This window comes from Haliotis rufescens, unplaced genomic scaffold, assembly GCF_023055435.1.
Source record: "Haliotis rufescens isolate VD_foot unplaced genomic scaffold, xgHalRufe1.0.p SCAF_1, whole genome shotgun sequence".
NCBI lineage: Eukaryota > Metazoa > Mollusca > Gastropoda > Lepetellida > Haliotidae > Haliotis > Haliotis rufescens.
In genome coordinates this window covers 7623225-7694327 of record NW_025963779.1, presented here as the reverse complement: position 1 = coordinate 7694327, position 71103 = coordinate 7623225, and the positions used below count along the sequence as shown (strand labels likewise).

The following is a 71103-nucleotide window of genomic DNA, read 5'->3' as shown; positions in this document are numbered from 1 at the left end:
GTGATTGACATCATGATCATCGATCTACGCAATTGGGATACAATGACATGCTTCAACCAAATCAGCGAGCATGACCACCCGATCACGTTAGTGGCCTCTTACGACAAGAATGGGTTGCTGAAGATCAAATCTGACCCGGATCTTCACGGGTTCATGCAGCAGCAGGCAATGATGCAACTGTATAATGACGGCTTTTAGGTTATCGAGTGAAAACATGAGCTTCGTTCCACGCCTTTGGAGCACCATGAGCACATTTAGTCAAGTCCCCAAACCTGACCGATTCTCTTTCGGGATTCCTAATCAATTTTAGTGCCGAAACGAAACGTGTAATCATTGTCATCTACAAAGTGTTTCTGCTCGATCACTTCTCTATTCTTATCAATCTGGTGTTCTTCTTAATTCTTTATCTGAGCGTCATGACTGAATCAGATTAAATTTAGTGTTCGATGTTCCTATGAAAATATCAGTCCTCAGTGTCTTTTAGTGTCTGAGAAGCTGCTGCGCAAACATTTGCTACACTATGACATATTAGCTAAATTGGATTTTAACACTATGAACACACTTGAATCGTATTATGGTGCTGGAAATAATCAAAATTTCAATCTTATCCTTTAAAACGGTTTAAGAGAAGCATAAGGTAGACGGACGGACGGACGGACGGACGGACGGACGGACGAACAGACAACGGACAACTTCATGACTTCAGCCCAAGAGGACATTCAGCATTGGTAAGCGAAAACTATGTAATGAAGCTTTAACGTTAAAGATAACTACGAGCGCAACGCACAGGTCGCCACCGTCCCGACGGCTTTCTACAACCTTGTGAATGATTACCCCCAAAACAACACTCCTGAAGTCAAGATTCCCAAACACTTCCCCTATAAATCAATTGTATTTACTCGCCTTTGTTAATGTAAAGATGGGAGCACCTTGATCACGCTTAAATTTTGGCGTCAGATCTACATCAATGCTAACATCAATATGATGATTCGATCCCAGTAGAGGAACAAGGCTTTCTCATCTATACTGTCTGGTCGTCTTTGCCAGTCGGAGTGGCTGACCGCCCTTACAAAGGCTTTGAAGTCGGTATGTTGATGTCGGTTTAGAGAATTGTCTACCGTGCTTCGTACGCTTCGTCCCGGCGTACAAAATACATTTCGATTTGTAGTTGGGTAAATATTTTATATCTACAATGATTATCCCCACAGTATGAATGCTCACATGATCTTTTTGCGTGGCTAACATTTTCCAAATTAAAATACGTCTCGGTTGGGAGTCAAAGTACTCCAAATTATCTCAATTACTATAATTATACCAGGCGTGTATTCCCACCATCTCGTTTTTTGGGTCTTAATGTCATTGGATGAATGCTGTACATATTTGCGCTGCTGCAGACACTCTTAAGCTAGCTATAGGTCCTAAACTCCGGGCTGTAATGGGTAGTATGTCCTTACCTTCACTACCGATTCCACCTCACATTTAGAGAGGTAGCGCTGGGGATAACTCTAGAATAGTTTGGGAACTAGCATTTGCTATTTTTGATGGTTTGGAAGTCTTTATACCCGGCAGAGTATTCTTAGTGCAAAACACCAGCGGCTGGTTTCTAATTGAAGGACTGATCTTGCACAAAGTGATCTTGGCGCTGATATTATTCCAGTCTTTACTGACAAAACATTGACTGAGAATGATTGTATGTCATAGTTCGTTCTGTGAAGCCTTACAAGCATTTCCTGAAAACAGGTGACTTTGGACCTGTACAGACAGCAGTATTCATGTTGACTGCTGCACAAGATACCGAAAGACTCGAAAATACAACCAGCCATATGAATGAATGAATAGGTCCAATCAACTTCATAAAAAATATGTTTAATAAAGTAGTATTTCTTATATTAAGTGTTGCTTCAAACCAACGTTTCAGAATTTGCAGGTTCTTTATTTTCACTCAAAATCACTGTCAGAGCTGTTACAATTTATGACAAGCGTATATAATTACTTCGAGAATCATTCACAGATAAGCATTAGTGTATTGAGGTAATTATAGTAATGTGAATTTGTTACACAATTTTATTTATGTTTTGATATACCGACCATATGTTTCACTTGTAATAATATACTATTTACGTCAATTTTAACAGTTGGGTTTGGTTGAAAGAAAATCCTCAGAAATAGTCAACATGATTATAAAGCTTGGAAAGGAAACCCCCTTGAGCAAGATACAAGTGTAAAGTGTCAGATTCGAAAGAACGAATCTCACAGTGAGAATGATTTTACCCAACTTTTAGCAAATGACTACTCAGCCATATTATGACAGGGACACCGAGAATGGCCTCCATATATTGCACTCGTGTAGACAATCGAACCCAGGTCATCTTATGACGAGCCAATCATAACCCCAAAGCTCCAAGCCCTAATCTTACTGTCTGTTCTTACAGAGACGAGCAACTCTCTACCAAAATATCGCGGAGTGCAAGATGCCGAGTAAACCACAGAAGGTAATGTTCGACCATGACAATCCATAACATATTTTGGAGCCACTGTGGCTATATATGTTCAAAATATTATACAAAACCTCTGATAATATTAATTGGGTATACTATTTCATCGGCATTGCACTTATGTCAATTTTTATACTATTCGTGTACACATTAAAGGCATACGTTTGTCGTAGACAAGGAACCTGGATGACTGTTTATTCAGTTCAACTGACTTTAGGTTCAAAGTACGATATATTTTTTTTCAACTGACTTTGAATTTTGTAAACTCGGATGACCCAGAAGGAGTTGTGGATTCAAAAATGATCGATAATTTGATAAGACACAAATTGTATTGGGCTTCAAGTGATACTCGACAACGTAGGAAACAAACACGCCAGGGGAAGGCTTAACACTTAAGGTTTACGTTTCCTGATTGAGGGCATAGATTGGTTTGAACAAACACTTTGTTTGAAGTGTTACCCTACAACACACCAGAAGAAATAAACAATGAACAGCAGGTAACACACTGCCGTCGATTGTGCTCAGCTATCAAACATTCCCATTTCAAACAACATAGAAATCCTTTTGATATAATCTATCTTCGGTTTTCCCGCGATGCAAACAGTAGACTAACTTGGGAATCGGGTTCTTTAAAGGTGTAAAGCAACACTGAAAATGGAACCTAAAGGGTTTTAAATACAATCAGTGCTAAACGACTTGGATTAAAACCAGGTCTCCATCTGCCTGGTAGGAAATATTTATAGCACTACGATAAGATCTTCATAAAAATGGTTTTAATTAAAAAAACATCACTTCAATTACTCTATTACGAGTTGTTACATAGTAATACGTTATATTTCTACAAGTAATGTTTTGCAAGATCGGATTTGACATAATGGTTTTGTAATGACGTCGCCTATCTATGCTTCACATCATCCAACGATAAAAGCTTATCGACACCGATTATTTGTGGCACCTAAGCTCCAGGCTAGATCAGAAGACGGGGGTATCATGGACATTGGTTTACCATTTTGGCAGAGACTGCGGGTATAAAGCTTATTTATCGTGGTTGAAATTTTCTAATCCCCGAAACAAACCTTTCAAGACATTCTTTTACGATGATGCTGAAACGCGGCACGGCGTTTTGGAAAAGAGGGGCACAATAAAACTGTCAAACCTGACTGGAATAATTGGGGAAATAATTTGCATTTCTTAGCCAATAAATTATACGGTTGTTATTTTTACCCATGCTAGCTTCTTGTAATCAGGAAGTGATATAGCTGTAGTTGATAAGTCAAACCCGCACAAAGCACAGAAGACTACAGACAAAAAAAGAGTGAGTGAGTGAATGAGTTGGGTTTAACGCCGCTTTTAACAGTATTCCAGTTATATCGGGGCGTGTCAGCTTGAAAGCCCGAAATGATGCAGGTCTCAGACGTTTACCACTTCGGTGAAACCCACGAGCACGGGTATGGTGCTGACAAACCTAGAAACATAATTTGGGCGAACCGGGATCCGAACCCACAATCATAGGTTTCTAAAGTGCCCAAGGGACGCAACTCTGTATAGCGAATCGCGGCGGCCTAGACGACTGGGCCACCCATGCCCCCGACAAAAAAGAGCAATTTATATGTTGAAAATATGCCACCCAATGATATGTTAAATGTAGTTGTATACGTCATCCTCAACCTGATTAATGTGCTGCACACACACGCACGCACACACATAACACATACTCTATGTATAAAAAGATATAAAAAGATATATGATAACTCCATCTGCCACGGATAATATGTTGAATGCCTTGAAGCAGGAGAGAAAGAATTATATCCCCGGCCTGTGTCGGACAAAATAACATTAATATTTACATATTTAAATGGTCGGTCAGTAATGAGGGATGGCTCAATAAATTGGCTTATAATACCAGAAATACATTATTATTAAAAATGGCTTCAAGTGAAAAGATAAAGGGAAAATTAAAAAACATTTTGGACAATGATATATACTTTAAATTATCCGCATATGCACAAGTGGGCAAACTGTTTTCTGGAGTACCCGGATTCTACACATTAGTAATTTAGATTGACGGGTGTAGGGTGCAACATACTGCATATACGATTAATGTTTTTTGCGTGTGTTTTTCTTTATATCTACGCCTCAAACAATCAGCAACACCCCAGCTATATCACAGCGGCCGCACAAACCAATGTTATATATCAGCCCTGACCCACGCCGTCAGGGTACAGTGACACGCAACAACCGAGTCAATGAGCCGGTCGCCACTTAGTTTAGTTTAGTCGCCACTAACGATAAGCATTATACTGCTTCAAATGGGTGTTTTATGCTAACGTCCACAGCCAGATCACATCGTACTATCTAATCCTAAAGAGGGTACAATCACTCTCGCCGGATGTCAGTTTGGCAACGTGATTTATTTACCGTTACTCTGATCCACAATGATCCTTCGGGAATTGATGGTAAGGACCCATTTTAAAGTTTTTGTCTTTTCCGGGATGAAATAATCTTGGGCGGGTAGAATCCCGAAAATGTGCTTGCTCCGTATTTCACAATATAAGCACATATATTGTATGACACCAACAGGGATGTTTATTTCAATATGGATCTTAACGATTACATTCTCGCCTAGTCGGTCTGACAGTTGCCTACTAAACAGTTCCAGAGACTTCAGCCAACGTGATGGAAGTCGGATAATCAAGTGGTGATAATAAGTCATCAAACCCTGAAACTCACGATGTTAATCAGACTTGAGAAACAAAACTGACGAGATCGAATTTTATTCCACGGAAATTCGATATGCCACATTGACCAGGGAGTGCAATGGCCGACTGGGAAATCAATATGATCAGTTTATAAAATGATTAAGGAGTCACAACGTTGAGAAGTTTTACTCCTGGAATCGTCTGGGTTCCGTAGACACGTTAGAAACTGAAGACTGTGAATATTCAGAAGCCTTCTAACATTGTGTAAACAGTTCCTGCGGTATAACTGGCTTCGACATTCATGTGATGGGTCTATTTATTGATAATGAATGTTACGTTTTCTCATAACATCCAGGAAGGAAGAAAGATAGAGGCGGCATTTCTTATAAAACACATCGACTGTGTAGCAGACAAAATAGACAACTGATGACCAGCGGTGGGATTCAATAATTATTTACTATGTTCAGGCAACGAAACATGATTTGATTAAATTTAGCAAGTACGCATTTAAAATGATTTTTATGAAAGTCAAACTCTTTCACAGGAACAGTATGGGTTGGTTTCTATTGGATCCTTCTGAACGGAGATAGATATTATGGTCTTTGTTCTGAACAAAACTGACAATTAAGTGAGAAAGTCACTTGGACAGCTTGCTATATCATATAGAACACCATCTTCCACAGGCAAGAGTGTTAACTGACTGTAAAAGCCCAGTTTCAACCCTTGCCGAACTTGACTGGAATTATGGAGTTATATTTTGGCTGGATTAATAAGTCTATTTATAAGTCCTATCAAAGTCGCGTTACGAATTCGACATTCGGTTCATAAACAACATGGCGACTGCCGTGCAGATTTGGGTTGCCTGCAGGATTTGCAAAGCGTGTTTACCGTCAACTGGGAGTTGACAGATGTTTTCCAAATCGTTTCATGTTATCTAATCAAGGCGCTCGAGTGATTTGATGTACTTCGTGAGGTAAGACCCATTTTATTACAATAAAGATCTTGAATATCGATCAGATCATCTTGGCTGGGTGCCGCCATTTTGTTTAAAGTAAAATTCAAGTGATATCAGAGGTGGAATCTGGTTAGTCAAAAGGAGGGACATAGAAGGGACATAACTCGTAATCGCCACTGGTGGCGCTATGATCGATCCATGAAATTCCAGCTTAGTTCGGCAAGGGTTGAAACTGGACTTCTGTAGTCAGTAAACTCCTTTGCTGAGGGAAGATGATAGAAGACATGGTGTCATCACTGATTTTCAGTAATCCTTTCGTATTTTTCATTGTTATTTTGCCTTTTACACCCAATGGAATCTGTTTCGGCAGATAATCGAGACGTTGACGTTATATATTCAGGGCAACTACTGACTGCATTCCCAACAGCATTCATTTAACACACTAACATCACTGCCATGTTTCCATAGCTTTTTACCAGGTTCAATATTCCTGCATGCCGAACAGGTAGTTAGCAGACACAAACCATTTAGTCCATGGAAAAAGAACAAGAGGCGTGGGGAAAGAAAGTTTTTTAATGTGTGAGGCTTGAGTACACAGGTGACATCTGCATCTGCATCGACCGGTTGTGCACCTGCAAGTGTTGGTTGGTCACATGCGGACTTCCGGTATCTGTTTCTAGATTACATGGCGTAAGCACGAAAAGCTTCTTCCGTACAACTGAAGTCTCGTTTTCAGTTACAAGATCTCGAGAGATTGTTTGGTCACGACCTTCATTATATCAATGAGTATATTCTGCTCCAAACGTCGACCAGCCGACCACTAAACAGCCAACTAAATACCACATTTCGACCGTTACTGCTGATGAGCGTTGTACCCGCGTCCCAGGAGATTATCCACAAGCGTATTATTTTCGCTGTGAGCGAGCATGTTGTGAACTTTAAGCATATGGAAACAATGGACCAATTCGCCGATAAAAACTTCTTCAAAACTGTTCAACAAATGTTAGAGCTGTATTGTTGAGTGAAGGTTGTATAGTAATTGAAGAAGGGGGGTACGAGACAATGAGAGACACCTTAAGTAAAACACTCCATCCTTTTGACTTCTGCTTCGAAATAGAAACACTTAAATAGAACGATTCCAGATTTCTCCACGTAGGGCTATACATACAAAAATTCTCAACAACTCCGACTCTTTATGAACAAACATAAAAATAACCGCAGATGAGGCTTTACTCATTGTAAAGAGCGATACCAAGGATCGAATATGGGCTTCATCCGTTTCATAGTTCTAAAACGCCCCTTTACCAATGTAAACATGGTTTAATGAAGCAGCCGAACACGAATGTAAATGTGAAAATCGGTATGAAAAGGTTTCAAAGGATTATATGGTTGTCCTTTAAGTTTTCACTCCGTTGTTTGGATTGTGTCACCAGTTTCTCCTGCTTCAGCAGACTAACATGGGGATCGGGTGGTCAGACAGTGACGAGGATGGCTGTTAGTCACCATGCCACGGTAGCTTGAAGTGTTGCTCATACTTGCAATACTACGAACTACGGCGTTCAACAACATTTACTCACTTAATACTCAAAGGTTTAGACGCGATATTTTCAGTTTGCCCTACATGATGAACGTTCCTTAATCGGCCTTACACAAAATCCGGAAATGCAGCTGTGAGAATATGAACGATACCACGGAGATGTTTGGTGTGTCTACCTGACAGCTGACATGTCTATACAATGGCGATGAAGTCGTTGAATATAAGTGTGAGTGAGTGAGTATGGTTATGCGCCATATCAACATTCAAGCGACTGACGGGATCGGGTGTCAGACTCGCTGACCTGGTTGTCATTGTATCCCAACTGCGTGGATCGATGTTCATGATGTCAACCACTGGATTGTCTGGTCCAGACTCGATTATTTACAGACCGCCGTCATATAGCTGTAATGTTGCTGAGTGCGGCGTTAAACAACAAACAAACGAACAAACAAACAAACAAAAGAAGAATGTATACAGATGCCCATGGCTCAATGTAGCCATGTTGATAATAGTTGTACAAACTATTTATATTTCTGGCACAGGCGGACGACCAGCGCTGTGCAGGATTCATGACCGAAACGGTGGTGCTGGAAAGCATTTTGGAGACATAAGTTTCTGATTGTAGTCCCTTTTTGTATACAGCATTGATGCAGAATACATTACCATGATGGAGGATCATAGACAATAACAGTTTCGACTCATCATCCTAAGCAAATGTAAGGTAGGAAAGACGACAAGCACCTCGGGAGCACTCATGGTTACTTTGCTTATGCATTACGCCTGTCGCGAACAATGTCGATCCTACTGCTCCGTTACACATTCTGCCTGGCATCCGGCACGACTTCCGAGTCAACTGTCTCCGCCGCTTACGTGATATCATACGTCGGCCTCGGTGTCATCTTGCTTCCTGTTACTGACTACATCGCCACACTTTGTACATATGTTCCAGATATCGCTTCCATTAACCTTTAAAAGACGTATTCGTCCATGTGGTTTCTTTTTTTAAACTTCGAATTATTTTTTTCTGGTTCACTTATTTAATATTTTAATTTGTTTTGTTTTTTAAGAACAATACGTATGCATTTGGGATGAAATTTGCGGATTTATTTTCAAATACTTTTGAAAGACTAAAAACTAAAATTTGAACTTCAGACGTATTTTTAAAAACACATCTAGATTAACTTGAATCTTTTCTGAATTGAATTTTGCCGCTTCTTTAACTGAACACGACTCTCACATAGTGGGTGATTCAATACATTGTTCTTTTAACGTATCTCCTTCCATATAACAAAGTCACAAGACTCAAACAGCAAAACATTTTTTCTTTGGAGTCAATCCTCAAAGGACTTAATACATTTGCAGTGCACGGAGTGTTCAGACTCGTAATTCGAGATTTGCAGTTGCAAAAGTATGATTTAACAATGCGAAACAAAACCCCAGACGACTTTCCGTCAATAGGAATTGACGGGAATTCTAGGAATGTCCAGGTCGATCTAAAATGCGTTTTCATAAAAGTAACATGTAAGAAAAATGTGTCTAGACTGTCGTTTCGATATCACATAGACATTATATCTAAGATAGGACGTATATAAAGATAATGACGTGATTGTATGAATGGCTGGAATCAGTTTTAACAAAATATTGCACAAGAACTTCCTTTTATAAGGCAATAATGGAACATCGGAGACAACTGACAACGTATGTCCGTGTATACAGTCATATCGGTTCTTGTTTTTCCATTACGAATCTCCTTATTTCTACTTAACAACCACGGGGTCAAGGATATTGACAATTCGGAGTCTTTAAACCTGTGTCTTTGTTCATTGCAGCAGTTGGGATGCCCCAGAACGTCGCACAGTCAATAGGAAAATAGTAATAGAATCCCCGGGGGGTCATACACGTTCGAGGGTACTCCAACTTGGGATGGAGCTCAGACAGTCTTTTGACGGGGGCGAGATGCATCCCCGTGGATGACGTTTAATGATAACTGCATCTCTTCATTGAAAGGAAAACGAGAACAGACTAATCTACATGTTCCGAAGCGCTAGATCAATGCTGATACAATGATGTCCTGTAGACTCCCGGGAATCAAACCTAGGAATGAAAGACATCAATGGCTGCACTTTTATCTGATGGCGATAGAGGTTGGTGTATGTCTTTTTCATGTCTGTGTTGCGAGGGGAATACAGGAGGAGATTACTCGTGGCAGGTTTCATTTGGTGCGTCATTGTGCACAGACCTTGGTGCTGCCTTTTTAGACGGCTTAGATAATAGTCTTACCTTATCGTACTGATAGCAGCATCGTAGTAATATAATGATAGTAATAAAACTATGGCAGAGGGTAAGAGGATGACATGGAATAGTACCTTGAATAGGATCTTAATATCATGACAGAGTATCGCGTCATAGGGAAGAACCGCGTCACGGAGTAGTATTGTGACATGGTGTAGTACCGTGACATGGTGTAGTACCGTGACATTGTGTAGTACCGTGACATTGTGTAGTACCGTGACATTGTGTAGTACCGTGACATTGTGTAGTACAGTGACATGATGTAGTACAGTGACATGATGTATTACCTTGTGAGACTGTAGTGGCATGACATACGGTATTATTGTGATATAGGCTAGTACCCTGACATGGTGTATCACCGTGAGATAGTGTAGTGGCATGACATACGGTATTATTGTGATATAGGCTAGTACCGTCACATGATGTATTACCGTGAGAGAGTGTAGTGGCATGACATACGGTATTATTGTGATATAGGCTAGTACCGTGACATGATGTGCTACCGTGAGATAGTGTTTTGCCGTGACATAGGGTGTTGTGTGACGTAGGGTAGTACTGTGACATGGGGTGTTGTTGTAGTACCTTGGGTAGGTAGTGTATTGTCGTCACATAAGGTGGTATCTTTCAATTACGTAGTGCAGTGGTATAGGATAGTACCATGTCATACGACAGATAGCATAACGCATTACCATGTAATACAGTTGTTTCGAGTAGTGCGGCATTCAGTGAAACTACATGGACAGTGACGGGGACATGCGTGACGCCCAGCGACTCACGAACGATGACACATAGACCAGGAGTTCAGTCTTCCGAACAATCCATATAATAGGGTCCGGCGTAACTAGACTGTTGACTAGTTTTCCTGCGTTCCTCGACAGTGTGCTTTTGCATCGAATCATCGGAGTAACTTGGTTCCTCGCTGACTTTAGGGAATAAAACAATTGACGGAAGAAGCAAGCAAAAGGAATGGGTCAATTCAGGTGACATCGACGGCGCCTGTATGCTGAAGGTCAACAGGAAAACAGAAACCTGGGAGAAGGCCATGAAGAGGTGAGGTGAGGTGAGGTGAGGTGAGGTGAGGTGAGGTTTAACGTCGCGTCCAAGATTATTGCACTTATATAGCGACGTGCATGTGCGTGGCTGCTTTACTAGTCCGGACTGATACCGATTTATAGTGCTAGCACCCTGAGATACCATGCTGCAGTTTAACATGAATACGCAACTCAGACACAGTATATTCACTCCGAGCCGACCAGTCCTTGTTTTAGCCCCTTACTGCCTAGCGCCAGACAGGGTAACTACAAGTACCATCTTTTAACGGCTTTTGGTGTGACGCGGCCAGGGATCGAACCCCGGCCCTTCCGCTCTCCGGGCGGGCGCTCTACCACTAGACCATGGAGGCAGTCTGAAGAGAAGAGAGCCTATTGTGTGAGCGCCGCTTTTAGCAATACTCCAGCAATATCACGGCGGGGGACACAAGAAATGGCCTTCACACATTGTGGCCATGTGGGGAATCGAACCCGGGCTTTTGGCGTAACGAGCCAACACTCTAACCACTAGGCTACATCCCCCTCTCCTTAGCCGGCCCCCTTTAACACTTGGCGAAGGACGTAATAAACCAAGTCCCGGAGCCTGACCACCTCGTCCTATATTGTCGCCTCTAACGGCAAATGATGGGATCTATCTGAACCCTGGTCCCCATGGAGTACCGCTACAATTAGCCATTGTCACTATCCCTATTACCAAGCCACAATCAGCAAGAAAGCCAAACCGCGTCCATTGTAGAGTTCATCAAAGAGTTCAAGCTATTCAGTTACATTTGAAACCTGACATTGTATCAGTTACGTCTAAGTACTACTCTTGTAATACGTGTGACGTAATACCGTTACCTTTACGTCAACAAATCACCACACAGATACACGGCTACATCCCTGCACAGGAAAACCGCTAAACCATCAGACCACCACGTTGCTCCACTGCCACCACTACACGACTAAACCGCTACACCATCACACTGCTACGTAGCTACATGGCCAAACCACTACACCGCTACGTCTCTGCACTGTTATATCGCTACACATCCACCACCACCACCACTGCACGACTAAACGGCTACACCATTAAACTGCTACGTAGCTACATGGCCAAACCACTACACCGCTACGTCTCTGCACTGTTATATCGCTACACACCCGCCACTACACAACTAAACCGCTACACCATCACACTGCTACGTAGCTACATGGCCAAACCACTACACCGCTACGTCTCTGCACCGTTATATCGCTACACATCCACCACCACCACCACTACACGGCAACTACAACACTACAAATACAGCGCCACTATATGACCGCTACACCACCAACACTACACCACCAACACTAAATCACCTATACCACCACTACGCCACCACTAACTCACCACTACACTACCACTACACGCCCACAACATCCCCACAGGCAACAACACCAGTAATACACAAGCACAACTCCGAATGTATAGCTCTCTTAAGACATACATGGAACGCCACTCACTGGATTACACATTAAAACTAAAAAAAAGCTAAAACTTTACGATTTGGATTTAATCTATATTGGTCAGAGAAGTTCAAGAAACGTCATCATTTTATCATTGTCAAATGCTTGAATTTCAACTTTTAAAAGCAAAGTTTGTTTGGCACTAAGTTATTGAAACCTTATCGCATCTTTCTTTAACATGTTAAGCATGTATGGCGTGCCACTGGTTGCTGTTATGTGAAACAACGATTGTTGGTAATATGCAAATAGAGTTACAAGACATCCCGTGTTTCGTTACCGTATAATATCAGGCCACTATAACTAGGTTTGGTTAAGGGCCGTCATTAGAAACATTGAAGCATTATCTTCATGGAAGCTGGATCACCAAATGCGATTTTACTCTTGTTTTGGACTTCAGTACCGTTTTAATTATACTGCACATCATTCGTGTTGCAGTGCCTTGCTCCGACGTCCATCTACCGCGTATCAAATGTGACCTTTAATAGCTTTGGTTTCACGCGAAGTAATCAAGAATATCATTAAAACTTAATAATGTCGGTAAAGCTCTTCTTAAACGTTTTATCAAAGCCACGTTTGGAGCTCGGAACTTAGATTAACTGATATGTGCTCAGTATGAAATTAATAACGGCTCTCCACAAACCTCATATGTAATTAACTCTCGTTGTTTTATCTGTGTAAAGTTCGTGTGTAAAGGTAGTAGAGATAACCGTCTAAATAATGTAATAATCTAAACCGTCTTTTCGAATTCTAAATATATCGACTTGCATTGGAAAATATATTCCTTATTTTTGGACCGTGAAGCAACATTCATTCGCGATTAGTTACCCAGTAGCTCCTGGTCGGGGTTCACATCAACCATTAAGTTTCTTGATGCCCTCTGGACGTGACTATTGCTTGCAAGTACATCCTTCCGTATTAAACTATCAGAGAAGAGTGATACCAGGTTAGCCAAGTAAACGTGATCACCATTCCACGTTTTGTTGTGTGTGCTTTAAGTTAAATATTGAGTAGAAGTTAAATATTGAGATGAAAAAGATCTAAAAAAAATTAATAAAGTTATCGTCTCCAATTTTGTTGCATTATTCAGCTATCGTTCAGATGTATTCTAGCTTATAAAATACAACAATAACAGATCATTATATTTCATGCTGAATTATATCATAATATCAATAATGTGCTTGTAACGTTTTCGCCATGGGGGAATTAACTTTTTCGCATATACCGTGAAATCACATCGTTGTATTATTTATAGATGATTGAAATCAATAACTACCCCTGGTTTACATCCAAGTCATTGACATAGGCAGAGATCGGAACACTCAAATAGGACATGTCTTTGAAGTAGATGAGCCTCATTTTATGGTTGAAGACAAGCTCTTTTGAAAATATTTTCAAGCTCCATGCGTGCAAGATCAAACAAAATGTCAGTTTATAAATCATACAACAAACCTCTTATATAGGATATTCCTGCAACACGTTATCTCGGCAGAGGGTTAAAGACAACTAACAAAATACAAAACCATCGCTGCTCAATGGAATGTCATTTATTTTTCTTAAGATATACACGTCAGATATTGATGTAAGGAGGCCCTTAGGACGATGTGGAATAGCCGTTAATGACAAATGCAACTGTGATTAATGCCAAATAGCTACACGCTGGTAGCACCCTACCACCTTTGATATTGTATGGCATTTGTCAAAGCAAAAGTAACCATCGAAAGCTTCATGCGATTACTTTAATGCCATACCATAAAATAGGGAACGAAAGCTATGAAAATCCTGATTATTGTATATGGTCTTACCTTAATCCCAAATAAAAACCTGGTGTCTTCGGCATGGGCTTTAAAATAGATTTACGGGAATCTTTATTGTCATTTTTTTTCAAATGGTAAAACTTTGAATATTAAAATATTTATGTCATAACAAAATACAAAATACAGTATCAAATAAGAACCCTATTTCTACGGAGTAGATCTACGAGCGTAACTTTACTAAAGATTAGGATGAAGGAAAAGCTATATTCTTCAAAATGTCAAAGATATTTTTTATTTCAAACCAAGATATCTAGCAATCATCTTATTTTGTAAAGGTCTCTTGCGAATATTTAATTATCTTATATAAATAATTGTGTTTTTTTTTATCTGTCGTATAAGCTTTTGATTCGCGTCAAATTTCAGAAATATATTTTATGCGGAATGATAACATTTCAGTATGTTGGGGTTTCCAAATTCATGAGTGTTCATCTGGGATTGTATTTGGAAATAACTTTCCTTGTGTCACCTGGAACATAATCTAATGTGAAACTGCCATTTTCGTTTTGATACGTGCATATCAACGTTAACATCGCGAATGCATTTAATGCTGGCATTTATAGTTAAAGTTTGTATGACGTGATGCAATTAAGATACCGACTTCAGTCTTTAGTCTGTTGTTTTAGAAATTACCCCCGGCTTACCACTCTTAAAGTTAATGTCACAAATGTAGACAGACAGACAGTTTATTTAAGTCTCACCCTATGTACAGCAATGTTATGGATATATTAAAATGGAGACATATGCACACAAGCCAATTTTGTAGAATAATGGAAGACTATGGTATATACATTTAAAAACAGTACCTTTCGTCATAAATATGTTTAAAATATGCACGTATAGAACTCACCAAATATCAGGCACTGGGCATATAAAATTCCATCAATAATACAATAAGCCTGAGAGCGAGATAGAATATAATATAGGGTTTGGGCAACGTCAAAACACATATCCTCGTTTGACATTAAAAAAACCCGAATCAGATGAAAGAGACACATGAGTATTTGTAAAACAAGCTGAACATTCAAGATTAAAACGCAGATCCAATACATGGGGCAATTGATTAAGTGAGTGAGTTTGGTTTTACACCGCTTCTTTGCAATATTTCAGCTCTATCACGGCGGGGGACACCAGAAATGGTCTTCACACACTGTACCTATGTCGGGAATCGAACCCGGGTCGTGACGTCACGAGTGAACGCTTTAACCACTAGGCTACCCGACCGACCTCAATTGATTCAGACGTGTGCTTCATCCTCTAAATAATTATTTGTACACATGGGACAGATGCGTTAAACATATTGTGAAGAATCCAGAAGGCTTACATGAAAGGTTTACAAAGTGGGTGTCACAACTACAAGCAGTCAAACGTTGAGACAAAGACTCCTTCTTTCATTTTAAAGATGTTTCATACAGTATACATATAAGTAATTATACTATACATTTTTAAGTATTCCCTAGACAATGAACTATGACAATATCTGTAAATAATCTCATGGTTGTTTATAAAAGGGGAAATAACAGTTGATATCAACGATATAATTTATGTAAAATGTCTGAAATTGGGATGAGAATTTAGTCTAAACACAATCGCACAACAGGAAACTCTTACTCGTAATTTGAAAAAAACCTCAATAAATATTCAGTCTTAAATTGCTGGATAATCATTAATGTTATTATAAAGGGACCGCCCACTTGATATTATCCGTGTGCATGCGTGCATGTTTGTGTTAGGGGTTGGGGTTGGGGTTGGGGTTGGGGTAGGGGTTGGGGTTGGGGTTGGGGTTGGGGTAGGGGTTGGGGTTGGGGTTGGGGTTGGGGTGGATTCTGGGATTGTGTATGCAGATTAGATAGTTTTTCAGCTGCAAAACCAGTTACTTCTTTTTATCCAAACCATGAGCCTGAATATTTTTTTTACGAAAAACCCTTGCAACACCTTGCAACACCTAATCTCAACGGTAACTTGTACGGGTATATCTTAAATGGACTTGTTTCAGAGCAACCGATGTCTCTGATCTCAGTTTCCCGAGTGCACGAATACATCTCACTCTTTACATTACAAACTATTCGCTTCCCATTATCACATATTTCAACATGGTTTTCCGGGAAAAGTATTTTGAATTTTATTCTTCAAATGGTTGAAGACATTAGTAAAAGTCCGTAATTTACATGCATTATTATTTTTCCATTGTCACATTTTCTATGAAAATTGAATATAATATTTTCTGTCCCATACCTGTAGCTACAATCTATCATAATTCCTTTAATTGATATTAATGTTGTATTCCATTCAGGCCTTCACATGACGCAATACGCACGCTGAGATGTAAACACATATTAGTGACACACCCAGAACAGCGATCTTGTAATGTAAACCAACCAAGCCTAACCCTTCCGCGTTCCAGCGCCTGTTTTCGTGGTGTCTGAGAACCTTTAAACCCGATACGCAGTAAGCCTGAAGACATGGAGACTGATGTATTAACATACTTGACTTCGTTAGTCTGTTGTTTTGGTGTCTTCAAGCTAAATGTGGGAAGACAATACCGTCGGCGTATTGACATAACACGTAAACAGACCGCATAATCAGGCGTCTTTCTGGTACCAGCGCTTCTCTATGTCATATAACAAATCCTAACATGCATCAGTGGTGAAAGAACGTTCAGAAGTTCTCTAAAGATGAGAAATGTTGACAAAAATACCACCCATGGCGAAATACCAGAGAAGTGAGAAAGATGTAATTATTGACTTTCTTCGAATATGCGTCTGTTTTCTTAGTGCATTGTTTAAAGCTTTCGGTATAAACAGAGGAGGGTTATCTTTATGCATATATTAGTTTCAGCAATGTTAGTCTACTTCATGTACAGCTCCCAAAGTTATTTTAAGTACTTGACTTATTGTCAATGATAGCACGGTGCATTAAGCGAAAAACGTGTTAAGTGTTCATCGCATGAAACGTGGAGACAGTGATAATCGTCCCTTGGGGAATAAAAAAATGTTTTCAATATCAGTATTTAATCATCTCAACACCAGGAACTCTTTCTTTCAAAAGCTTTCAGATATTATTCCAAACATTTACAAATACGAAAATCAATACTGCGACTTACTTTGCCAATTGTGTTTCATTTTGACGCGATTTTTCAGTTCAAACAATGTAACAACAATTGTTGTTTTAACAGATGTCACATTTAATACTATATGTTAGATTATGTACTTGTATTAGTTTAATTTAAAACTCCTTACTTTGATAAACCACCATTGGTTCTCTTGCTCTAAGGTCCTATATAAAAATGTACTTTCGCCCTTTGTTGAAGCATCCGCTTTAGGTAGTAACTCCAGAAAGCTATCTGCACAAATATATTCACTCAGCATTTAACGACAAACTCGAAATCGAGTTGATGTCTAGATACATAAAATAACAATGATTTGTAAAATCTACAGATCTTTTATTTTCGTATCTGCACGCTTTGTAATTAAGTGCCCCTGTAAACCTTTATTTTAGGTTCCAGGGGTGTTTGGCTTTTTAAAGAGAAAGGCCCGACAATGCTCGTATTGAGTGATCTATGGTCCTCCCAGAAGTACTGCTATCCAGAACGGTGGTGGCTAGACGCCAGTGCTAGATGGCACAACGTGTGACAAGTATACGCAGCTGTTGCAGAAATGACGTCAGTATCTGATGTGATGTATGACACAAAATACCGAACCTGTATGTTTTGTCTACATGTCTCGTAACGTGCCGCAATGTTGGTGGTAATCGTGTGAATATTGAAGCTGAAACCAACAGTAAAATTTGATTATTGGGCTCATAACACTAGATTGACAAAAACATTCTTAAAAAAAACCTGTTTGTGTCTACCACACAAATGACATTGTTGCAAGGTGTTTGTCTTCGAAAAATATTCAAGCTCATAGTTTTGATATTAAAAGAATATCTGGTTCCCCAAGTAACAGTAATACCAATACACAATGCCCTGCAATTCTAACGATAACAGTCACAGTAATACCAACACATAATGCCTTGCGATACTAACGATAACAGTAACATTTAATACCAATACATAATGCCATGTAATACTAACGATGACAGTAACAGTAATACCAATACATAATACCATGCAATACTAACGTTAACAGTAACATTAATACCAACACATAATACCATGCAATACTAACGATAACAGTAACATATAATAACAATACATAATGCCATGTAATACTAACGATGACAGTAACATTCAATACCAATACATAATACTATGCAATACTAACGATAACAGTAACATTAATACCAACACATAATGCCATACAATACTAACGATAACAGTAACAGTAATAACAATACATAATGCCATGTAATACTAACGATGACAGTAACATTAATAGCAATACATAATGTCATGTAATACTAACGATAACAGTAACATTTAATACCAACACATAATACCATGCAATACTAACGATAACAGTAACATTTAATACCAAAACATAATGTCATGTAATACTAACGATAACAGTAACAGTTATACCAACACATAATGCCTTGCGATACTAACGATAACAGTAACATTCAATACCAATACATAATGCCATGTAATACTAACGATGACAGTAACATTAATACCAACACATAATACCATGCAATACTAACGATAACAGTAACATTAATACAAACACACAATGCCATGCAATACTAACGATAACAGTAACAGTAATACCAATTCATAATACCATGCAATACTAACGATAACAGTAACATTAATACCAACACACAATGCCATGTAATACTAACGATGACAGTAACAGTAATACCAATACCCAACGCGATGTAATAATAACGATGAAAGTAACAGTAATATCAATACACCATTCAATGTAAGAACGAAGACAATAACAGTAACTCAAATACACAACGCTATGTATAATAACGATGACAGTAACAGTATTACCAATATACAATGTCATTTAATAATAACAATTGTATGTAACAATACAGCAGTAACAATCACACCAATACACAAAGTCACAAACGATACCAGTAACACAATACAACCTTATGCAATGAAAACGATGATGGCGATTATGAAATATTATAAAAGTCATTAATCTTACGTAGTAGGCAATGGGGCAATTTTTTTGTACTTCAGTGTAAATTCTGGTTGTGGTGCTGGCGATGGCACTGGTACCAGGTATGACAATGACACTGGTACTTGACGATCATGAAAATGACGATTACAGCGGCGACGATGACAATAATGGCAATCACGATGCAGAATATGATGAGGAGGAGGAGCAAAGAAAAATATCAGAAAGGTGATGGTGATATTGATGGTTATGTTCGACATTATGATCATGATACTGATCTGATATATACTCTTTAAAAAAAGTAGGGGATTATGAAATCTAAATGTTAGTACCAAGTATTAGAACAATGATAAGTGTTGATCCTATGCAAGAACATTTATGTCCGTAAAACAAATTCTATAGTTTGCACGTGCCTCACGCAGTAACGCTACACACGTGCACAGGGTGTCATTCCTTTCAAAGATGGTGGACCATTATTTCTGTCAATTGATTCTGCTGATCATACAGTTGTGATTTACTTGAAACCATTCATTGTTTGTATATGCACTAGCGATGCGGCGTCTGCAACGCGAGGAGCTTCTACGGGCTGTTGGCATGTTGGAAACTGGCAGAAGTCAGCGGGAAGGGGCCAATACGTTCAATGTTTCACAGTTTGTGATTAGCTGACTATGGAACAGGTACCAATAAACCCAAAATGTTGACGATCGACCCTGCCAGGGCGTCCCAGGTCAACGACAAGAGTCTGTTTGATCCGAAACCAGACCCAACGAAATCGAGTTCAAACGGAGAATAACATTGCTACAAAATTTACTGGAATACTACTTACGGGCCAGACGATTAGAAATCGTCTACATGCAGCTAATCTCCATGCTCGACGACCGAGTGTTGTGGCGACGTCAAGCCAATGGCAAAGTGAGACCCCATGAGAAATATGGCGATGAATAGGTTATGATGTGGAGTGGCATCACTAAGAGTGGATATGTCATTGAGAGACTCATACGCAGTATGCCTCGTCGAGTGAAAAACATTTAACAAATCGTGGAGGCATTATTCTCTACTGACCCAAAAACGTCAACTTTGAAATTTCCAATCTTATACGCCTATCGTCCTTCACGACAGTTGGCGGTCATCTACTGTCATACTTCACTTCCGGTTGAACTGTGTTCCCAATTCGTTCATTATTGTTCAACTTTAACTACTAACTCATGTTTCGTACCCAAATTTATATCCGATCATAACCTACTATTTATAAAGTGTACATGATGGTGACCTTGGTCATCTCCAGTAATTAGTCGTTGACTGAAACCAGACGATGAAGCGAACCAGGCATGTGCCCTACATTCGTGCGAGTGAATGAGATTACCTTCTATCCCTCTGTGAACATCAAACAACTATGTCATGTCACAACTGTCACATTGCCAGATGGGTCGTACCGAAGAGGTGTAAGTCTTTTGACATTTGATTTCGATTGAATAGTCAAGAGGGCCTAGACACTCCTCTAAGACAAGTGGGGGCACGGGTGGCCCAGTCATCTAAGGCGCCGAAATTCGCTGTGCAGAATTGCGTTCCTTGGACACGCCAGAAACCTATGATTGTGGGTTCGAATCCCGGTTCGCCTCGATTATGTTTCTAGGTTTGTCAGCACCATACCCGTGCTCGTGGGTTTCACCGAAGTGGTAAACGTCTAAGACCTGCATCACTTCGGGCTTTCCTCCCACATGAAGCTGACACGCCGTGATATAACTGGAATACTGTTAAAAGCGGCGTTAAACCCAACTCACTCACTCACTCACTCTAAGACAAGTGTGATGACTCGTCATGTACATGTATAAATTGAAACAGAGCATTGGAAACTTTTCACAAACATTACCTCGTATCCAATCTTTAACAGAGATGAAATACTCTATCCTACGGTTTCTGGCGAAACTTGAAAACAAATGTAATAACCATTGCGGGTTACGTCAGACTTTCATGTTCAAACGCACTTGAAAGGGACACGTCGATGCGAATTGCTTTGGCTGGTTGTTTTATTATGTGTTTTATATTGCATGAATGATTGTACGTATATTTGGCCAAAATGAAATAATTCACACGACAGACCGCCGCCACATCACTTCAAACCACTATAAACAAGCACCTACCTCTAACATACATAAAGATTTTATTGAAAAGAAGATTACGTCCTTTGATCATCTGAACATGGGCTCGGAACATGACACGGATTCAGAGGGAAAAATATTACAAACTGTCCGAATCCATATTTTCATCTTGAAAAACAATTTAGAAACATAATTCCTAAAAAGCTAATTGTTTGTCTGTACCACAAAGGAAAGCATATTTTTCATTCAAGTCAGAAACGACAATACAATACCAGTACCGCGTTAAAACTAGTCTTAAATAACATTCATGGCCTCAGGAACGCTTTCAAACAGTTTTATGGTAGACATGTGGAGGAAATATCCAAATTTGACTCATCAGTGACAAAAATGATGTCCGATGCAATTCCCTATTTTGGCTTGTACCATATGTTCCCATATGTTTTTTTCAGGTGAACGATTGACCTGCCTTTGCATGTGTTTGTGACGGGAGCCACCAGTGGGGCAGGATACGCTCAAAGTTTGGCGAACACCTGCTATCATTACTATTTGATAGTTGTTCTTAAACACATGTTCATGATATAGTCGGAATTGTACAATCGATTCAGAGATGAAGAGATTTCTATTGGATATGGAAAGGGTTTTGTTGCTTTATTTAATTAAAAAAACATGTTAGACACTAATGCCACAATGAGCCGTTACTCCCCTGAAACATGGTGACTAGTCTTTAAAAAAGTTTGTTATCGGAATCTGAGTGTGGATTTTGGTCTAACCTTTGATGAAAATAGAAGATGCAGGGGAATCTCGGCATCTATTCAGCCAATAAACAGGTACGGATGTTGCAGATTACGCCAACAACAAGGAGGAAACTTACGCTGTGTGGGCTAATCTCACTGGCTTCAGCAAGCTAGTTAAAAATGTCACTGCCTCCTTATACAAGCGCTACTTGCATCAAGAAGGAATCACTGCTTTATCGTTACAGGAAATACTATGGTGTTTCTGGGAGACAACTCGGTTGGATGTCTCTATCAAACTGTTTCATCATAAACTCGGCCGTGTCTCGCTTTAGAATTTGGCTCTTTAGTCCATTAAGAAACACTTTGGTGCAAGACGATATGTCAGAAATAGGCACACCACTATTGAAGGGCCAAGGTATCTTATCAGAGACACCAAACCAATCTGGAGACTAATCTGTAGTATTATATCCCGATGATGCCTTGAGCGAGGATTTGAAGCTGCGTATGGCTTCAAAACAAGCATGAAGCTGTATGCCATTGAAACATTTATTTTGCACGTATGTCTATAAACTACAGGATTTTTTACCTTTTCAACAATCAAACACCCCCCTCTCTTCACGGTGATACATAGTTGAAAGGGTATCAACAGTTTTAAGTTTTACAAAATTTCAGATTCCTGTGTACGAACAAAACATGCGTTCATGTGAACAGTAGTGACATTTATTGCAGGTACATGCAACACTATTGTCCATATTGTCTGTAATCATGAGAAATCCCCGCTAAGAGCACCATCTAAAATCTAACATCATGATTTATTTCAAAGTGATAATGTAATAGTCATGACGGTAGCGAGAAAGTAAGAAGACAAATTCTGACTGAAAAAGTGCTTTTGAGTCAAATGTTTTCTTTTGCACACTTCCCTTATTGACCTTCTTTGACGTCTTTTCATTATTACCTAACTGGTTCGGTGGACAGAACAAAATACTTTCATCAAACCTTTCATTGCAATGCACATTTTGCGACGGCGGATCCACAAACAAAGTTAGGAAACAAACGCCCGCGGGCAGTAACTTCAAAACCAACTAACTGTGTTTCAGTTCTAAGGCTTTAGAACATCAATACGCTGTTTCAAAGTATTATTTCCCGAAGGCTATAACACCTTGAAGCTTTTAACATCCTATAATTTTTTTCAGATAAAGTCCAACGTATAATGCTCCTTTTTCACTTCCTGGGTCTAATAGCATTTTACAAGAATTAGTTTGAATCGTAAAATACTTCGTGTACAAATTATCAATACATTAAAGACGAAAGTATGCACATCACACCATTATACCCTACACGTTCAGAAACGGGTGGTTGAACACAAACAATTATCTTGACAATACATCTATGATTTTTTTCTCACAGAGCCTTTTTTTGTGCAGGCAAAAAGCAGTTGAAAATATTGAATCACTTTTTTGTCTCCTCATTAATAGTGAGCGAGATCTGCATTAATGCATCACATTAACTCTATATTCCAAATCGGTTTTTTCTTAAGTTACCTGAGTGCATGGGTAGCATAGCTGTCTAAGGTGTACGAAATTCACTGTGCAATGTTGCGTCCCTTGGGCACGCCAAAAACCTATGATTGTGGGTTCGCTCCCATGATGTTTCTCTGTTTGTCAGCACCATACCCATGCTCGTGGGTTTCACCGAAGTGGTAAACGTCTGAGACCTGCATCACTTCGGGCTTTCCTCCCACATTAAGCTGACACGCCGTGATATAACTGGAATACTGTTAAAAGCGGCGTTAAAACCAACTCACTCACTCTTCAGTTACGATGCGAAGACCATTAATACGATCACTGCATAAAATAATGATATTTATACCGTTTTTACCGGTTCTGTGACATGTATCATTACTTAAACTAAATCTGAACAGTAACTGTTTGTGTTATCGTATGGAAACGTCGTGTCCAAGATTATTGCACTTCTGTGGCGACGTGCATGTACGTGTGTGTGTGTGTGTGTGTGCGTGTCTGTGTGTCTGTGTGTGTGTGTGTTAGTCCGTACTGATGCCGAGTTATAGCCCTAGCTCACTGAGATACCATGCCGCAGTTTAACATGAATGCCCCACTCAGACACAGTATTCTGACTCCGAGCCCACCAGTCCTTGTTTTAGTGCCGAGCGCCAGACAGGGTAACAACAAATACCACCTCTTTTGGCATGACGCGGCCGGGGATCGAACCCCGGACCTTCCGCTCTCCGGGTGGACGCTCTACCACTAGACCACGGAGGAGGTCCTACACATACCGAACAACAAGCGAGTGGGTAATTATGTGAAATGGTTTCATCACCTATTTGAACAGTATGTCAGTTATACCAAGACGGATCACTAATCATTGGCGCAGGTCAGAGACGTTTACCACTTTCGTGAAACCCACGATCAAAAGTGTAGTGCTAACAGACCAAGGACCATAATCGCTGAGAATATTGGATTCGAACCAAAGATCAGCTGATCGTGGCACGACTAAGGGTGTAATTCTGCACGACAGAGAACAAAAAACGACTTGGTCAGCCACTGAAATGAAACATTGCTGAATGTCTTGTGAAAAACACATTGACATAGCAGGTCGCCATAACTTTATAATCACACATGCATCATTCCACAAGTGCTTGTACCAAGGATGCTAGTTTCTTGCTATTTTATGATTTGCCACTAAAAAGGATATATTTTTTATGTCATTCGGTTTTTAATTTCGTACATGAATTTGCAAATCGGGCAAATGTGCGACTGTACATGTTTTTTTTCTGCAAAATGTTACAAAAATAGAGCTTTCGATGACATATTGAAATTCCTTCTGGGTTAGTAGATGTCACACGTCACAAGTTCCCTTGATGTCCTCAGATGTAAGGTAAGTGCGCCATTAATGCTTCTGGAAACGTCTAACCATTACTTAAGGAATGCTACAAGAAAATCCATCACTTACAGCACTGATGGTCATGTCAACGCTGTGTCCGTGTTGACACTCGAAAAGCTCTACAAGCCACTATTGACGAAAACTGTATGCCTCGAGGGTAAGGTTGCTGTGGATAATGAAGTTAATCCAGCACAACACTCATTTTAATGAACAAAGTAAGCCATTACTCGTGAAGCGTCACCTCCTGCCCTCTTAACATTATTTTATTTATGAGGACTTTCAACAACCATTATGGAGGTCAACGTGTTTATCTTTTCAACGTTTAAGAATCATACGTTGTGGTTTTACATTCGTACATTTTGTAACTTACGCGAATATCATTTCAGGTTTTGACGCATATATGCTAGTATATGTATAAGAAAAAGTCTGCCATTCATTATATTTGCAAAGAAAACATTGAACACAAAACGAATATTCGAAACTTTGGTTGTCGTTATCCTAATAATGAGGTTAACGTCGTCTCAAAAATTTAAGAATCATACGTTGTGGTTTTACATTCGTACATTTTACGCGAATATCAATTCAGGTTTTGACGCATATATGCTAGTATATGTATAAGAAAAAGTCTGCCATTGATTATATTTGCAAAGAAAACATTGAACACAAAACGAATATTCGTAACTTTGGTTGTCGTTATCCTAATAATGAGGTTAACGTCGTCTCAAAAATTATATTAACTCTGTACGTTTTTTATATCCAATAGTAGTAATAAATATAGGTTTCAACTCGTCAAATCTGGAAAATAAGGCTAGAATATTTCAGTGCAGTGTCATTGATAGTGTGATACCGCCAACCAGACAGTATCTATCAAGTATATATAACTATATAACTATGGATACAGCGGTGGAGCCACATCATACCATCAAGATAAACTACTTCTTCTTGACGATCGGGTCCGTCGGGTAGCCTAGTGGTAAACGCGTTCGCTCGTCACGCCGAATACCCAGGTTCGATTCCCCACATGGGTACAATGTGTGAAGCCCATGTCTGGTGTTCCCCGCCGGGATATTGCTGGAATATTGCTAAAAGCGGCGTAAAATCATACTCACTAACTCTTGACGACGTTAGTTCTTGTCGTGAAGGTATGTGTGTTCAGTACAACCGGTTTATCAGTATCCAACAATAAGCTCAGTTTAACACACATTCGTGAGTGAGTTGGCTTTAGCGCCTCTTTGAACAGTATTTCAGTTACATCATACCATACCATACCAGCTTTAGGGAGCGCGAAGGGATGTTCATGTATGTTCACGAGATGGATGAGTCGCATCAGTATGAACGTGCACGTGCTGCTGACAGGTCAGTCAAGGACTGGAAACCACGACCCAGGAATCCTGGCACCGCTACTACACGCTACATTTCAAAGTGAATCACGGCACGGCAGACCACAAACATTCCAGTCCGTAAATGTATTTTTTGGAAATATTGTGCGAATAATTACTCTCGGTGGGGTCATTATAAGAAAACAAGAAATCGAGGACCCAACCCCTGGGGTGGTCGGATCTGGGGGTCTTTGGTTTTGCATAATGACCTACGTATAATCTGTTGTGTGGGCATTTCCCAAAGTTTCAGGTACAATCGAGCGTGCAATTTTTACAAAGATTTCAAAGAGCTTCATACGACTCTTGCTCAAAAGTTGTTTGATCGGGGTTACAGCATTTAAGGCCTACAGCTCTGTGGTTGATATGTGGAGGACTTTTCCAAATTTGACGCATCAGTGACAAAATGACATGCACTTGTGTCATATGTTCCCGTGTTTTGTCAGGGGGAATATTGCCTTGGGTTTGTATGTGTTTGTGACGGGCGCCACCAGTGGGGCAGGGTCCACTCATCTTTTCGCGAACACTGATGTCTTCACCCTCAGTCGGAATCGTACATCGTGCTTAATTTTACTTGTTTTCATTTTATTACAATTGCAGTTCAATCGGAGAACCGTGAATTGTCATTTGTAGACGCTATGTTTTTCGAGGAGACGAAGTCAATGCTGATCACGTGACAGATCGATAGTGATCATGTGACGAGTCTATAACCAAGGTCAGTGTCAGTCTCGTCATCTAACTAAACCTTTTCGGGTCAGTTTTCAGTATTCGGTCAGGGATGACATTTATTGTTTGGTCACTCGATATGGATTAATCAATGACATTAAAACTTCTTTACAGAAGTATAACAATATAAGTCATTCGCTTACACGAACCACCAAATACTCAAATACATAAGGGAATGCAATATGAGCCAAAAATATCTGTCGCTGAAAGTACATAGTTTACGTGTATGGTGCCAAGGCAGTAACACCATAACATAGCAATCCTTTTTCTTGAGAAGGACATAAATTCAAACCGAAAAACACTGTGACACAACCAAAATCACACATTGATAACAATTATATTAGCTATCTGATCCGATTCTTGTAGAATCAATGTTGAGCGTTACTGCTTTTATCTGCTTTTAGAGATTATGGCAAAGAGAAATTGTGATGGATATGCGAACACTTAAAAGGCCGAAAAATCCTATTCGCTGGTCTGGAAGTGCACTTTTCACGAAAGTCCATGACAATACAAACACAATATAAAAGACATGTTTTCCACTGGCAAATAGTTTTATTCGCATGCAATGTGGAGGTACTTTAATCAAATTGAGAGGTTTCCTAAACAATTCAAACGGATGATTAGTTTTCTTTTTCAACCAAATCTCTTTCCAGGGTTACAAATACAAAATTGTATTTCGAATCACGTCTCGTTGGGCACATAGTTCACTTTTGTATCTAAGGTCTTCACGACACATGGAACTTTTTCTCCTCCTGAAACCACTTTGGATCCCTGGCTGCTGTAACTCGGGTAAAATTGGCCTATTTCCGTCCGTCAAATTATGTAGAAGAACGTATTACATAAAAACACTTGGTGCCAGAGCGACAAGAAAAAATAATCACAATCATATCCCAAAGTTCGATAATTTCGACATTGAGGCTCGCGTCCTTAGTTGGGCCAGTTTAACAGAACATCATTACAATGTTTCACTGAAGGAATCGCCAGTCTGGTTGTTGCCCAGTCTTGGGGCCATCAGCAGGAATATTGTCGATCCTTGATTTAGACTAAATCTCATTTACTCTCCCTGGCAACGCGTATATTAACAAGTCCTCCCTTATTGAAATTGTCGCTATTTCACTCATTCCCACCTACATTAAACTGGCTCCGTCATGGCGGCCCAATCTCACACTGTCACCGTCATGGCGGCACCTTCTCACACTGTCACCGTCATGGCGGCCCCATCTCACACTGTCGCAGTAATGGCGGCCCCATGTCACACTGTCGCCGTCATGGCAGCCCCATCTCACACTGTCACCGTCATGGCGGCCCCATCTCACACTGTCACCGTCATTACGGCCCCATCTCACACTGTCGCAGTCATGGCGGCCCCATCTAACACTGTCACACTGTCATGGCGGCCAAGTCTCAGATTGTAACCGTCATGGGGCCCCCTTATCACACTGTCAACGTCATGGCGGCCAATCCTCAGACTGTAACCGTCATGGCGGCCCCATCTCACACTGACACCGTCATGGCGGCCCCATCTCACACTGTAACTGTCATGGCGGCCCCCTCTCACACTGTCACCGTCATTGCGGCCCCTTCTCACACTGCCACCGTCATGGCGGCACCCTTCTCACACTGTCGCCGTCATGGCGGCCCCTTCTCACACTGTCACCGTCATGGCGGCCCATCTCACACTGACACCGTCTTGGCGGCCCCTTCTCACACTGACACCGTCATGGCGGCACCCTTTTCACACTGTCGCCGTCATGGCGGCCCCATCTCACACTGTCACCGTCATGGCGGCCCCTTCTCACACTGTCACCGTCATGGCGGCCCCTTCTCACACTGCCACCGTCATGGCGGCACCCTTCTCACATTGTCGCCGTCATGGCGGCCCCTTCTCACACTGCCACCGTCATGGCGGCCCCTTCTCACACTGACACCGTCATGGCGGCCCATCTCACACTGACACCGTCATGGCGGCCCATATCACACTGTCACCGTCATGGCGGCCCATCTCACACTGACACCGTCATTGCGGCCCCTTCTCACACTGACACCGTCATGGCGGCCCCTTCTCACACTGACACCGTCATGGCGGCCCATCTCACACTGTCACCGTCATGGCGGCCCCTTCTCACACTGCCACCGTCATGGCGGCACCCTTCCCACACTGTCGCCGTCATGGCGGCCCCTTCTCACACTGTCACCGTCATGGCGGCCCAATCTCACACTGACACCGTTATGGCGGCCCCTTCTCACACTGACACCGTCATGGCGGCCCATCTCACACTGACACCGTCATGGCGGCCCCTTCTCACACTGTCACCGTCATGGCGGCCCCATCTCACACTGTCACCGTCATTGCGGCCCCATCTCACACTGTCGCAGTCATGGCGGCCCCATCTAACACTGTCACACTGTCATGGCGGCCAAGTCTCAGATTGTAACCGTCATGGGGCCCCCTTCTCACACTGTCAACGTCATGGCGGCCAATCCTCAGACTGTCACCGTCATGGCGGCCCCATCTCACACTGACACCGTCATGGCGGCCCCATCTCACACTGTCACCGTCATGGCGGCCCCCTCTCACATTGCCACCGTCATTGCGGCCCCTTCTCACACTGCCACCGTCATGGGGGCCCATCTCACACTGACACCGTCATGGCGGCCAATATCACACTGTCACCGCCATGGCGGCCCCCTCTCACACTGTCACCGTCATGGCGGCCCCTTCTCAAACTGTCACCGTCATTGCGGCCCCCTCTCACATTGCCATCGTCATTGCGGCCCAATCTCACATTGTCACCGTCATGGCGGCCCCTTCTCACACTGTCACCGTCATTGCGGCCCCTTCTCACACTGACACCGTTATGGCGGCCCCTTCTCACACTGACACCGTCATGGCGGCCCATCTCACACTGCCACCGTCATGGCGGCCCATCTCACACTGACACCGTCATGGCGGCCCATCTCACACTGTCACCGTCATGGCGGCCCCATCTCACACTGTCGCAGTAATGGCGGCCCCATGTCACACTGTCGCCGTCATGGCAGCCCCATCTCACACTGTCACCGTCATGGCGGCCCCATCTCACACTGTCACCGTCATTACGGCCCCATCTCACACTGTCGCAGTCATGGCGGCCCCATCTAACACTGTCACACTGTCATGGCGGCCAAGTCTCAGATTGTAACCGTCATGGGGCCCCCTTATCACACTGTCAACGTCATGGCGGCCAATCCTCAGACTGTAACCGTCATGGCGGCCCCATCTCACACTGACACCGTCATGGCGGCCCCATCTCACACTGTAACTGTCATGGCGGCCCCCTCTCACACTGTCACCGTCATTGCGGCCCCTTCTCACACTGCCACCGTCATGGCGGCACCCTTCTCACACTGTCGCCGTCATGGCGGCCCCTTCTCACACTGTCACCGTCATGGCGGCCCATCTCACACTGACACCGTCTTGGCGGCCCCTTCTCACACTGACACCGTCATGGCGGCACCCTTTTCACACTGTCGCCGTCATGGCGGCCCCATCTCACACTGTCACCGTCATGGCGGCCCCTTCTCACACTGTCACCGTCATGGCGGCCCCTTCTCACACTGCCACCGTCATGGCGGCACCCTTCTCACATTGTCGCCGTCATGGCGGCCCCTTCTCACACTGCCACCGTCATGGCGGCCCCTTCTCACACTGACACCGTCATGGCGGCCCATCTCACACTGACACCGTCATGGCGGCCCATATCACACTGTCACCGTCATGGCGGCCCATCTCACACTGACACCGTCATTGCGGCCCCTTCTCACACTGACACCGTCATGGCGGCCCCTTCTCACACTGACACCGTCATGGCGGCCCATCTCACACTGTCACCGTCATGGCGGCCCCCTCTCACATTGCCACAGTCATTGCGGCCCAATCTCACATTGTCACCGTCATGGCGGCCCCTTCTCACACTGTCACCGTCATGGCGGCCCAATCTCACACTGACACCGTTATGGCGGCCCCTTCTCACACTGACACCGTCATGGCGGCCCATCTCACACTGACACCGTCAAGGCGGCCCATCTCACACTGACACCGTCATGGCGGCCCATATCACACTGTCACCGCCATGGCGGCCCCCTCTCACACTGTCACCGTCATGGCGGCCCCTTCTCAAACTGTCACCGTCATGGCGGCCCCCTCTCACACTGTCACCGTCATTGCGGCCCTTTCTCACACTGTCACCGTCATGGCGGCCCCTTCTCACATTGTCACCGTCATGGCGGCCCCTTCTCACACTGCCACCGTCATGGCGGCACCCTTCCCACACTGTCGCCGTCATGGCGGCCCCTTCTCAAACTGTCACCGTCATTGCGGCCCCCTCTCACATTGCCAACGTCATGGCGGCCCAATCTCACATTGTCACCGTCATGGCGGCCCCTTCTCACACTGTCACCGTCATGGCGGACCCTTCTCAAACTGTCACCGTCATTGCGGCCCCCTCTCACATTGCCACCGTCATTGCGGCCCAATCTCACATTGTCACCGTCATGGCGGCACCTTCTCACACTGTCACCGTCATGGCGGCCCCATCTCACACTGTCGCAGTCATGGCGGCCCAATCTCACATTGTCACCGTCATGGCGGCCCCTTCTCACACTGCCACCGTCATGGCGGCACCCTTCCCACACTGTCGCCGTCATGGCGGCCCCTTCTCACACTGTCACCGTCATGGCGGCCCAATCTCACACTGACACCGTTATGGCGGCCCCTTCTCACACTGACACCGTCATGGCGGCCCATCTCACACTGACACCGTCATGGCGGCCCCTTCTCACACTGTCACCGTCATGGCGGCCCCATCTCACACTGTCACCGTCATTGCGGCCCCATCTCACACTGTCGCAGTCATGGCGGCCCCATCTAACACTGTCACACTGTCATGGCGGCCAAGTCTCAGATTGTAACCGTCATGGGGCCCCCTTCTCACACTGTCAACGTCATGGCGGCCAATCCTCAGACTGTCACCGTCATGGCGGCCCCATCTCACACTGACACCGTCATGGCGGCCCCATCTCACACTGTCACCGTCATGGCGGCCCCCTCTCACATTGCCACCGTCATTGCGGCCCCTTCTCACACTGCCACCGTCATGGGGGCCCATCTCACACTGACACCGTCATGGCGGCCAATATCACACTGTCACCGCCATGGCGGCCCCCTCTCACACTGTCACCGTCATGGCGGCCCCTTCTCAAACTGTCACCGTCATTGCGGCCCCCTCTCACATTGCCATCGTCATTGCGGCCCAATCTCACATTGTCACCGTCATGGCGGCCCCTTCTCACACTGTCACCGTCATTGCGGCCCCTTCTCACACTGACACCGTTATGGCGGCCCCTTCTCACACTGACACCGTCATGGCGGCCCATCTCACACTGCCACCGTCATGGCGGCCCATCTCACACTGACACCGTCATGGCGGCCCATCTCACACTGACACCGTCATGGCGGCCCATATCACACTGTCACCGCCATGGCGGCCCCTTCTCACACTGTCACCGTCATGGCGGCCCCTTCTCAAACTGTCACCGTCATTGCGGCCCCCTCTCACATTGCCATCGTCATTGCGGCCCAATCTCACATTGTCACCGTCATGGCGGCCCCTTCTCACACTGTCACCGTCATTGCGGCCCCTTCTCACACTGACACCGTTATGGCGGCCCCTTCTCACACTGACACCGTCATGGCGGCCCATCTCACACTGCCACCGTCATGGCGGCCCATCTCACACTGACACCGTCATGGCGGCCCATCTCACACTGACACCGTCATGGCGGCCCATATCACACTGTCACCGCCATGGCGGCCCCTTCTCACACTGTCACCGTCATGGCGGCCCCTTCTCAAACTGTCACCGTCATGGCAGCCCCCTCTCACACTGACACCGTCATGGCGGCCACTTCTCACACTGTCACCGTCATGGCGGCCCCTTCTCACACTGTCACCGTCATGGCGGCCCCTTCTCACACTGCCACCGTCATTGCGGCACCCTTCTCACACTGTCACCGTCATGGCGGCCCCTTCTCACACTGCCACCGTCATGGCGGCACCCTTCTCACACTGTCGCCGTCATGGCGGCCCCTTCTCACACTGCCACCGTCATGGCGGCCACTTCTCACACTGTCACCGTCATGGCGGCCCCTTCTCACACTGTCACCGTCATGGCGGCCCCTTCTCACACTGCCACCGTCATGGCGGCACCCTTCTCACACTGTCGCCGTCATGGCGGCCCCTTCTCACACTGCCACCGTCATGGCGGCCACTTCTCACACTGTCACCGTCATTGCGGCCCCCTCTCACATTGCCACCGTCATGGCGGCCCAATCTCACATTGTCACCGTCATGGCGGCCCCTTCTCACACTGACACCGTCATGGCGGCCCATCTCACACTGACACCGTCATGGCGGCCAATATCACACTGTCACCGCCATGGCGGCCCCCTCTCACACTGTCACCGTCATGGCGGCCCCTTCTCACACTGCCACCGTCATGGCGGCCACTTCTCACACTGTCACCGTCATGGCGGCCCCTTCTCACACTGTCACCGTCATGGCGGCCCCTTCTCACACTGCCACCGTCATGGCGGCCCCTTCTCACACTGTCACCGTCATTGCGGCCCCCTCTCACATTGCCACCGTCATGGCGGCCCAATCTCACATTGTCACCGTAATGGCGGCCCCTTCTCACATTGTCACCGTCATGGCGGCCCCTTCTCAAACTGTCACCGTCATGGCGGCCCCCTCTCACATTGCCACCGTCATTGCGGCCCCATCTCACATTGTCACCGTCATGGCGGCCCAATCTCACATTGTCACCGTCATGGCGGCCCCATCTCACATTGTCACCGTCATGGCGGCCCCTTCTCAAACTGTCACCGTCATTGCGGCCCCCTCTCACATTGCCACCGTCATTGCGGCCCCCTCTCACATTGCCACCATCATTGCGGCCCCATCTCACATTGTCACCGTCATGGCGGCCCCTTCTCACATTGTCACCGTCATGGCGGCCCCTTCTCACTCTGTCACCGTCATTGTGGCCCCGTCTCATATTGTCACCGTCATGGCGGCCCCATCTCACATTGTCACCGTCATGGCGGCCCCTGCTCACACTGTCAGCAGAATGTTACCTTTGATAGAACTTTGAACATATTTCTTCGTTTTCTGTAAGTTATAAAGTTTCTTAGAGAAACATGGCTTAATCACATTTTCGTCATTTGGAAAAGATTTATTGGAATCCTCTATATATGAATTACTGGATTGGCATTTTGCATGTTTCATTTACCCTATTCCATGTTGATGAATGACCTTCCAAGTGATCGCGAGACCAATTTTCTTTGGGACAGATCGAAGCTTCTTTTGGAGGCTCTGAGTAATATGTTCATCTACAAAACACATTTCGTGTGATGCAGTTAGTCGTTTAGGGAGTTCAAGCCCGTGTGAATCTATTTAATGTCACCTGACTGTTCTAAACGATTTCAGAGAACAGACGTCTGACATTTCGGTAAGCGTATTTTATTGCCTTTTCTTAAACACAGGAGGCTTTGATATTATGTTGAGGATATATTTACATTTAGTTTTCTTTAAACAATGTTAATCCAGGATTTGATAATATTTTCTCGCACATGGTTGATACATGAAACCCATTATTTTCTAAGCCCGTTAGCAGCAAAACCAAACCTTCCTGACGTATCTGTTGTGAATGTCATATGTAACGATTCTAAAACCTCCATACTCAAAATATGTTAATCTCGTAATTGTCCGAATTAAAGGTGTTTCACAACATGAGCCGTTTTCCTGACGTACTTGAGTGAGTGAGTGAGTATGATTTAACGTCGCTTTTAGCAATATTCCGGCGAGGCCACCAGAAATGGGCTTCACACATTGTTCCTATGTTGGGAGTCAAATCCGGACGGTCGGCGTGACGAGCGAAAGCCTTAAACATGAGGCTACCCCAGCCCAAGTACATGCATAAGGTACGGGACAGGGATTCGTGCTCACCATGTCTAATAGATTCAGCAATTGCGATTAACATGGCAATGTAATATGTAACTGTATATGACAATATTGCGCCATTACTCATTAGTCTAACGTTCAGGAAAGATGGAACCAGTAACAAAATATACACTCCGTTCCACGAATGTTAGTGAGTATGGTTTTACGCCGCTTTTAGCAATATCCCAGCAATATCACGGCGGGCCCACGTATTCAATTTGGATTATAACAGATAGAAAAATAGAAAATATATATTTGTGCACCTTGAACGTTACGGGAGACTGGTACACTGCTCAATGCCGTACATATCTTGGTATGGTGTAATTCTCTGATGAATTTAGACATGGGGATGGAGGAGTGAGTATGGTTTTACGCCGCTGTTGGCACTTTTCCAGACGCAGTATGGCGGGGACGTCAAGAATGGGCTTAACAGTTGGTGTCCAGATCCACTCCTGTACCTTGTTTGATCAAGGTTACATCATTCGAGGCCTCAGTGTGGCGCATCGGTGGCAATAGTGATGTCCCATGCGGATCACTGTTTTGGCTTGTGCCGTTTGTTCCCGTGGTTTTTCGGCTTGCTTTTGCGTGTGTTTGTGACGAGTGTCACTGGTTCGGCAGGATACGCTCCCTTTTTCGCGTACACCTGGTATCGTCACTATTTGATAGTAATTCATAAACACACGCTTCGTTAATCGACTCTGCTTTTAACAGATATTTCTTATGAATATGGAACGGGATGTGTCACTTTTATTTAATAAACCCATGTTAAATAATTCTAGTTACTGTATGTGGTCAGGGGAGGTATCCTCGTTGTGTTGAGAACATTGTCAACTAAAAACCTATTAGAAGATCCAATCTTAATAAACACCAATTTAAGTTCAACCTTTCGACGTCTTCTCTAAATAAGCAGCCTAAAACGACACAAAACCCACTTCTTAACCGTACTTGGCCTACAAACGGCTGACTTCGATGTCCGGCCTGTTTCTAGGTTGGCCATGTCTCTTGACACATCCCCTGACGTCATCATTGCACCGACATTACTTTACTACACCTACCTCACGCGGGCAATCGACAAGACAATTATTTTTATGATGGAATACAAACGACGTTCGATGAAATGGATCTGTTTGAGAAATTAACTAAGACCTCTTTGTCCACTTTTGATTTTTTTCTCATTTAAGAATGAAAATGATTACGAAATGATGTTTCAAAGTCGAAGTCAAAGGTGAGTAGGTAGTTATATCCATCGATGAATCACTAATCTGTGATATGAAGCTTTGGAAAAGTCTAAGGAATATATTACACCTACCTCCCCTAAAGACCAGGGCGCTTTAGTGACAAAACAATTTCACACATACCAACACTGAGTTAAATTGTCCACAGTGCATTGTTAGTTTTTGTTACGAAGTCTGAAAGAAAACCACGATGATGCCCCGGAGACCCCAATTACGACCAGGAAGAGACTCACACGCACGTTGCTACAAGGGAGATTAGGGTTCTACTACTCCAAATCTGAATCAGTCGTTCAACAAGCAGTTTTCGTAGCCTTAAGTGCAGATAGAATTATCTGGCAGCTGTGATTGGGTGATTTTGTGTGAGATGGTTGTGTTTTTGAAATGTAAATCCATCCAGTAATTAAAACTGACCATGGTTTTTCTATATTTAGAGCTGTCCTTTTCAACATGATGACTTATACTGAATGTGACCACAAATATGTTCAAACAAGTGAAATTTGGTGCGGATCTGGGGGTGTTGTGTTTAGCTTCCTGTACTCGAGGAAGGAGTTTTTATTGCTGCTCTAAGGCCAAGCTGTGCACACACATACAGGTAATAGCTGTTGAATGCTTAGTTATTTTTTTTACAAAATATAACGTTACTATAGAAGTCTATGGGAAAACATTTGGTTGTGTGTAACCTTAGGCTTGAATTGCTGGCATCCATTTGCAGACTAGGTCTTGATGTATATAGTCTGTTTTTAGAACAGAGCAGATGTTATATGTGACGAGGGTTATTATTTATGGTTTGGTTGATCACAATCCCAAAACTTGAGTTATCTGTCAAGGAAAATAGTGTTTTAGTAGACACTAGCTCCGAATTCTCCCTTCTCTTTAAATACACCGTGAGCACTTTCAGTTGTGCAGTGTCACTTGAAACCCATAACCGACTATGAGTTTAAACATTAAATGACACTGTTTGTGATTAATGTGCGCGGGGGCTCTTAAGTGAATGTCAACGCGGTGTTTCGACGAAAACATTTGTCTAAGAAACTAGAGGTTGCCGCCATGACTATCGTGAGTGACAACCTGGGAGTTGGTTCTCCAGTTGTGTGGTAATAATAATGTTAATCCTGTAATGTGCAACATGATGACAAAGAGGCTGAACACTTCATAAATTCAGTTGCAGACTATATTACAGACTTGTCTATACTGATGTTGCCTGTCAAAGGAGTACTTGTAAGACTCGGGAGGATTGGCGGCAACATGAGAAGCACAAGACTACATGTCTGTAACTGTGACATTTACAACTAACTGATCTTCTTCATGAAACAAATACAGATTGAAAGACTTAGAAATAAGTGCATCATAATTATTTGTATTAAAGCCAAACTAACGAACCTATTGTTTAAAACACGGGTCAAACCATCTCTTAACCACTCAGCAAAGGAATGTGGCTACACTTGAAGACGCGTGTGTGGGATTACCTGCTACACTACTTGAAGACGCGTGTGTGGGATTACCTGCTACACTACTTGAAGACGCGTGTGTGGGATTACCTGCTACACTACTTGAAGACGCGTGTGTGGGATTACCTGCTACACTACTTGAAGACGCGTGTGTGGGATTACCTGCTACACTACTTGAAGACGCGTGTGTGGGATTACCTGCTACACTACTTGAAGACGCGTGTGTGGGATCACCTGCTGACAACTGTAGGCTATCCACGAGGGACGTGACAACGACTTGACGTAGAATTGCTCTGTTTGTTCATTCTGACAAACAAGTCAGTGGGGATACTCTTCACCGCAGGGTACATAAGTGAGAGCAACAAGAGCCAGAGCAGTCGCTATGGTTTCTGTAAGTTGACTTGGACCACAAGACATCTCTTGCCTGGTTCAACGTTGATTGCAACACTGAATCATAGTCCACCTTCACACAATCTGCTCGTAATGTTTCCGACCAGTGATGATCCGGGGTATAATAGGTCTTCAGCAACCCATGCTTGCCGTAAAAGGCGACTATGCCTGTCGTAAGAGGCGACTAACGGGATCGGGTGGTGAGGCTCGCTGACTTGGTTGATGCATGTCATCGTATCCCAATTCGTAGATCGATGCTCATGATGTCAATCACTGATTGTATGGTTTACAGACCGCCGTCATATGGCTGGAATATTGCAAAGTGCGGCGTTAAACAACACGCAAACAATTTCAACATCAGTTGTTATATATATTTTAAAAACACTTTTCTAAGTTAATATCTATCATTTGTTGTCATCTATATGTTTTGTCTAAGCCCTATTTTTTAAAATATATAATTACAAAAACAACGTTATCCAATAACACGGTAGCTTTCACGAGGTCATTGTTTTGTACAAGTCTCGCGTTTCCAACGGTGAGAGTCATGAATTTGTCACGCGCTGCAATGAAGATATGGAAGATGTACTAAATATCATACATTAGAATTTTTCTCCTTAATGAAAACAGCTACAATTTAAAAAGAGAACATGAATCTGAATTTTATTCATTTCATTTTCTAGAGTGGTCTCAGACGTTTTAGTATTCAGTATTCTGGTTAGGTTGACATAAATGAACACGACCTTCACATTCCCCGACGAGAACTCCCACTACACCCATGCCTGCTCCTTAAGTCCCATGACTGGATCACATGTAATTAACCCTCTATCATTTACGGCAGTAGTAAGGAGTATCGGACATGACCATGGTGATGAGGGATCAACTCTTCAAAACCCATCCTTCTATCCTTGCCGAATACTTTTCGAATATGATTCTTACGAATAATGGTGTGAGTGAAACAGGTGGATTTAGCGCCGCTTTGAACAGTATTCCAGTTATATCACGGCGCGTCAACTTACTGTGGGAAGAAAGCCCGAAGTGATGCAGGTCTCAGACGTTTACCACTCAGTGAAACCCACGAGCACAGGTATGGTGCTGACAATCCTAGAAACATATTCTGGGCGAACCGGGACTCGAACCCAGAATCAAAGGTTTCTGGTGTGCCCAAGGGACGCATCTCTGCACAGCGAATTGCGGCGCCTTAGACGACTGGGCCACTCGTCATTCCTACGAATGGTTCAGTATTACTAACATCCAGATAAACAGATGGGAATAAATATTATATTTGTCAATAAGAAATTATCGCAGCCTGTAATTTGACCGCTTAGAAAGTTATGTCCTTTGCTTGGCTAAAATGTTACCAGTGTGATACACCACCTGATGACGCCCCATCTTTTTCTTCACTTATAATAACATACTTAAGAGGGCTTAGTCTATTTACTTACCGGTCTCAAGTGAGGAGATGTGTTGCAAGAGAGACATGTGTGATAATAACAATAAACCCTCGACTCTCAGAATACGACTTTAAACGTCCCTAATAAACTTAACATTTAAAGTCCCTTGGCAAGTCTCAGGAACATTTAAGAACTGTAATTTCACAAGGGAATCATAAACCGTGCCTCCGTGTAGTTTGTAGGTTATCTCTAATAATCTATCAGAGCCCACGAGGAAACACTTTTTCCACATGGATACGGATGTGAACGAATAAGGGAACAATAAGAAATATAGGGAAATAGACTTTACTGTCAGTACATTTGAAAACAAGCGCAACACATGTCAGTATCAAATGTTGAAATGTGTTTGTGTGTATTGTTTTCAACGCGTATTTGGTAGCCTGGGAATCCATGACAGCATACTTTACTGTGTCTAAAACGAAGTGTTTCCTTATTCGTTTCCATCAGTTTATAGGTCGAAAGGCATCTGAACGCAGGTACTATGAGGCATTTGTTTTATGATCCTATGAATCTTAACTGTCTCAGAATATCAATGCTTATAAATACTGATTAGTATTTCTCTGAAATGGCACCGTTGGCCTGAGTCTTGCGGTAATAAAATAGGTCAAATAGGCACACGTGTTAAATAGGTGCTGCCCTAGTGTACTTACAATCAGTGGAAACGTGTGGCCTTACCAGGTCTGCTACAGGTTAGCACCTACTTTAAGAACACTTCTGTATCTATAACTTTTTATCGTTACAGAAAATATTTCGGTCTTCTGACAGACAGCTCAGTTGGCCCTTCCCTTTCAACTGTTTTATCATAAATCTCTCATCTGTTGCGCTAAAGGTTGTGTCTTTATTCGATTAAGAAAAAGTTTATCATTAGTTTACTGAGCCTTAGTGGCTGGTCAGGGATCCCAGTCCCAATGTTCTAAAATAATGATTGGATTAATGCACATACTTAACTATAAACTGGTTATTTGATCGGTCGTAAACGTATATTATACACTTATGGAATTTAGCTTACTTTGAACAGTATTTCAGTAATATCACAGGACTCCAATTTAGAAAACAGAACTCGAAAAACATTATTTTTGACAAACATGTAGTGTCTTATCTATTTTCAAAAGCTATTGTGTAGATTATTAGAAGTATTGCTTGAGTTCTGTGATACAGCCATCTGTTTACCTTTGTTACCTTAACAGATAATACACATGGGATACCCGTGGAGATTCCAGGATAGATTTGGTCTTCAGCAACCAGTGCATGTCGAAAGAGGCGACTAACGGGGTCGGGTGGCCAGGCTAGCTGACTTGGTTGATGGATGTCACCGTATCCCAATTGCGTAGATCGATGCACCTGATGTTAGACCTGTATTGTATGGTCCTGATTCGAATATTTACAGACCGCAGTCATAGAGCTGGAATATTACAATGATGTTTCATTAGGAAGAGACTTTATGGATGTCAACTCCTTCATTAACGTTTCGGAGCATGTGCCCACTTCTTCATGAGGTGAATGATGATGAAGAAGTAAGCAGATACTCCGAAACGTGTTCCTCATTATAAAGAAGTTGACATCCATAAAAATCTGATCATTCTGTGTATCGCTTCTAAATGCCTTTCAAAGACTTAAGGATGTTTCGGTTACTTAGCTTGGACTTCTCTCCTTGGCTGCATCCAAATAGACACCACAACGACCCCTGTCACATCCACAGAATGTATTTGAAAATAAGAGAATGATCAATTTACAAACAATGTCCATCAGTCGACTATCATTATGGTGGGGACATGCGATGACATCAACGGTTTTGGTTTCGAGTGGACACAAATAAACAGGATAATTATCATGTAAGCGTCTAGAAAAAGCTTCAGATTGTCCTAAGTTACCTCAATAAGCTGAAACGACCGTTTGTTTGACCTCTCACTACATGGTCCCGGCTCCATCAATATGCTAATATTTTTCATTAACAAGGAAGGCGAGCATGCCGGAAATCTACTTCTCCTTGCACTCAAGAGTATTGTCATCACCGACGAGTACCAGAGTTTCGACAGTCATCACGCCCGCACGAAGCATTAAGTGATTAAACAAAAGATATTACCATCCCTACCAAGCGTACCAACCGGACCCTATTGTTTAAGGTAAGGTGGGGTGAAATGTGGTTCAACGTCGCATTCAAAATTATTGCATTTATTGCACTTGTGCGCTTGCTTCCGTGTATATGTGTACTAGTTCGGTCTAATGTGGGTTTTACAGTGTCAGCCTACTGAGAGACCATACCACAAGGGTTTAACACGGATACCAAACTCAGACACAGTATACTGACTCCAAGTCAACCAGTCCTTGTTTTGTGCACTTATATATAACCATATATAACGTGTATTATTTCTACTTAATAACGTCAGGAATTTCAAACGTAATATCGGTTTGATATCGACGTTTAATCTGTTGTTGTTACTATTATTATCATACAGATTAAAATAATGCTGAAAAGTGTGTTTGGGTGATTCTGGCACAGTATGGCTGGTGAGGCTCCTTAATAAAAAAAGACAAGATCAGGTTTGTTGGCCTGGATAGGTCTGAGGCTGAAAACAGGCCTATTCAAAAGAATTTTACATGACGCCCTTAGCATATTCTAGGTCGTACCATTGATGGACCTCTGTGTCAAAACCATAAGCATGGCTAAGACGGTAATACAACGATCGAGCCACTCCATCATGTCGCTTAAGATACCGTGTTTGTGCCAAAGCTGGTCAATGTGTTGGACAGTCTCATTACGTTCATTGGGGGCACGGGTGGCCTAGTCGTCTAAGGCGCCGCGATTCGCTGTGCAGAGTTGCGTCCCCTGGACACGCCAGAAACCTATGATTGTGGGTTCGAATCCCGGTTCAACCCGATTATGTTTCTAGGTTTGTCAGCACCATACCCGTCCTCGTGGGGTTCACCGATGAGACCTGCATCACTTCGGGCTTTCCTCCCACATTAAGCTGACACGCCGCGATATATCTGGAATAATGTTAAAAGCGGCGTAAAAACCCAACTCAATCACTCATTACGTTCATTGCAAAATCTACATGCCATATTTACATTTTGACTCAAAATCACATATTGACTATTTCGGGTGGGGAGTGAGTGGTCTTGAGCAGCAAACAGAAAACCTTCTGTTTCACGTTTCAGGTCAGCTGACTTCATCCAAGCGGAGACCCCTGCAAGGCTGCTCCACACACTGCACATAAACGCGACGCAATGGTCGTTCAGGTGGCCGCTCCTCTAAAATTGACAGAATCTGCTAAGGCACTTCGCTTGGTTGACTCTCATTTCTGTACCGTCCAGCAACAAAATCTACAATGACATTGAGATTATGTCCCATATCCTTGGCTCGTTTAAGAAAACTGTGAAATGTTTTGATTTCATTATGGGTGTTGTCATACTTCACAAGAGGATCATCAGATAAATAAATGTACAATACGATTCATGAAGAGACTCCATATTATTATTATTATTATTATTATTATTATTATTATTATTATTATATGCTAAAGCCTCAACCACAATAGCCTTATTCTTCTTCCCTCAAAGGAACAGCTGTTGGTCTACGTATTGTTTGCGTGTATGTATAAAATGTGTAACTTCAAGTAGATGGTATTTCCACTCATCTAGCATTTCTTGATGTAGTTTCTAAATGTTACATTTTGAATGTTCTGGAATGGCTATGCATTATTCCCCGGAGACAACACAGTTCTATGCAAACTATTCAACCACATTACATCTTCTTTACTGTCTTATGCATCGTCTAGACTAAACGTCCTTACCTTACATATTGTTCTGTGTTTGTTTGTTTGTTCGTTTGTTTGTTGTTGTTTAACGCCGCACTCAGCAATATTCCAGCTATATGACGGCGGTCTGTAAATAATCGAGTCTGGAACAGACAATCCAGTGATTGACATCATGAGCATCGATCCACGATTGGTATACGGTGACATGCATCAAGCAAGTCAGCGAGCCTGACCACCCGATCCCATTAGTCGCCTCTTACGATAAGCATAGTCGCCTATTACTACAAGCACGGGATGCTGAAGACAGATCTTCACGGGTCTGTTGTTCTGTGTCTTAGTGATATGTGATCCACACTATTACGCACTCGGAAAATAAATCTCTCTTATCCGACAACGCCGACTGTCACAGTAACGATGTATGTTTATGTATGGTGCCCCAGAACTCTCCTGTGGTCAACACCAAAGAAACTTTGCTTTGGGAAATGAGGCTAATTCAGCACATCGAATTATAACGTCAGATTACACACATGGAACAACTTCCGCCATCTTCCCCTTACTTCTTGTACGTATATCCTATAGTAATCTGTAAGGTATTGGAAGATCAATGAAAACAGTGGAATAATATAATCTACCCCTCCCTTATTACCCAAGTGGGAAAAGGGATTAAAGATATTACTTGAACCGTAAACGCTCAGTGGGTATTGCGGCGTTTGCTCCAATAATCGTCTTTATGTCCTAATGTCAAGGACACACGTTAACTTCAGGAGTTTAGTATTTGTTTCTTCCATTCCAGTATGTGGGTGTAATTTGCAACGTAATCGGAAACTGACAGATATTTTACACGATTTAAGTGTATATCAGACTGAATGATCCAATCAGAGTACCTTGTGGATAACAAGTTTGCTTTTCTCCTATTAATACAAACGGACATCAACTGACATAGCTGTATGGCAAGCCTATGAATCGTCTGCTTTGATAAAGACGCTGTGCGATTTTGGGAGATATATATAAAACGTGTGTTGTCTGAATGTCAAAAGGTGTCTGACAATAAGTTCAGGTTTTTAAGATATATAGATAATTTTGAAAGTACAGAAACGAATATCTAAACAACATTTGGATATCACGAACAAACCGTAAACAACAGAATAATCAAGTTGGTGGTGTTGAGATTGGCACAGGTTAACATTTTCACCGGAGACTGTTTGCTATTACACAACAAAGGACAATTGCATCCAACGTTAACATAGTTGTTCTAGGCACATGCACAATAACATGGACACTTTGTAAATGTCTACTCAAGCTCTAACCTTGATGCAACTCCACAGGAGCAGAAATCAATATATGATCACAGCAATGCAATACCTGAGGTGACTCAACCAATTTTGGGTAAAGATGGACAGGATCTTATGGATAAACAACTTCTGTATTACAAGCGCGGCCACGTTTTGGTTAAGATTCTAACTCCATTTACAAGATAATAAATCTACACGAAACGTCGCCTGAGTTATAATATACTTGTTCACCACAGCTATTACTAGATGCCACCCAAGGAAACACCAGATAGAAGACTGAGAGTTGTGACTCCATTCATAGTTATCTAGGACGGGGAGGGTAGGTTGTGGTGGGGGTTGTTAAGGGTAGGAGTGGGTGCAGGTATGCTTCTAGTGGAAGCGAGATTCAATATGATACAGCAGCATGTCATCAGGTATCTAAAGCCAGTACATACATCTGACACATGTTAAGATACTTAATGATTTCAAACTTGCTTGCCTGGTTCGTCTGACCCCATGTAAAGGATATTAGCATTGCGTTTGCAGGTCATTCTGGACCTATAACTAGATCTCAAATGCGTTGTTGTCCAGGTATCATTGAAGCAGAGTTTCCTTCAGTTCCGAAAGCCTTTTGTAACTGCTGGACCTGGATGTTAGAGACATTAGTACGCGTCCCCAATGATATAATGGTCACCCGTGACCCGTGGGAACACCACCAAATTGGCTTTTGTTGCTGTCAGTATTTATCAAAGGTGGAAATCATCCTTTTCTAGATTCAGTTGACAGTGGCCTCTTTCTGGTGGTTGCGCTGAACACATATTTTCAGCAAAGTGTCAGTTTTAAAATCACTCTATAATTGCTACATTTGGAATTGATAATGCCGTTGCTTTGCTTACCAAAATTAAATAAATATGCATTTCAGTTTTTCGTGTCATTTTAGAGGACTGTCGACGTCGCTTTGATGAATAAATCTGATACAAGTCAAATTTGTAATTACAAATATGGTGTGTATATGGATTAACGAAATGGTGATTTATATTATAGGCATGTAACCGGGAGGATGTCTTATTTCATGCGTGTGAAAAGAAACAATCACCCTAATTTATTTCAAAAACACAACGTGCGTCATCCCAAATGACAATTATTTTATTTGATCAAATATTTCTTCCCTTATGAAAATATAATATACAAGTGTTTAATCGAATAGTGAGGTTCGGAATTCTTAAAAATTTTAGGTTAAAAAATATGTTTTCAACCCTAAACCTTTTCTGCGTTACGAAGATAAATTGAATTTCGAATCATTTCATGTAAAGACAGATTTTTCGACTTGTATTGTGAGGTGTTTTTCGTTAAAACCTATTGAATTTTCTTCTCCATTGGGAGACCATTTATGACCAGACATCAATGTGCCTCCTGTCGGGAGGGATATTAGCTTATTTATATTCATCAAAAGACTTAGTGAAAAACGTATTTCCTAAATAAGTCAGTGCCAGAAAGACGAGGAAATATACTCACGAAGATATTGCGAAGTTCGATACTCATACAGTGTATTTCATGATGGACTCGTGTTCCTAGCAAGATCTGTTCTGACTGTGCATCATTACAGTGTTATCCTGAAGGAGCCGCCAGTGCTGTCTAGCCGTTGTTAACCTGTATTGTGGCCAATAAATGGAATGGTGCCAACCTTCAATTTTGAGAAAATCACATTCCTCACTATGACAACCCGTATATTAAACAGTCTTCCCTAATCGGGGTTGTTAGATACCACATTTAATGCGTTGGAACATTCGGGTTCTTCTACCACTGTATCCAACAACGTGGTCTACCTTTGTCAGTCAGAAACCGTCTATCAGAAGCATTACATATCTATACACATTTCTGGTTGTAAGAAACTGTATCGCAAACTTATCTTTACAGTATTTTGCACTATCCGTTTGCTGAATTCTTTTTTTCAGGTTTATATTAAACTCTATAAAAATCTTTGAAACTGTTACAGGTTCCTGCGGATATTGAAGTTTCCAGTTCTAATGCCATAAAATGTATTATCTGCACTGGTCAAAAGTCCAATTAGATTTCATAATAACGTGTTTTGAAAACAGTTTTAAGGAATTATTAATTACAACAATTACTATCGTAGTTATTTGCAAGGATTAAATCGAATTATAACGCATTCTGACGTCGCGTCATAGCATTTGTGTGTTACGATGTTTCAGTTATATGAAAATGAATGTAACTGAAGTGAATATGAGTTGGCCAAGGATACTCATAAGTTTACGAATACCTGTTCCGCAATTCTCTACAGTATCTCAGGTGATATTGATCAGGCGCAATAACTCGCTGTGCGGAGTTAGATCCCTTAGCCGTGCCATCATCTGCGGTTTCGAGTTCGTAGGTTCTTTCTGACTAGGAACCTTGAATTGTCAGCACCAAACCGTGGAAGTGTCCGTCTACAGCCTACGTCACTTTGCCCTCAGAATTGACTACTACTCCCTCAAGACAGATTTCAAACACAAGTTTCTTATTGCGATTTAATATACGGTATTCAGCAATATCCTATTATCCATAAAGATCTAAAACAGTTGGCATACTTAGCAAAAATGTGTGGCTGACCAGTTATAACATGTTTAATCAAAGCGACAAAAACAAAAGTACAGTCCCCATACGTTATCAGTTAAAAAGGACGGCTATAATTCCCTTTCAAAAAGGCGTCATGAAACCTTCTGTCGTATCCTAAACGGTATAATAATTTGTAAAACAAGTTAGTGATGTAGTCATGAAGTATGACCGAAAAGAGCTCTTGCTTTATTCAAATACGTACTAGAAGGCAAAACATAAAACACAGTTCCCGAAAAGTTAGCTTTGTACCTCAAAACCAAAAAAACCGCCATTGTAATCACTATTTATGCACACAGAATTGGTCTCCACTTACTTTTTCATATTTACCTTTTATCCAGACTGAACGGGGCGGTCGGGTAGCCTAGTGGTTAAAGCGTTCGCTCATCATGCCTAACACCCGGGTTCGATTCCCGACATGATTACAATGTGTGAAGCCGTGATATTGCTGGAATATTTCTAAAAGCGGCATAAAACCCTAGTCGCTCACTCCAGACTGAACGTGTCGTTTTGGTTTTCCATGCTCTCTGATTACTTTCATCTGGTTGTACAAGCAATCGGCGAGACAATTGCTTTATTGAAGTACTACAGCCAACATAATTTTCTTCTCCTGTTGCAATGGATCTGGTGGCGGAAATAAGCAAATCTTCAAATCGATTTTTACAAAATGGTTTGTTTTGTTTTTCTTGTGGTGATTACATAATAATTTTATCCAGAGTAGGATTGAAAAAAACTGATTTTTTATATTGCGACAATGGCCAGCAACAAAATATAGAAAAAAGCGCCTGATGTATAAGAAATCAGTGCGTGCTGAAGCCCTCATCTGAGCGTCGCTGTACATCTCCATTTGGCAATATAGTTCATCATCAGTGTATATATATATAATAGCTAAACAGAGTTCGAATCTGAAATTTTGAATTCGTTCAAAGCTTAATTCAGAAAAAACTTACGAATCTTTACAAAGTCCAGGGTTTCAACTTCAGCCAAATTATACACCAGTTAACTTTTAATCTTAAAAGAGTTTTGTGTTAAAATAGTAGAAACAACCTTTTCGGCTAGTAGAGAACATGCTTGACTGTTTGTAGAGACCACATCAATGCTTGACTGTTTGTAGAGACCACATCAATTCTTGACTGTTTGTAGAGACCACATCAATGCTTGACAGTTTGTAGAGACCACAGCAATGCGTGACTGTTTGTAGAGACCATATCGATGCTTGACTGGTTGTGGTGACCACATCAATGCTTGACAGTTTGTAGAGACCACATCAATGCTTGACTGTTTGTAGAGACCACATAAATGCTTGACTGTTAGTGGTGACCACATCAATGCTTGACTGTTTTTAGAGACCACATCAATGCTTGACTGTTTGTAAAGACCACATCAATGCTTGACTGTTTATAGAGACCACACCAATGCGTGACTGTTTGTAGAGACCATATCAATGCTTGACTGTAGAGACCACACCAATGCTTGACTGTTTTTAGAGACCACATCAATGCTTAACTGTTTGTGGTGACGACACCAATACTTGACTGTTTGTAGAGACCACATAAATGCTTGACAGTTTGTAGAGATCACATCAGTGCTTGACTGTTTGTAGAGACCACATCAATGCTTGACTGTTTGTAGATACCACATCAATGCTTGACTGTTTGTGGTGACCACATAAATGCTTGACTGTTTGTAGAGACCAAATCAATGCTTGACTTTTTGAAGAGACCAAACCAATGCTTGACTGTTTGTAGAGACCACATCAATGCTTGACTGTTTGTAGAGACCACATCGATGCTTGACTGTTTATAGAGACCACATCACTGCTTGACTGTTTGTGGTGACAACATTATGTAATTGGTGGCTTGAAGAGATCACATCAATGCTTGATGGCTGGAAGGTCAAAATCAATGCTTGACGGTTAAAAGTGGCCACATCAGTGCTTTACTGCTTGAAAAGAAACCACATTGAAAATATCTTTGAAAAGTCCACATCAACATTTGAGAGCTAGTACAGATCACATCAATGCATGATGGCTTGAAGAGACCACATCAATGTTTGACGGTTTATACACGTCACTGTTTGATATTTTGAAGAGATGACGTAACAGTTTGGCAATTTAAAGAGATCACATCAATCTGTGCTAATGTGAAGAGATCACATCAATGATTGGTGGCTTGAAGAGACAACATCAATGTTCAACGACTTGAAGAGACTACATCAATGTTCAACAGCATGAAGAGAGCACATCAATGTTCGACGGCTTGAAGAGATCACATCAAAGCTTGACGGTTAAAAAAGAGCACACCAATGTTCGACGGCTTGTAGGGACCACGCCACTGTTTGACGGCTTAACGAAATAACATCAACGTATGACGAGGTGAATAGACCACATCGGTGCTTGTCTGTGTGGTTTGTGTGGAAAGAAGAGGTTTTGTGTCACATCTAGACTGGATTAGCCTGTTAGTTCTGTTGGATAATGTTAATAGGGTGAAGACTCAAATAATGATCGGTTATATGAGACATGATGGTAATAATGGGATGCTGAGCCAGCTACATGACTTCTGATGCTGCTGAGTTTGACCTAGAGCCAGGCGTGGAATTTGTGTGGGCAAGTCATTGGAGCTTAACTATTCAGTTATTACCTACTTCAAGGGACTAGTTTCCGAAAGGAATCGCCTCTTTATTGTTACAGGAAATACTATGGTCTTTATGGGAGACAATCTGGCAGGATTTCCTCCCTGAAGATGTTTCTATACATTCTGTGACGTCTACCCTAGAGGCCAGTATTTTAGCTTAGTAAGGGAGACTTCCGTCCCAGAGTGTTGTCAAATATACTGACTCAGATATTGTTGGATCAATATTGAAAATTTGAGTAGCCATTATCAATAGAGTTAACAACATGTGTTTTATGTCTTCGTGATACCGCAAAGAGGCTTGCACTCTTTTTGTTAAATAAACAGCTCAGTCAATGGTTTTGTCGCACGCACGCACGCACACACGCACGCACGCAAACACACGCTTACATACAATCATATGTCTATGTCGGAACGAAATGTCTTGGCAACACCTGGCAGTGAACGATAATGTTGCTTAATAATGCTGAAGTCAAATACGTCTTATCTCAGGAACGACCGCCGGGTTTGAACTTCCTCCATTGGACTCAGGAGTATCGTCTTCAACGACGTCAACAGGAACCGACCGATGTTATTATGGGCGACACTCCCTCGAGAGACCCGAGATGGGAAAACAGACCCTACAACTTGACAGTATGTCTAGAGAGACAATAATCGCCACATATATTTTGAGAGCATATACTTTCAAAGCTTTTAACAGATTAAAATTAAATGCAGTTACGTGTTAACATTTCGACAATGCTGTTCTCATTATTTGCGTGTGATTGAAGAATTCATGGGTTTCTTGCACGACGTAACTACACCATTATTGTAACCAACACTATGTTTTTAAGTTTTGTCCTGTCTAGTGGATGGAGCGTCTGTCAGGAGAGCGAAAGGTCAGTGGTTTCATTCCCGGCCGCATCATACCAAAACACGTTATCTGATGGTACTTTTTGTTACCCTGCCTGGCACACGGCATTAAGGGGATAAACCAAGGTATGGTGGTCTAAGAGTATACTGTGTCTGAGTGGGGCATCCATGTTAACTATGGCATGGTATCGCAGTGAGCTATCACTATAAATCTGACATAAGTAGTTCAAGCACCCACACACACACGTCCATGCACGTCGATGTATAAGTGCAATAATCCTTAACGCGACGCTAGACCCCATTTCACCTCACGACCTCACTTGAAGATTATCTGTTAAATATGAGGGTCAGAATAGCCCAACACCCCTTCCCCAGCACACCATTGCTTGTTGCAAGAAGCTATGAATTGGACCAGGTTATCAGGCTTGGTTGATTGCGTGTCATCGTACCTCGACGGTGTGACACGCTACTGATAATATCAACCACCCATTTGTCCAGCCCTTTTAAACGTCACTGTGATACAGTTGGAATATTATTGGCAACAACAACACACACAAACAAACAAACAAACAAACAAACAAACAAACAAACAAACAAATGCCTCGAGGGAACTGTACTGAAGACAGATACAAAAAAAGAAAAATATCACAAGTTCATTTCTACATTTCGTCTGTGAACAGCCAACACCTTTTTGTCCGGGGTAGAATAGGTCTTCAGCAACCCATGCTTGCCGTAAAAGGCGACTATGCTTGTCGTAAAAGGCGACTATGCTTGTCGTAAGAGGCGACTAACGGGATCGGGTGGTCAGGCTCGCTGAATTGGTTGATGCATGTCATCGATCCCAATGTCGTGGATCGATGCTCATGATATTAATCACTGGATTGTCTGGTCCAGACTCGATTATTTACAGACCGCCGTCATATAGCTGGAATACTGCTGAGTGCGGCGTTAAACAACAAACCAACTGCTATGTTCTTGTATTACCGATTTGTCAGTTTACACTTTACTCTAAATTGAATCTATTACGCTATCTCTATCAATGCACGTGGAAATAAATGGCGGATTTTGAAAAGAATCGAATAATACTTATGCTTTTTAAAAAGAAACAACCAATTCTGTTGAGTGTTGCCTATTAAATGATTAAGCTGCCACCTACTTCATCAATGAGAAGTCATACAAACAGGCCACATAGGACAAAAGGGCAAAGTAAAATCAATGTGCAGTGTACTTCAACGGCATGTCAGTGTCAGTATTCCGAGACCTGAAAAGTCCAATCAGTCAGATCTAATGAGTGTATAGTACCATATCTGACTGGAGCAGTGTCAACTAGGTCCCGCTGACGTCCGAGTCAAATCCCTGACGTTTGTTGCAATTATAGTACAGTTAACTGGTACACTCAACCCTCGTTAGTCTGTAATTATATAGATACAGTCGGGGGCCAACTGTTTACCGCTGACGGCGCTTGCTTGACGTCCAATAACACAGGAGTGTGACACATCTTGACCGAAACTATGCCTAGTTGGCTGTTACCTGACACAGTTCTGAGAAAATCACACTCCATCACTCTATCAAAGCGTGTATTAACTTGAGTCCCCTTATTGAAACTGGCGTAGGAGGGAACCCGATGTGTTCCTGACATCCGCGTTCTACTAATCTCGTCACTAAGAGATAGATCTCAGAACGACTTTACCGTTTTATCTCTCGAGGACCGCTTGTCATTGTTGACGTTGTTGCGAAAAAACAAATCTTACATCTCACAATCGCAGTGATACCATTATAACAATGAAACATTGATATCATACAGCTGCCCTCTAACACTACACAGACCACGCCACAAAGCCAATGAATAACCACACTCCAATTCTTGATGCCTAACGATTTCCCATGATAACATTCAGCACACTTGTGTTGACCTTATCAACAGTGTTGGCGTTATTTTGGTATATTACAGTTATATGTACAAAAGCATCATAAACGTTGTGTTTCGAGCAGGACATAGCTTTTTCGGTACACTGTTCAGTAATGCCAAATTCTAAAGCAAATTTAGTGTGGTACAGTCCGTCGTTTAGTCCATTCGAAAGGATTTAATACCTTCACGGCTGCCCAATAAGGTATCAGAGAGCAGACGTCTGAAGAAAGGTTTTTCGGAGGAGCAGGTCTAATTGCATGGACTAATTATTAGTATGTTTTGTAATTCGGCAAATATTTGAGTTTGATTTAACAGTTTGTAAAACGGATTCTATTGTCCTTGGTGTGTTTTCACTGATTCTATGTGTTCAAATTCCAAAAGCTCTGTTTGGTGGTTTGTTTCCTCGATATCAGTGCCACCGTATTTCTAGACCACTGGACTTGAATAGAAGCGATAGAACTTTCCAAGAGTCTCTGCTAAAAGTCGATTATACGATACTGTCTATGTCATCAGCATGTGTTTAGGATTTACAATCAAATAGTGATGATACCAGGTGTTAATTTACCCGTCGCTAACAGATGCAAGGCAAGTCAATTGTTTACCTTACAAAACACGAGAACATGCGTTACACGTCAAATCTGAACTTTATGTCACTGATGCGTCAAATTTGGAAATACATGTATATATCATAAACGTCTTGACCAAATTCCCGTGTGTTAATTTTGCCAATCTGATCTGAAAGTCCGATGCATATGCTCACGGAATCAGATCAGCAATGAGGGGAGCACAATTGGGTGCCCATGGGAATGCCTATTTCTTGCCTAGATATCGTACACCCACATAAACTTCAGATGATATTTGCTTCCTTTTTTGACAAAATGTCCCGAACCAATGGATATAGTGACATAACTATATCTATGGGGACCACGTTTAGTGACAAATGCCTCATGGACCAAGGAGAGAAGTTTTCCCTAAAGAATTGTCATGTGGGACAGTGGTGTAACACGCTGCAGAAACCCAAATGTAATGACATTCTTTCTGAGATTGCAAAAATTCAAGCAAATCGTATTTGTTTATACTCAATATGGTATTTTTGCTTAACCCTGCAAAGTATACCTCTCTGTACGGGTTTATATGCCTCTTTGGAATCTGGTACAAATGATGAATGAATAGACCTTAAGGTTTCAGGGTCACGCAATGGGTTGAAAATTGTTATGCATGATTTGGGCAGATTTCTTCCTCTGTTAACATACTGGCCGTCTGTGTAGCATTATTTGACAACTAATGTGGTGATGCTTAAATAGCATGGTGATGTCATTTGTTATTTGTTATTTAGGACAGACAGGCTTTGGATGACAGCTGCCTGGGACGGAATGGTTTCATTCCAAAGTTGCTTACCCTTTTTTTAGTTTGTGCATTTTACAAATGGCAATATCATGGATTAACTTAACCCACTCTGCAATAGTTTCTCTATTTGCCAATTTTTGGCGTGCTCTTTGGAAGCACGCTGTTCACAAAATTGTTCGCAATATCTGAATAACTCACAAACAAAAGAGAAGTCACTTTGCGAATATATTACCAATAGGTTGGTTGCAGTATGGTGAGTCTTACAGCACATGTTGGTTGGTTGGCTGGTTGGTTTGTTGTTTAATGCCGCACTCAGCAATATTCCAGCTATATGACGGCGGTCTGTAAATAATCGAGTCTGGACCAGACAATCCAGTGATTGTTATCATGAGCATCGATCCAAGCAATTTGGATCGATAACATGTATCAACCAAGTCAGCGAGCCTGACCACCCGATCCCGTAAGTCGCCTTTTACGACAAGCATAATCACCTTTTACGGCAAGCGTTGGTTGCTGAAGACCTATTCTACCCCGGAATCTTCACGGGGCTACAGCACATGTAGTGGAATTTACATCATGCCCTGCCAAGTCCACGTTCTGCAACAGCTTCCTGTAATTGAAGAACTTGAATGAGATGGTGTTCGTACAGGAAAGTGAAACTGTTTGTGGTTCCTTGAATTTGAAATATTGTGGGACATTCAGAGAAACTGATTTCTGTCGAAGAACGTTACTGTCTGAGAACGTGCGGCCTTTTTTCTGATTAAGTTTAGTCTGTTGCTGCTGTGGCCAAACGTTGCAAAGCAATATAAAAAAAACTTGTACTCTCTGGTCTATTCTGTGCGCTCGTATTGTTTGTTAACCCACCCACCATCAAATGTGTTGCTGGAGTCGTTTGTTTTCTTTCATTGACACAGAGAAAAGTATTGTTCTTACTTTGAGGTCCTGGAGAATGGTCAACACAAAATGAGTGGTATCATCCTTTCTTGTGACCATGGCTGCGGCGTTGTCTTTTGGACTCTATAACTCGACGGTGGCAGTCCCTTGGTTAGCAAGCTTTATTTATCACGTCACCACATCGAGTCTGAACCATGCATACGTTTGATCATGTTCATGCTATCGTATCAACAATGGCATTTTAAAAGCTGTGGTTTCAATGACGACAAAGTTGACTTATGGATTTCAACATATATATTTATTCTTTCAATGGGACGTATCGGTACCTTCATCACTAGTCACCCTGGGGAATGCTAAGCATGAATTTGAAGCCAATCTTATTATATCTTTGTGCAAATGATAGATTGCTATTTCGTATCTTCATTCTGTGATATTTGCTTCCGTTGAAGCTTACTGTGTTATCGTTGGGTACATTTAGCCTTTGTTCACTAGAGCATAGCCCCCGTACGGTCCCAAGCGACCGCGTAAGAGGCGACGAAATGGATCAGGCGTGTAATCGTACCCCGACGATGTGGATCGTTGCTCACAATATTGATCACTAGATTGTCTGGTGCAGACTGGAAAATTTACAGACCGCCGTCATATGGCTGGGATATTTCTGAGTGCCGCGTTAAGCAACAAACAAACAACACTGAACATGTTCCTTTAACCGTGTATATTAAAAGTCATCTTCATAATGCATAATGTAGGTAAGAATTGACATCACTTAAGCCAGCTGGGAAGATTCTTTACCTTGGTCAGATTACATTAGGATAACGTCTAAACAGCGCAGTCGACTATTTGATGAATAATGGCATGTATCCTTCTTATAGAAGTGATCGATTTTTTTTCCAATCCCGCAGACATTTCGAATACATAAAAGACGAAGAGACGAGAGGTATTGGTTATCTAACTCCAATACCTCAATTTATTTGTGACCTGACATACAAGCTCAAGGCATCTTACACATAGGTATTTACTTTGCTTACACCTGTGTGCTTGCACTTACATTTCATGTAAATTAGGTGAGTACCAGCGCTACCGGTTAGGCAGGACATGCTTACGCTTTTTCGCTAATACTTGGCGTCATCACTGATTTTCAATGATCCATCCATATATTTTTCACCGCTATTTTGCCTTTTACGCCCAATGGAATCTGTTTCGGAATCGAGACCTGTTATTGTCTGGCGTAGACGTTTTATATTTATTACTTCGCATATTAAACTTCAGCCGAGTAAATCGGAGACACACAAACAATATATCAAGTAAAACGTTCGGAGGTTCAACCTTATTCATAGCTTTATATTTTCCACTCTTATTTCTTTAGATTGAAAATAGAGTGCTAAACGAAGATCTGACGTTCTGGCTTTATTTACATACTAATTGCTGATGAAACAATGCTGGAAGCGAATGAACACCGATGCACAAACGCCAGGATTATCAATATGCTAAAACTGTCCTATTCAAGAACTAACGTATGCCAGGGCATTTGTGAATCTACGTTTTTCAGGGCACTCGAGGGTACTGTAATCACTGGCGCCACTTGAAGACGTCGGTTGCTGTTATTATGAGAATCATGCCTTAGGATCTCCGTGTAAGTGATTATCTAAAAGATATAATTAACCGTTCTTACCTTGTAATGCGAAGAGGCCATATCGCTTTACGATAGAAAAGCATAAATATTACCATGGAAACGAAACTATATGATTTCTAAAATGCCATAAATACACGTATTTTATTTGCTGTAGAACGACCATGCAATTGAATAGTATGGACCAAACCATCAGCCTTCGTCAATGGTCGATAGGATATTATGCATTGCTTTAACTCAGACAAGTCCATAGAGTGTCCTACATATATAGTACAAGAACAGCATCACTTTTGTTCAGGCCCACCAATTATACTTAAGCTTACAAGAACACACACTCCTTACTACGCTGGATGTCACATTAACATTATGGCCTGCCGTGTTGAGACTGAATGCTGTACAGTCGAATTGACGAAAACAGAATGCCTCGAGGGTAAGATTGCCTTGGATAATTAAGTTAATCCACTACAACAATATCTTAGATGAACAGTGTTAGCTCCAACACGTGAAGACAGTCAATGCTGCCATCTCTATTTTACTTCTATCTAAAGGTCTTTGAGAAACGGTTACTCGGAATATTGCATGCGTCTTAACAGTTGTGAAAGGTAAGCAAAGTTGTCTCTCGTATGCATTGTCCGCACTCTATTAGAGAAAATGAAACAAATAATTAATCACATTAACAAGAAATATATGGCAAACAAGGACATGAGTGATCCTTGGTTGTCTTCCCTCTTATCATAAGGTTAACAATAGCTTACAAATTGTCTCAAGCTGTCACTTCCTGTTTCCGAGAGTAGTCACACAGACAGGCCTTATATGATCAAAGTGACAAACAGAAACAATACGCGCGATAATTCAGAGCCATGTCATTGATGTTGACCTGAAAATGCCAATCAGTCAGTATCTAACTAGTTTAAAGGACTATATTTGCATGTAATCGTATCAACTAGTTACTTTGGGATTCTAGGTCAAATCTCTAGAGTTTTGATAACGTTATGCTACAGAAAACACATGTTCACTCATGCCTCCAATCTCCGTTTCTTACATATAGTCCAAACATTATACAAATTCAGTTTAGAACAACCTCTTTAATATTGTTTTTTTGGTTATTTACTAAACTGTTCACGTAAATCCCCCTTTCGGATCACTGAGGTTAAAGTGGAATGCATCCATAACGTCCTGCAATATGTATTGCTCGTACCGTAATTATTCATCATGCAGATAGACTAGAAAACGTCACTCCCTACATTTTTCACAAGACCTGTAAAAATCCGGGGTAAAATACGTCTTCGGCAACCCATGCTTGCCGTAAAAAGCGACTGTGCTTGTCGTAAGAGGCGACTAACGGGATCGGGTGGTCAGGCTCGCTGACTTGGTTGATGCATGTCATCATATCCCAATTCCGTAGATTATTTACAGACCGCCGTCATATAGCTTGAATATTGCTGAGTGCCGCGTTAAACGACAAATAAACATACAACATTATTCACAATGCATGTGTGAGGGGTGTCTGAGACGTTCAGAAACTTACTACGAAGGAAGTATAGTACATCCTTAACAGGTTGCAAATGTACAATACTTTCCATGCTAACTGGGTGCATCTGAATCAAACACACAACCAGGCAAAAAAATTCTACAGCTATCAGGGTGATTACGTATTCTTCTTTGACGAAAACTGACAAAGTTGGCTACCGCATTGTCACCCAATGTCTCCAACTGAAAGGGAAACTCTAACAGCTAGCTATGCGGACATGGTGTCAACTTTGAGGAATGATGCTCCTCCCTTTGCCACTGTTACGATGTGGGCAAGAGGGTTAGAATGCGTTTCGAACTTGATCCGAAATCAGGAAGACCTTCAACTTCCACCACTAAGGAAACTGTTGATAAAAAGCATGATATGATTATGGACGATCGATGACTTACCACTCATCATATTGGCAATACAGTATACATACCTCATGAGACACTTCAGAACATTCTGAGAAATGAACTGGGCATGTCAGAGATTTCAGCACGCTGGGTTCCAAGGCTTCGGACTCCTGACCAGAAACGCTCGGGGTACTATGTTGCACATGTTAATAATTAAAAAACAAATCCATCACCGTGTCTATCATAGTAAGGCACGGGACTTGAAGCAGGCAAGCATAAACCATAAACTTTAAAATATGTCACAGCTAATAATATCCTCCTTTACTGTTTTGGCCAAACTGACTTACCAATGCCAATAGGGGTATCAGTAAAGAAGTTTCATTTGTGATGTCTCTGTCAAATGACTTTTAGATTTTGATATTGGCCAGACCTAGCATAAGTTCTACGTCATAGTTGCCAATGTGACAGCTGTATCAACAAAAAGGCGCCACAATCAATATCCACTTCTTAATCTATGGATTATCGAGTTATATATGACAATCAAACATCTCAGCAAACTAAAGTCGCTTCGCGGAAACATGAGACATGAGCTACATGCACTCCTGCTTTCAGAATAACAATGATTCTCTATCCTCTGAAATCTTATAGCATCTATCTATGAACTGGAGATTTATACGAATAAAGCATTTACTCCTGACCAGAACCAATGAGCCCGAGGAAAAATATCAACTCGAGTGTTATATATTGATTGGTTTTAGTTTGGTTCCCTTTTGAACTTCTTATTTTCGGTAGGATTTTTATATAATGCTCACATATAAATCAATCAAGTTGGCAATTTGAGACGATTTTTGCTTCGTTGAATTTAAGCTCGAATAAACTTAAGTGAATCATAGAGATTGATTGTAGCGTCGACAAAGGGGGATTGATATAGGTATACGTTATGTCGTCGGTTTCTATCATGGGAAAAACAAATTACCATTTCCAGTACTCAAGATAGGAATTTGTAAAGTTCGAAAGAGTAGAAAGTATGTTATATTTGAATAATCACTTTTTGTGTGCACATTCTTCTCAAATTGATAGCTTCCTCATAAACATTTTCACGATCAAAACTGTCTTTTTCTCCCTTCAGAGGCCACTTGTGCTGATTCATCACTGCGCCTCCTGTCGGGAGTGATACCAGCTTATTTATATCCGCCAAAAGAAGTAGAGAGACGTATTTCATATAAACAATTGGTGCCAGAAGGACGAGAAAATGTAATCACAATCATATCCGGAAATTCGATACTGAGTTGTGAGTAGTCGTTTTCCTTCCTCGGCTATTCTGACTGTAGTGTAGTCTAGTCGTTGTTGCTCTGCATTGAAGCCCAAATTATGAAAGGTGCTGATCTCCGATGTTCAGTTCACCACATTCCCCCACTGAAACAAGTCGTCTCTTATTGAAATTGTCTTGAGTGTTGTCACTGATTGCCTCGCGCCTGGTACATCTGTATGCTGCTTGCACAATCGTCTCGACCAAGATTGATCTTCGACAACGTTTTTGCCTTTTGAAAAGTTTTAAACTTTCCAACACTAGACGTGTCAAACCCATACGTCATTGTAGAAAATATATATTAGAAACCTCTGGATATGTATGACAAAATAGGCTTCTGTACGTTTCATTTCCCCTGATAACTTCGGATGAACGGCCTCCTTCAGGGGATGGAGACCTAGTTTCTTTAAGACTGGCCACCTCCTCGATGGTACACCCTGGAGTAATCATATTTGTTGTGGTTCACTTAGCGATGGGTTTCGAGTAGTCCAAGGATTTGGTATTTTCTACGCTGCTTAATGATAGTTCTGAGTGAATGAATCCGGAACGTTTTCTAAATCGCATGTTTGATATATTGCGTTAATTACTTGTATACTGACCACGTCAAATCTTTAAGTGTGACTTTCACAACATGAAACAGTCTTGAAATATTGGTATGTGGCATTAGATGTATTCCTTGCCTTTTATGTAATACTATGTATATTGATTAGAGATATCAGTAAAACAGTTTCATCCATAGGCCTCTTTCCAGTGGTATTTACTTCCTGATAATGACTTGAGCCATCATCACTTGTTAATCTACGTCATAGTTATCCATAATTGCATGACATCTATTGTATCACGACATCATGTTGTGATGCCTCGGACCTACACCAGGTCATTCTGTGATTGATACAAACGACCCATGCCTACGGTGTACATAAAAAAGACAAACTATCCGCAGCCATGCCGCCAATCCAGGTGTTATACATTGTGGTCGGCGGACCCAAATTAAGGTGCTTTGCTTCTTTGACAATAAACGCAAATATATTGTTTAACCTATGATCAGAATGTTCCCAACATCCAATTGCACATCAAAGTGATTACTTACAACACATAGTATGTGGAAGATATAAATGTCCCCAACGAAAACGACGTAGTATGGCATCAAGGATTTTTTATCGTTTACTTTACTGATGATTAACGAGAACAACATTTGCGTGGATATTTTTAACAAATGAAACAAAACCTATTTTTGATTATATTCTGAACTTAAAAACCTTATCATGAGGCCCAGTTTTTAAATCTTTATATATGTTCATTGACTTGACCTACTGCCGGTTTCATCTTCGTCTTGTTTGCAGGCAGAACATGTCTGTTGGACACGTTCCCAAACGTCCCCAGAACTTCACCTCTGACTGTTTACAGTGGCAGCCAGTGAGATAATTGATTTATTGAAGGATTACAACCCACGTTCTGCGACTCTTTTCTTATTGAAATGGGCATTGCAGAAGAAGTCAGCATGATCGGAGAAATATTTTGTTTTTTCATTCTCGAATGCTTCTTTTAAAAACGATTACCACGTGCTATGTCCAGTGAATAAGATATCTGCCGCACCGATGGACCTGGAGCTGTATCAGCTTCTGTTGGTTACCAGAATTTCATAGAATAACGTTTACTAGGAATCTTTCACTTACAATCTTGACTAGCGGCGTAACTCATGCCGTTTCCGAAACCATGGCGTCATGGACGTCATTAATAATACATAATCTAAATTGTTAAAGCTACTTTTTGTGTACTAGTGCGTAACATTTGCAATGTTGTACATAACAGCACGGAAGGGATGGAAATGTCATTCAATTAAAGATTAATTTCGACATATCATTTCATTTGGAGATGATGAGCTGCCTCGTCTGGTTCTGTAGTATCAGACAAGTAGTCGTTTTCTGATGTGGCTTATCCAGTAAAACCAACTTGAATGGGTTTTTCGTCTTTGCTTTGTCTGACTGTTAGGGGTCACAAACTGACGGCTTTGGTTCAACCTCAGTACTGCTTTAGATCCTTATTAGTTCCAAATAAAGAGCAACTGTGATAAAGCAGACATATTGTTTATAATTTCTAAGACACACATTTATGTAAGAACTGTGTGAATCTTATTCAAAAACAAAACTTGCAGTTTTCATTACTCCTGAACATCTTTCCTCATTTTCACACTTTTTATACTTCTCAGCATATTAGTTTACTTGAGTATAGTCGTCTTCTTCATTGTATGTGTGTATAGTCACATTTTTCATTGTACGTGAGTATAGTGGTCTTCTTCGCTGCACGTGCCTATTGTGGTCTTCTTCATTGCACGTGAGTATAGTGGTCTTCTTCATTGTACGTGAGTATAGTGGTCTTCTTCATTGTACGTGCGTATAGTGGTCTTCTTCATTGTACGTGTGTAAAGTGGTCTTCTTCACTGCACGTGAGTATAGTGGTCTTCTTCATTGTACGTGCGTATAGTGGTCTTCTTCATTGTACGTGTGTAAAGTGGTCTTCTTCACTGCACGTGCCTATAGGGGTTTTCTTCACTGCACGTGCCTACAGTGGTCTTCTTCATTGTACGTGAGTATAGTGGTATTCTTCATTGTACGTGAGTATTGTGGTCTTCTTCACTGCACGTGCCTATAGGGGTCTTCTTCATTGTACGTGTGTATAGTGGTTTTCTTCATTGCACGTGAGTATAGTGGTCTTTTTCATTGTACGTGAGTATAGTGGTTTTCTTCATTGCACGTGAGTATAGTGACCTTCTTCATTGTACTTAAGTATAGTGGTCCTCTTCATTGCACGTGCGTATAGTGGTCTTCCTCATTGTACTTGAGTATAGTGGTCTTCTTCATTGTACGTGCGTATAGTGGTCTTCTTCATTGTATGTGAGTATAGTGGTCTTCTTCATTGTACGTGCCTATATTGGTCTTCTTCATTGTACGTGCGTATAGTGGTCTTCTTCATTGTAAGTGAGTATTGTGGTCTTTTTCACTGCACGTGCGTATAGTGGTCTCCTTCATTGTACGTGCGTATAGTGGTCTCCTTCATTGTAAGTGAGTATTGTGGTCTTTTTCACTGCACGTGCCTAAAGTGGTCTTCTTCATTGTACTTAAGTATAGTTGTCCTCTTCATTGCACGTGCCTTTAGTGGTTTTCTTCATTGCACGTGAGTATAGTGACCTTCTTCATTGTACTTAAGTATAGTGGTCCTCTTCATTGTACGTGCGTATAGTGGTCTTCCTCATTGTACTTGAGTAAAGTGGTCTTCTTCATTGTACGTGCGTATAGTGGTCTTCTTCATCGTATGTGAGTATAGTGGTCTTCTTCACTGCACGTGCATATAGTGGTCTTCTTCATTGCACGTGAGTATAGTGGTCTTCTTCATTGTACGTGAGTATTGTGGTCTTCTTCACTGCACGTGCCTAAAGTGGTCTTCTTCATTGCACGTGAGTATAGTGGTCTTCTTCATTGTACCTGAGTATTTTGGTCTTCTTCACTGCACGTGCTTATAGTGGTCTTCTTCATTGCACGTGAGTATAGTGGTCTTCTTCATTGTACTTCAGTATAGTGGTCTTCTTCATTGTAAGTGTGTATAGTGGTTTTCTTCATTGTACGAGGGGGCGGTCGGGTAGCCTAGTAGTTAAAGCGTTCGCTCGTCACGCCGAAGACCCGGGTTCGACTCCCGACATGGGTACAATGTGTGAAGCCCATTTCTTGTGTCCCCCACCGTGATTTTGCTGGAATATTACTAAAAGCGGCGTAGAACCATACTTCCTCACTCATTGTACGTGTATAGTGGTATTCTTCATTGTACGTTTGTTTGTTGTTTAACGCCGCACTCAATCGAATCTGGACCAGACAATCTAGTGCTTGGCATTATCAGCATCGATCCACGCAATTGGGATCGATGACATGCATCAACGAAGTCAGCGAGCCTGCTGACTACCCGATCCCGTTAGTCACCTCTTACGACAAGCATAGTCGCCATTTACGGCAAGCATGGGTTGCTGAAGACCTATTCTCCCCGAAATCTTCACGGGTCGGTGTCCCTTCATTGTACGTGTGTATTGTGTTCTTCTTCATGGTACGTGTGTATAGTGGTCTTCTGCATTGTACGTGAGTATATATAGTGGTCTTCTTCATTGTACGTGAGTATAGGGGTCTTCTTCATTGTACGTGAGTATAATGGTCTTCTTCATTGTACGTGAGTATAGTGGTCTTCTTCAATGTACGTGTGTATAGTGGTCTTCTTCAATGTACGTGAGTATAGTGACCTTCTTCTTTGTACGTGAGTTTAGTGGTCTTCTTCATTTTACGTGAGTATAGTGGTCTTCTTCATTGTACGTGTGTATACTGGTCTTCTTCATTGTACGTGAGTATAGTTGTCTTCTTCATTGTATGTGTGTAAAATGGTCTTCTGCATTGTATGTGAGTATAGTGGTCTTCTTCTTTGTACGTGAGTATAGTGGTCTTCTTCATTGTATGTGAGTATAGTGGTCTTCTTCTTTGTTCGTGGGTATAGTGGTCTTCTTCACTGTACATGAGTATAGTTGTCTTCTTCAATGTACCTGTGTAGAGTGGTCTTCTGCATTGTATGTGAGTATAGTGGTCTTCTTCTTTGTTCGTGGGTATAGTGGTCTTCTTCACTGTACATGAGTATAGTGGTCTTCTTCAATGTACCTGTGTAGAGTGGTCTTCTGCATTGTATGTGAGTATAGTGGTCTTCTTCTTTGTACGTGAGTATAGTGGTCTTCTTTATTGTACGTGAGTATAGTGGTCTTCTTTATTGTACGTGAGTATAGTGGTCTTCTTCATTGTACGTGAGTATAGTGGTCTTCTTCATTGTATGAGAGTATAGTGGTCTTCTTCATTGTACGTGAGTATAGTGGTCTTCTTCATTGTACGTGCGTATAGTTGTCTTCTTCATTGTATGTGAGTATAGTGATCTTCTTCATTGTACGTGAGTATTGTGGTCTTCTTCAATGTACGTGAGTATAGTGGTCTTCTGCATTGTATGAGAGTTTAGTGGTCTTCTTCATTGTACGTGAGTATAGTGGTCTTCTTCTTTGTACGTGAGTATAGTTGTCTTCTTCATTGTACGTGAGTATAGTTGTCTTCTTCATTGTATGTGAGTATAGTGGTCTTTTTCATTGTACGTGAGTATAGTGGTCTTCTGTAGTGTATGAGAGTAAAGTGGTCTTCATTGTACGTGAGTATAGTGGTCTTCTTCATTGTACGTGAGTATAGTTGTCTTCTTCATTGTATGTGTGTATCGTGGTCTTCTTCATTGTACGTGAGTATAGTGGTCTTCTTCATTGTACGTGAGTATAGTGGTCTTCTTCATTGTATGTGTGTACAGTGGTCTTCTTCATTGTACGTGAGTATAGTGGTCTTCTTCATTGTACGTGCGTATAGTTGTCTTCTTCATTGTATGTGAGTATAGTGATCTTCTTCATTGTACGTGCGTATAGTTGTCTTCTTCATTGTATGTGAGTATAGTGATCTTCTTCATTGTACGTGAGTATTGTGGTCTTCTTCAATGTACGTGAGTATAGTGGTCTTCTGCATTGTATGAGAGTTTAGTGGTCTTCTTCATTGTACGTGAGTATAGTGGTCTTCTTCTTTGTACGTGAGTATAGTTGTCTTCTTCATTGTACGTGAGTATAGTTGCCTTCTTCATTGTATGTGAGTATAGTGGTCTTTTTCATTGTACGTGAGTATAGTGGTCTTCTGTAGTGTATGAGAGTAAAGTGGTCTTCATTGTACGTGAGTATAGTGGTCTTCTTCATTGTACGTGAGTATAGTGGTCTTCTTCATTGTATGTGTGTATAGTGGTCTATCTGAGTATAAAAGTATTCTTCATTTCACGTGAGTATAGAAGTACTTTTCATTGTACATGTGTATAGGGAATGTTTGATTCTATTTTTTCGATAATTGGTCATCTAAACCTAACTATCACCATTCAATGATTGTATTGAAATACAATTATAGATAGACTATGTTGAATGATTATCTCTAATTCTCTTTCTCTCAATGTGACCTCTTTAAAATGTATATTATTGTTACTGTAAAGGTTATGTCAATGTGGATTGACCATCTAGACCATCTAGCTCATCAGAGTGAATATCAAAATTGTCCCAAAAGGCGAAAATTATAATCATTATCGTCAAACCATTACGAAATGTGGATTGATATTGTAAAATATTGTCCCCAACCACATCCGTGAAACGTTTGCGATGAGAATGTACTGACAACTTGGCAAAACCCTGAAGTCAAACACCATTCATCAAGTATTGCATGACGAGCAGGACTGCATGGAATCGGGGAAAACAAAAGAAATGGTATCACTGGCACATGTTTAATGCATTTAGTGCCACATTACTTTGGCTACAGTGTGACAAAACGGGGGGATAAATGGGAAATGGCGAAGGACCTGTCTGGTCTTATTGCGAGTGTTTTTGTGTTTGCGTTGAACATGTTAAAGATAGATCAGTGTTCGCCACAAAGAAGAAAGAAGTGAACCCGTATCGCCAACAAAATAATACCTTTCGGCATTGTTTGCAAGCACCAGACAAAAACAATGAAATGAAGACAAGCGTTACGTATGAATAAAAACACGTATCCTTTCAACAAACTTTGTAACACAAATGAACATGTTTTCCAAGAATTGAGATACTGATGATATGGACCGCATTTGTGGTGTAGTTGATAGAGCGTCTGCTCGGAGAGCAGAAGGTCGGTGGTTCAATCTCCTGACCACATCTTACCAAAAGACGTTAATAGATGGTACTTGTTGTAACCCTACATTTCCTGGCGTCCGGCTTTAAGGGAGTCAAACAAGGAATGATCGGCTCGGGGGACTGGGCTACCACTATAAACATAATAAAACCGGCATTAGTCCGAAACCCCATTTCACTTCACACCTCACATACGGGTTCTTTACCCAGTTATGCCTTGGTTTTCATATTGCCTCCTTCATCGTTTATTATCCAGAAGACCAGGAGCCCGGTCCATAAATATTCGTTGCGTTAGGGCTATCGTAATTCTATCGTATATAATAATATTATTATATATGTTATTCCCCTGGGGTACGGACAAGGAATTGACAATAAACATCAGGATAATCTAATTGCAGATAAACGCGTAGCAGATGCACCTACAATATTCATATAGCACAGTACCTTACTTATTCATCGTCTTATCCACGTGAACATAACTTCGTCCTGTCAATCAATTGAACAAGTGTTAGAAGCTCAGTCAGTTGTAGGGCAATGTGGCTACCATAGCTTTATAAAGAATCTCAAGACATACCTATCTTCCGCACTGAGAGCAGATGACTTGTACACTATATTTCCGTAGGTGCTTAACAGCTGACATGGACATACCTCAGGATGCTAGTTTCCCTGCCTTATGTTTACTCCCCCATCTTCATACCTGCCTAGATCATTAGACACCAAAGAGTGTGAAGGTGGCGATTGACATTTCTGTTCTTCGTGATTCTTGGGAGTAGCTAGATGTCATTACTTCTGGAACTGGACACCGGTTGTGTTGCAGGATGTGACATGGTATGTTATACACGTTAGAAAAACAATGCTTGTGATGGTGATATTAACAGGGATGAGTATGACATTGGTGATTCTGATGCAACAACGGCACAGTTAATAGGTTGCGGAAGCTATGATAATGGTGTTGGTTATGGCCTTTTACGGTGATGGTTGTTTATGACAAAGTGCTCTCATAACGTAGTGTTAAAGAAATATGTCTACATTACGTGACTTAAGGACTCACGACTCGGCACAACGTGTACGTTATTGATGAGAATCATTATCTAAAGAAGACACCGCGGAGGGAGCAATCCCTCACGGGAATACTGAGACCTTACCAAGAACCTAGGCTTCATTCTGTATTAGTGTATGTATACATGGCATTAGTTTAAGATTGGAGTCATAATTCTGAGATGGTTAGGAAGAAGCTTACACATGATTTTATTATATATTTCCTTTCTATCATGTCCTATGATACACACAGATCTCAGGTGCATTCTGGTCACATCTTATAGCTCTGATCCTATGTTATGTTGTTGGAACGCATCTGGTAATGTCTTAGTGGTTTTGTTATGAAGATCTGTTAAGGATGCATCGTAGCTTTGAATGGTGATCTTATGTAATTATTTTAAGTACATATATGTGATTAAATTCGTGTAAAACCCATGGACAAGAGAAAATGAAAAAGTACGTGTGACACGGGGCAATGTCATTTCAGGGATGTGTTCTGGCTAATCCAGCGTCATATCTAAATGTAACGATGTGAGTAGATATGTTGATTCAGACCACGCTCACTGACACAAGGCTGAGAGATTACCGACAACGACCGAGTGCGCACTAAGTTGTCTGTCCATTATACTTAGCGGCTTGATCAAGAATGTTTCCGCAGTGCATCGCGAGACTCAAATGTGTCTTGAACAATTTGCTGTATTTATCGTGAAATCGGAGACCCGGGAGGTGACGTGTTTGTATTAACTCGAGGCTATGCGATCCGACAAGATAGCGATGTTCAGAAACGTAGTCATTAGCTAGTGTTTTATGGCACTTGGTCACCAAGCTATTTTCATAGAAGCCACATGGAGAATTTTGCTATGACAGAATTGAGCCACATTCAGGGTATACGATTGCAAATAGTGATCAGTAAGCAGTCGTTTTAACCTGTCATTTATTTTTTACCAGAACGTAGCTATTAGCATAAATCTGGAACAAGTGTATAGTATTTTACATTTCTGACTTATAATACAGCAGACATGCACACTGGATATCTACATAATTTACGTGAACGTGAGCAATAATGCTACGTTATCGTCCTCAGTGTATGGGATGGGTGCTTGAATGGTTCTTTCACCTAGGCCGGGTTGGGTGTACGAATGGCCAATGCAGAGCTATAGATTTCCCCATAATGACATACAATGAACTGTAACGGAGGGACGTCACTGGAGGGAATGATTAGTTGAGGAAATACAAGACGTAAAGATAGGCTATCAGGGCACTGGAGAGCGCTGTCTGCCGTTACAGGGGTCATCTCATCGGTAGAATCTTATATTTCCTTATATAATCTGACTGGTACACGTATTAGTTCTGCCAGGCTGGTATCAAACGTTCATGGTTGTATGGTTTATGATGGGCTCAAAGGATTGGGATAAGCATGCGTTCTGATGATACCTTATTGATATAACTTGGGCACGGGTGGCCATGTCGTCTAAGGCGCCGCAATTCGCTGTGCAGAGTTGCGTCCCTTGGGCACGCCAGAAACCTATCATTGTGGGTTCAAATCCCGATTCGCCCCGATTATGGTTTTACGTTTATCAGCACCAAACCCGCTCACCAAAGTGGTAAACGTCTAAGACCTGCATCACTTCGGGTTCTCCTCCAATCTGAAGCTGACACGCAATGATGTAACTGGAATAATGTTAAAAGCGGCGTTAAACCCAATTCACACTGTTCATATAACTGCCGGGCAAAAAAAATGTATTACAAACGTTATAAAAACGTTACCAGGATAAAAGAAGTCAATACAAATATATCACCATCGTATAATCATTTCTTGTTTGTTTCATTTTAGCCACCATCAAACAATGCCGATAGTTGTGTTAACAGTGGTCCTGGGGTCCAGTGGTAAAGGTCTCCGCAATGATTTGTGAAGAATGACATCCTTTAGTTTTGCCCCTGTCAGATGACTGTTGGTTCGAATCCCACATTCGCACCGATAATAATCTTTATATGTGTGCACCCTATTCGTGTGCGTGGGTGCCCATTAGTGGCAAATGTCTGGTATGATCTGTGCTTCGGGCTTGAAACCACCATTTGGATTATGCGATTTTGAGAGTGGAGTTAAACCCAGTTCACTAATTCCCTCTAATTATGTGTAGCTTTGTGACGTGTTTCAACCATAACCGTGACATAAATTCATCCCCCCCCCCCCCCCCCCCCCCCCCTCCTTGTCTCCCTGACCAATTAATGTTAATTCAACCTATCGCAATTTATAGAGTCAACAAGCAACAAGTCAGCCCTATGGGAGTGAGTTAAACATCGCGTCGTAGTTGCTGGAACTGTGTACTTTACGTTGGCATGAATGGTCATGAATTAATGCAATTAAAGGGATATAAAGTTTTTATATATATTTATGGAATACAGTCCAGAATGGAGTCCAGGATTATGACTATGAACTGAGATTCAGTTTTTCGTTACAAAATATTAAGATCAGAAATTTGGGATACACTATTCAACACTTATCAACATCTTTGGACTCTTGGACCACCCATCCTCGCCTCGTGGTGCAACAAACGCCTGTATTCCTCCTCCCTGTACCTACCCATCCCCTGCCTCCTTCGCAAATACGTGGCCAACATGATACAAGAAGAAACCCGCCAACGGTTAGTATTGACATAAATGGTGGTACCAGCGTGATCGCGGCTCTGTATATTTAGGTACTCGCCGGTATTTGTCACTATTTGGCATTAGGCGCTGAGGGGATGTATGTTTACAGACTACCCCATGATTAAGATACCTTCCCTCGTGTAAAGGGGGTAAAGATATGGAACAGAGTATACATACCAGTAATATAGTCCTTCCGGGAATTCTGTTATTCATAAAACATCAGAGCCAGTGTTTCCCAACACCACCGACCATGCAGGATGACCTTTAACGTGCTGACTTTTACTTCCTTCCGGAAATAGTTGATCCATACCATCAATAAAACAAAAGCCCCATATAGATTCTCCAAATTCCATTATTTGTTTCCATACAGTCCTAATAATTCCACGAATATGTACAACTATATGTCCTTGAGGGAAATGAAGATTGGGTAAGTTATTTTGCTTATACGAACCATTTGCAAGCTGATTCAACATAAGGCCTGTTTTGTGTTCATTTGACAAAGCGTCGTTTGCTATCGTTTCTTATTCCTTCTCCATCAAATTAACAATTGTATTATATATAGGCCGAGTTGTAGACGTACTGTAATGTGAAACATCAAAATCCTGCCATTCCTTATCCAAATTTCTGCCTCATTATGTATACGAATTCCAGTAATTAGGTAAATGCATTTACAACAAAGCAGTATATATGAAGATTCAGTCGATTGATTTCGGACATAGTGTATCATGTGTACAATGGACGCTATGTTGCAGTCAATGTGTAAAATGACTTAAATTTTCAATTAGGC

The 71103-nt window shown here is 41.7% G+C and overlaps 2 protein-coding genes across 2 annotated transcripts; both read left to right on the top strand.

Annotated features, from left to right (window-relative positions):
- Window positions 1-31566: 31566 nt before the first annotated feature.
- Window positions 31567-31980, top strand: LOC125371723. The gene has a single exon (XM_048382057.1). It carries the CDS (start codon window positions 31567-31569, stop codon window positions 31978-31980), a length of 414 nt encoding a protein of 137 aa, XP_048238014.1.
- Window positions 31981-33719: 1739 nt separating this feature from the next.
- LOC124136724 lies at window positions 33720-34433 on the top strand. The gene has a single exon (XM_046502719.2). It carries the CDS (start codon window positions 33720-33722, stop codon window positions 34431-34433), a length of 714 nt encoding a protein of 237 aa, XP_046358675.2.
- The last annotated feature ends 36670 nt before the right edge of the window (window positions 34434-71103 follow it).

Excerpts from the sequence above, each read along its gene's own strand:
- LOC125371723 (XM_048382057.1), top strand. The coding sequence starts at position 31,567 with ATGGCGGCCCCTTCTCAAACTGTCACCGTCATTGCGGCCCCCTCTCAC.
- LOC124136724 (XM_046502719.2), top strand. The coding sequence starts at position 33,720 with ATGGCGGCCCCCTCTCACACTGTCACCGTCATGGCGGCCCCTTCTCAC.